This window comes from Castor canadensis, chromosome 1 (genome assembly GCF_047511655.1).
Source record: "Castor canadensis chromosome 1, mCasCan1.hap1v2, whole genome shotgun sequence".
NCBI classification, from domain to species: Eukaryota; Metazoa; Chordata; class Mammalia; order Rodentia; family Castoridae; genus Castor; species Castor canadensis.
Window position 1 is genome coordinate 143574669 of NC_133386.1, and position 72089 is coordinate 143646757.

Below are 72089 nucleotides of genomic sequence, written 5' to 3' on the forward strand. Positions count from 1 at the left end.
TCTTAACTATTTCTTTTTTTTATTGTGCTCAGGGAATACATTGTGGCATTTCAAAAGTTCTTACACTGTATCAAATATATTATACTTGAATTTACCCCCTCCACGGCTCTCCTTTATCCCCTCTCCCCCCACTCCTGGAATCATTTCAACAGGTATCATTTTTGCATTTATATACATGTGTGTACATTTTTACACCATATTCATCTTCCTACTGCATTTCCCCACCACCTCCCCAATACCACTGGTACCAACCTCCCTTGGGCAGGATCTGTCTGCCCTCCTGTTCTCCAATTTTGTAGAAGAAAAAAGAAACCAATGATATTTTTGCTTGTTTGAGATAAAGGTAGCTACACAGGGAGTTTCCTTGTGATAATTCCATGTATATATATATATATCATAACCCCAATTGGGTTTTTAATTTTAAAAATGCAAAGTTAAATTTAAAAACAATGATTTTCAGAAAGTGAAAAAAAAAAAAAAAACTTGTCTCAGAATTCAAGCAACTTTGCTTCCAATACATATGTTCATCAGAAACGAAACCAAGAGTCATTCCAGATTAAAATAAGTGGTTCACAGAAGATATGAAATCCTGATTGGCATGCTACATTGGGGTGGGGTCATTTTGAGAGTAGCTACAACAAATGCTGACAAGAGGTAAAGTTAAACACTAAAGCTTCCCCTTTTGAGACAAGGTCTTGCTACATAGCCCAGGATATCTGGAACTCAGTATGTAACCCAGACAGCCCCCAAACAATGATCCTCCCAACCTAAATTTTGAAGTGCTGTGACTACAGGCATGCACCTCCACATCAAGCCTAAATGTATTTTCTTAATGTCTGAAGGCAAATCATTGGTTTTCATTTACTTCTGATTCACCAGATTCTATGCCTTCCCTCACTCAATGGAGCATATGAGAACAACATCATCTTTGAGATATTGAGTAGAAACTGAGCCTCCTAACCCATTACTCTGTAGCTGGGAGGATCACAAGTCGGAGACCAGCTTAGGCTTCATAATGAATTCCAGGTCAACCAGTGATGGTTACATATTATGACTCTGCCTCAAAAAGAAAAAAAAAGAAAAAACTTCAAACAAAATATTTACTTATCCTTCTTTAATTGAAAGCAATAGCGTGTACACAATATGATATGTATATACCAGGGATTTTCCACCTGTGCGGTTCATTCCTTGTAGCTCTGTACCTGTAACTACTTGCTACCTATAGCATAGATGTTTCAATAGGCCCATCATTTTCCCTTTACTAGAACCTACCACATTCAAGTGGAAAGACTGTGGTAATAGTCATAAAATTAAAAGTAGAGAGACAAAAAAAGAAAGGGAAATAATTCTCATTACATGGTCTGATAGTTTGGGTTTTTTCAATCATTACATGAAGGGCTATGCTGCATGTAGATTTTCTATCTCTCTGTGATGTTACAAGAATGAAAGATTATTAGAGGACTCTTTTAATGTAAGCAATTTGGAAGGCTGAAGCTGGAGAACCAACTGAGTCCACCATTCAAGGCCAGGCAAGGCACATAAGGAGAAATATCTCAAAACAGTAGTGACTCAAATTCTCATAAAATTGACAAATGTTAGTTGTGGTGATAGTGCACACCTGTAACCCCAGCTTTTTTGGAGGCTGACATTGCAGGAATCCAAGTTCAAGGCCAGGTGGTACCTCATAGCAAGACACTATGTAAAAAAAAGTCTGTGACAATATTTGGTAAGCGTGAGTCCTCTACTATGTCTCAAAATTGTTGTTCCCATGAAGGTTGTTGATCACTGTACTGTCCATAAGTAGGACATTGCTGTATTCACTATGCATGGTGGGAATTTCCAAGTAGATCTTATGGAAAGCCATTGCTTGACAGACTTCAGAGATGTTACTGATTCTATTCCTTCATAATAATTCTATATATTAATTATATAAGAGTTTTCTGTTGGAAAACAGATGTATGTAATTAATATTAGAATGCATCAATTTTATATATGAAAACAGTGCCTCACAAATATACCTTATAGAGATTCTTACTTGTGAATAGTTGAGGGCACAAAAAAAAAACTTCCCATTGACTTCAGGTTCTATCCAAGATGGAGTAAAACAGACTGAATTCACCTTCCTAATTAAAACAAACAAGACGTATACACATGTAAGTAAGTGTAAAATGATAAAATAAGAGAAAGAAAACAAGGAACAAGAACAAGACAATCAATCTAAATAAAATGTATTAAGGAATGGGCTTGAAGAGACTAAACATCAATCAAATAAAGATAAGGATCACTGAAACAAGGAACCAAAAATCTTTACTTACTAGTGGATCAAAATTAGTCCTAGACTAAATGTTTTTCAGTCCCTCCTAACAAATCCTAAAAGCCAAATCTAAAAGGATAAAACCATTTCCAAGTAAACTAATTGTGTTCCATAATGAACCTTAAGAATTCTTATAAAAATTTTAAAATAATAAGATTTAATACCAAACAAAGCGTAATCCAAAATATCTGATATCTGATAAAAGTTACTACATATGAAAATACAAGAAGGGATTTGATTGATTGAAATAAGCAAATATATTATAAGAAAAGGACATTTAAAAAGATTCCTAGAATTATATTCCACCTATTTGAAAAAGAGACATAAAAATATTTATAAAATACAAGTTGAACAACAGAGATAAAAATTATGATGTCTGAAATGAAAAAAATTAATTTTACAGGATTAAGGAGAAATTGGCCATTGCATGAAGAAAAGAATGGGACTTCATTAAATTGAAAGGTTTCCACTGAAGAATGGGAAACATGCACAAAACTTTTCCCATCAGGTATCATTCCACATTTCTCTTACATTTAATGACTATAATACCACAATAAAAGTCATGGTAAGTTAACTTCGATTCATTCAGTTTTATGGTCTGTGCCTATTTGATGAGCAGGTGCAAGAAGCCCACAGGAACTTGTGAGTGAGCTCCTCAAATACATGGAAGGTGCTGAGTATGCAATGCAAATGAGCATAAGTGGATGTGTTTGCATGAGCCCAGTACCTGGAGACTGACTTACTGCCTACAAGACCCACAGTCAATGTAGGGCTGGATGCTAGGAGAGCTTCCTTTCAGAAAGAGAGAAGATCAGTTTCTCCTCCCATCTGCCTATCTGTCTCTCCCATGGGGACTTTTGGATCCAGAGAAGGAGGGGTTGAGAAATTCACAAAGGGTAGGTTCCCCAAGGCTCTAGTATTATAAGTGCCCCTGCATACTTCTACAAGTAACCAGAGCTCCAGTGTCTGTGGACCCAGACTGTTTGCTTTACATCCTCTGTGAGTCAGGTAGACGGTGCTGAGGGATGGCTTTCCTAAGATTAGTCAGAAGATGAGAGACTTATTTCTTAATTCTGGATCTATGTTTTCCTTTCCTGGTCAATACTGATGAAGTACTTTGAAAATGAAACAAAAAAGGCATATTCATCTCAGGTTAGGAGGTATATGAAAGAGTCTGTACTCTAGGACCTTCTCTCTTTTGTCCTCCTCTGAGAATGTGGTGGTTTGAGTTTCTCTAGGCGATTAACAGGTGTTGGGAGAGCTAGATAGTGCAATGTCTGGAGTACAGCTAAGAACATTTGTTCTCACGATTACAGGAATTTAGGGTTTTAAGGAATAGATATGCTTTTTAGAATGTTTGGATCCTGGGGGTAGGAATTACATTTAATATATATGACTTAAGAAGCTAGGGGAAAAGGTAACAGTTGGGTGTCATTGGGACGAAAGAAGTTTCATCAGTTCAGCACAATCTAATTTCTTGCTAAAAGCTACTGCTGCCAAAATAGAAAATGATACAAAGATCTACCTGTCACTTTTATGATCTCAACAGTGTTTGAAGAGACACCTGAAGAGATTTCTTACTTGCATACTAAATTTTGTGAAATTATGTAAAACTAACAACCCTGCCACTTCTTAGAATCAGGCTTCTCTGCTGCTGTCCTGTGGACCATGTAGCCTACAAAAGGCTTGCGCTGCAGGGTCTTTGTCTTGGTTGTTGGCCTTCATCTTCCCTGGCTTCCTCATTCTGTCCCTGGCTGGAAACAGAAACTGTTAGATCTAGATCCTCAGCCCTAGTGTTGCCATTGGAAAGCCCTGATTGCAAGTCAATACTAAAAGAGGAGCGGAAACGAAGAACATGTGTTCTCAAATGCTTTATGTCTAGGACTGAGTAGGTTATTTGATGCTTGTTGGATGAATTATAATTGAAGGTCATATAGGAACCCTGAAATGAAAGCAGAAGAAGAAAGGGTAAATGACTTGGGAAAACAGAAAAAATAATCTTCCAATGTCATCCTCAGAAATTTCATCCCAGTGCTAAAAATAGTGACACCCAAGCTCTTTAAGAGACAAAATCATATCTCTTCCCCTTCCCCAGGTTTTCTGTGCATACTGTTGCCTGAATCACCAGATCTTCCATTACATTGTGCCTGCCAAAGGCCAGTTCCAGATTCTCCCTGATTCTAAGTAGGAAACATGAATACTTAGTGATCTCTGGAGAGAAAAAAGTTTCTTGGTTATACTGAGATTTGGGGCTGTGGTTTGTAAGAATTAAATGCAAAATAAATTTTCCTGAGGACATGATCAGTGAATCAGAAAATAATAAGCGACAAAAGCTGACTGGATAGTATAGTAGCTAAAGGGATTTTTGGGCTTTGACAGCATGAAGTTGCACATGTTATGAATACAAGCAAAACTAACAGGAATCAGGTCAATTATGACAAATTCTGGGCTCAGCAGCTCCTATTAGTTTATGTCTCAAACTGAGAGTGAATTCATTTAAAGAAAAAGGCAAAATGAAAGGAAGAGTTAGTGAACGCACTACACAGAGTGTAGAGAAGATAGTTTAGTTACCAACACGAGAGTACTATTTATGTTCTATAAGACATCTTCCTCTTCAACTGTGTCTCACTCTTCTTGGGCCATGCCATCAAACACAATACCGAGATACTAAAGAGGAAAAACTGAGATTGAGGGTGATGAGTATGAAGGCATGAATCTAAAAAGAAATTGGAGGATTTGACTATGGAAATAATTTTGCAATCTTTATTGAACTCTTTAGGAGAGGAGTTGCCCATTGGGGTGAAACTCAGGAATATAATATGAAAACTGGTACAAAAAAGTAATTAAAGAAGAAATTGGACCCTATGAACAGTTGAATGCAGAAATCAGAATTGCAAGCAAAAGGAAAAAAGAAAGTCCAGATGCTAGAAAACTATCCTTAAGATGGAGAAAAGGAGATAGAAAAACTTAACAATATATAAAAGAAAATATCAAATAATATATGCAATTCTGGATCACTGTGGTGACACAGGCACAGTTGTATGCATATTTCCACTTGCCTTGGTCCTGAAAAATGTATTTATATTTCTATTTTTTCTGCATTGGGACCCCACTTGTTAAACTGTAGAAAAGACAAGTGGTGCCACTAAATTGTAGTTTGCATAAATTGTTAAAAACGTCAACTTACTCTACTTTCTTCAGAGTATTGTGACTCACATATGAAGCTGTGTGTTTAAGATTCATTTTGAATTTGCCAAGGTCATTACTAATGCTCTATCATTAGAAAAAACTGGGAGACATTACAGATCTCTTCTATATATCTGGTGGGGGACCCTGACTGGCAGACTTCTCAGAAGTCAGAAGGAGTGAAGAGAGGACTCCTGGGAAGGAAATCCCATCTTCCAGTCACTGAGAGCTGCCAACATTACTAACAGGGTCTTCCTGATAAGGAGAGTCTAAGAAGAGAGGTTTTTAGGTTGAGGCTGTGCCTGAAGAATAGGAAGGGCATAACTGTACACAACTGCACTATTTGAAACTTTGGGAGGGAAAGTATGTTTCTTTCAGTGTGGAAATAGGGCACAATTCTACTTTTGTTACAACTTTTTCTTGCCGCTCCTTTCCTACCACAAAAATATTTCTCCTCTAGCATATTCCATTGTAAAACCATTAAATGTATCATGAGTGAAGTCTGTTTTCTTTTTTAAAAGATTGATGGACCAAAAATATTATGATAGAATATTCTACGAGGCCTGGCAGATTCCAGGAAATTCATCTTTCCCACTCTAAAATAATAGGAATGGGATTAGAACAGTACAAGACTTAAAACATGTGTCTTGAAATTTCAGTTTCCTCATTTGTAAGTGGTGGTAATAAAACACACTTCATAGGATGTTAAATGGATGAAGCTTAATACACTGCATGATCTGTATGATTTGAGAAATCCCAGAAAGACCTGACTGTTGCCAACATTCTCTGGGCTCCCTTTCAGAATTCCAGGGGAGATGAACATTGCATCTTTACCTTTAGGGCACATGAGTGAAGTGCTGCATCACATTATTAACTATTGCTTTTCTACAGTCTCTCCCCAATGGCAGTGTGTCAGCTCACCCCTAACCCCTCATAATAATTTATGTGCAACCCTATCATTGCTCACATAATTTGTTCTTTTTATCACCCATCATCCTGCAGAGTGGTTACCATTTTACTTCCTTGACAGTATAAATAGTTTCTTATTCAGTTTTGTGACCCTAGTACCTAATAGAATGCCAGGGGAAAAGACTAAGTGAGAGGAGAATAAAGGCAACATTGAGCTGTCATCTGGAGGGTGTGGGTCTGGATCATTACATTCAAGATGGAAAAAAAGGATGGAAAGGGGATGGAAAGACTTTACTGGTGTGCACCAATACCCTACACCTTTACAATCAGAAGATGCAACTCTTCGTGCTGCTAAATGATGCTTATAATATGGTAGAATTGCTTGTTCTTCTTTTAAACTTGTTCTTCCAGAAGTTAAGAATCCTTCAAAGATAAATATCATATTACAAGTAAAAGGGAAATGTAATTATTTCATAGGGTCCATTCTTAACAAATAAAAATGGCTTTTTAGACCATTTTTTAGACTTAGTTTCCATTGTACAATAAATTAAATCTCTAATTAAAGTAAGAGAAATACAACTAAATGGTCAGAATTGGATTGGCACACAGAATAGGTACATTCATCTGAGTCCCTTCTTTGTGCCAGGTTTTGACAAGTATTTTATCATACTGTAATAGTTAAATTTCAGATTTGGTAGTCTTCGTGACATTAAAAGGAAAACAAAGGGGAAGAAACTTATAGGTTAAAAAATTTAGAATTTCATCTGGTCACAAAGTAATTTATTCTTTTTTAGTTTCTGTAAGGATATAACAATTCTATTGGAAATAAACATTGATCAAATCAAATGTGTAGAGAAATCAATTACATCAGTCTTCTGTACTGTTTCAAGTAATAGTAATATCTGAATAACATTGTACCAAGGATAAACAGATGAATTCACTTTGCCTATATTTAGGCCAGGTACAACCTGTCACATGTTACACCAAGGTAAAATAAGTTGTTCTGTGTTCATCTAGAGTCCCAGCTAATTTTTATCCTAATTTTACAGATCACTAAAAGAAAGTCGTAGGAAGATATGACAAACTATGACAGCACACCACAATGATACCATCTCCACTGGGGTTTCAGACTTCCTCCTGAATTGTTTTGTCACGTCTCCCAGCTGGCAACTCTGGCTGTCCCTGCCACTCAGCTTCCTCTTCCTCCTGGCCATGGGGGCCAATGCTCTTCTTCTGGTCACCATCCAGCTGGAAGCCTCTCTGCACCAGCCCATGTACTACCTGCTCAGCTTCCTCTCCCTGCTGGACATCGTGCTCTGCCTCACTGTTATTCCCAAGGTGCTAGCCATCTTATGGTTTGACCTCAGGCCCATCAGCTTCTCTGCTTGCTTCCTCCAAATGTATATCATGAATTGCTTCCTAGCCATGGAGTCCTGCACATTCACAGTCATGGCCTTTGATCGCTATATAGCCATCTGCCACCCACTGAGATACCAATCCATCATCACTGACCAATTTGTAGTCAAAGCTGCCTTGTTTATTTTGGCCAGGAATATTTTTATATCTCTGCCCATCCCCATTTTCTCAGCACAACTCCATTACTGTGGGAGAAATGTCATTGAGAATTGCATCTGTGCCAATATGTCTGTCTCCAGGCTTTCTTGCGATGATGTCACTATCAATCGCCTTTACCAGTTTGCTGGAGGCTGGACTCTGCTGGGATCTGACCTTGTTCTCATCTTCGTCTCCTACACCCTCATACTGCGAACTGTGTTGAGACTTAAGGCAGAGGGTGCTGTGGCTAAAGCTCTGAGCACCTGTGGCTCCCACTTCATCCTTATCCTCTTCTTTAGCACCATCCTTCTTGTCTTTGTCCTTACACATGTGGCCAAGAGGACGGTCTCTCCTGATGTGCCAGTCCTGCTCAATGTCCTTCACCATGTCATCCCTGCAGCCCTTAATCCCATTGTTTATGGGGTGAGAACTCAGGAGATCAAGCAAGGAATCAAGAGATTACTAAAGAAAGAGTGGCAATAAGGACAACAGCGTGTCTGCATTCCTAATATAGAATGACTTATTAATCAGTTAATGGGTAATTACATTGAAATCCATAACTCAGAAATAAAATATCAAGGAGAAAAGTAAGCAATAGCTTTGAAATAAGTTCTTGACTCTATCCTTCATCTTCAAATCCCAACATATCTCCCCAAAATTTGACATCTTTGTGACTTTTTAATTTTTTCCAATATTTATGATTACATTTTGTCCAAAATGAGGGCACTCAAAAGGACAAATTCTATAGTAGAAGAATAACTCCCAGTTAATACTGAATTTATCAACTCCACACATTTATGTTTAAAATACCTGTCAATATAAGTGACCTTAATAGTAACTTACTATAAATATTATTAGCCCAATTGCACAATACAGTTGTGAAAATATCACAGTATTTTAAATGTCAGCCAGAATGACAAAAAGTGACAAGAGCCCATAAGCAAGTCTCTTTTGCTTATCTATAACATCTTTCTACCACCACCCCCCTTTTCAAGCAAAGTCTCTTTGTTGTTGTCAGCCAGAACTCTCAAAAGTACAGAACTCTTGCAAGAATTGCTGGCATTTGGCTGATACATTTTGATGTTTCAGCTGTGGGATTCACAATGAGTCAGTTTGATTTGTGTACAGAGTTCTGCTTCAGTGTACTATACATCACAGTATCATAAGACATCCCAGCAATGGCACTTAAATTTATTAAGGTCTATTATTAATTTGGCAAAGATATTTTAAGCAACTTCCTTGGTACAGAAACTTTGTTGGAAATTAAAGGTACCAAGGTGTATAGAACAAATTTTAAATCATTGAGAAACTCATATGACATTTGGGGAAATTATAAACCAATCTGGATCCTAGGAATATTGAAGGAATGTTTTCTTCTACATAGAAAGACCTGGAAAAATGATAGGCAAATTAATTCAGAAGTGACTTTAAAAAGAGAGAAAGCCTGAGATGGTGAATTAAAAGTTTTGCATCCTAGGTTGTGCACAACCACAAATAAGATATGTGGCTAGGAACAAATCAATAGTTTTACTGTTTCAGGATCCTCATCTGTTGCATGAAGGCAGTAAACCAATTATTTTAAAATACATTTCTAGTTCCAAAAGTCTATGGAACTACTGACTGTCTTAAGACAGGCATCACTCACACTACTGAGTCTCCCTCATACTTCTCTTTAAGCACAGGAATGGACACTTCCCACCTTTCTTCAATGACAAGTGAAAACAAATAGGAAATGTGAACATTGTATCAGGTACAACATCAAAATACTGCAATTTGATTTAATTCACAGATCAAATTCCAACCACCTCGGAGGATGACTTATATATCCAAATTGTTTACAGGTCCTCCTGCATCCAACTGCCCAGAGCAAGTTATGGTCCTTCTTGATGGCAGGGCTTCATGGATATTTATATCTGGGTCTAATAGCTATAGCCCTCAATAAACAAAGTATTTCCCTATGAAATGCTATTTGGGTCTTTGTCTTGTTTTTAAATTGACATGTACTGGTAGGAGAAATATCAATTCCATTTATGGAAAATTCCATTAAACCCCAAATTAGGCATTTTTGCCTTCTGATTCCAAAATAAAAATGCCTATAAGTCCATAATCAGATAGTTCCTCAAGTCTAGACCATTTAGCCAATATTTGATGAATGACTGGATTATTTTAGGCATAATCTTTGGTATTTTGTCAATTTCTATTATCCTCTATCTAACAATTAAATCAATCTTGAACTTTTTCTTGTGGTTTCACTGTTACTGAACTCTAATTTAACATCTGCTTGAAAATGAAAATGTATTTATATTTCTTTAAATAATAAGCAATAATTACAGGTTAAAATAGGTCTAAATTTTGTTCACACAATATACTCATAGACCAGTATGGCTAACAGAAAACTAACTCTTGAAAATATTACTATTTCAGAAGATCTCAATTAAACATACAGCTAAGTAAATACTATATTTAAATCCAGGAAACTTTTGTTTTGATTATTTTATTAGTGAATATCAAGGCATATTAGCACTAGGGTAAGCAATGGTTGTTCATGGTAAGAACTCACCAAAACAGACGCAATTGCATCCTATGTTTTTTTAAGGTTAAATTTTGCATTAAATAGATTCTCACAATTTTGTACATTCATGTATAAAACTAGCTAGTTTCAGTGTTTTAAAAAATGTTACAGAAGTAAGATACATAAAATACTCTAGAGCCTAAAATAGAATAAGAAATATAAGTAGAAAATCTGGTCCTTTGAACCATAGAATAACAACCTAGAATGTTAAATGAAGCATTAGTTAGCAATAGTAGCATTTCAGAATTGATGGCACTTCTCCATCACTAGTAGGTGCATCCAACAGATTGCTCAGGGGATTTCCAACTGACACTGGAATATAGGAATATGTTGATTAAGGTTGCATACTGTCCACAAGACACAGAAGTATCCATGCAGTCCTACTTCTGGGACTATTCTTTCATCTAGTACACATTCAACACCTGTTATGTACAGGCATTCTAGGTGTTAAGGAAAAGTTCCATGAGCAAAATACATATATGTACCTTATGAAGGGAAATCCAACATGTTAAATAAGAAAACAAAATTAAAAATTATTTCAGAAAGTAGTAAGTATTGCAAGAAGAAAGATGGCATACTGATTTCAGATTATACTACAGAGCCATAGTAATGAAATAGCATGGTAATGGCACAAAAACAGTCACATAGGTCATTCTAGGGAACCCAGAAATAAGTTCACACAACTGTAGCCATCTGATCCTTGACAAAGTTGCAAAAAGCACATGTTGGAGGAAAGGCAGAGTCTTTAAAAAAAAAAACTAGTGCTGAGAAAACTGGACTACAAATAGAAAACTGAAATAAGTTGCCTATCTCTCACCCTGTACAAAAATCAATTCAAAATGGATTAAGGTCTTAACTTAATGTAAAACCTGAAACATCTTGCATTAATAGGGAAAACACTTCAAGATATATGATTAGACAGTGACTATCTGAACAGGACACCAATAATTCAGGAAATAAGAGCAAGAATTGACAAATGGGATTACATAAAATTTAAAAATCTTCTACATAGCAAAGAAAACAATTATACAACCCATAGAAGAAAAATCTTTGCCACCTATTCATAAGATAAAGGATTAATATCAAGAATATATAGAACTCAATAATTAAACACCAAAATAACAAATAATCCAATCAATAATGAGCAAATGAACTGAACAGACAGTTCACAAAATAAGGAGTACAAATGGTCAATAAACACATGAAAAGATATCCAACACCTTTAGATGTCATGGATACACGAATCAAAACTACACAGAGCTAGAGATGTAACTCAGTGATAGAACCCTTGCCCAGCATCCACAAGGCTCTTGTTTCAATCCCCAGCACCACAAAAAGTTTAAAATTAGTTCATTAATTAAATAAATAAATTTAAAAACACTAAATTGAGATTCCATTCATAATAGTCAAAGTGGTTATCTTCAAGTAAACAACAAGTTCTAGCAAGGATTATGGGGAATGAGAAGCAGCCCTCCTGTACTGTTGGTGAGAATGTAAACTGCATCCACTATGGAAATTAGTATAGAGTTTCCTCCAAAAAAAAAGGGACTACAATATAATCTAGTTAAACCACACATGGGTATATATCCAAGGGACTCAAACAATAGAGATATCTGCACACCAATGTTATTGCAGCACTATTTATATTAGAGAAGTTATGAAATCAACCAAGGTGCCCACCAATGAGTGAATGGATGAAGAAAATGTGGTCTATATATACAATGTACATTGTGAAATGAAATCATGACATTTACAAAAAAATGATAGAACTAGAGATCATCTTGTTAAGTGAAATATGCCAAATTTAGGAAGATAACAATTTTTTCCTCTCATATGTAGAATCTAGATTTTTTTAAGACATGAAAGTAAAAGGGGAACTATTTGAGAAGAGAAAGGGAACTAGAAGGTGGGGTTAGGAGGGAAAGTACAGAGTAATGAGGGGAGCATGTGATCAAAGTACATTATATACATGTACGAAAATGCCATAATGAAACCCATTATTTTGTACAATTAATATATACTAATAAGAAAATGAAAATAAGAATAGGCCATGTTGTTTGCAGGAAAATGGTTGGAACTGGAGATCATAACATAAGCAAAATAAGCCAGACACAAAGACAAATACTGCATGTTTTCTCTTGCGTGCAGAATCTAAATTTTTTAAAAGAGAGAGAGACATGAAAATAGAAGGTTCGTAATTTGGGGAAAGAAAGGGACCAGTGGAATAGTGGAAGGGAAGACAAGAGAAGGGTATATGTTCAAAGTACGTATACACATATATGAAAATGTCATAATGAAATCCAGTATTTCATTAGCAATTAACATATGCTAATTTTTAAAGGAAAATAAAAAAGTTGGTGTAATGTATTAGTGTGACCAGCAAGGCAGAAAAAAACCAGTTTGCATGTGAATTTTAAAGATAAACTCTCTGTGAAATGATTTTTTTCCTCTTTATTTATATATTCATATGTGCATACATTGTTTGGGTCATTTTGAACTGAGATTATTAATGTCAGATGCTGAACACTTGAACACATGGGGTAAGTCCGTTTCAATCAGATAGACCAATAAACATAGAACCTAAGCCTAGAAATGCAGAAGTCCAGGGATAGTGGACATCCCAGCAGCTGGTGCGATGCACCTACAGGGGGCAAAGGCAGAAGCCCAGGCCAGTGACACTCTAGGGAGATTTGACTATAGGATCAGGACCTCCTTTCCCAAATATACAGAGAATCTGTGGTGGCTATCAGGACCTGAACCTGGCAGAGGACTGGAAGTCAATGAAGAATATTAGAATGAGAACATGCATCAGAACCAAAGCAAGTCTTATAAACTAGAGACATAAAAGAGAGAGGCTGTGCCTGAAAGACCAGAACCCTATTGTCATAATGGCACTAGAGAAGGAATGCTGTAACTCAGGGGCTTTACATCTTTCTGAATATTAATCAGAGTGGCACTCAGCATTAAAGTATCCACCTCTAATATTGCTTGGTTACATGATTTCATCCTTATTAGTCCTGTGCTGGAGTCCACTGACAGCAGTTTTCAAGCAAAATGTAGAAGATGATTGAATTTGAGTAGGTAACTATAGACAAAGGAAACCTAAATCACCTATCCAAACAAACTTTACCAGAGATTCCTGGATTTGATTGGGGGCAGGTGATGAAGTAGGGGGTACACACTCAGCCCTGTCATTGACAGGTATCTATATTTTTTTCTATTGATTAGATATTTAATAACATCTTCCTTTAAACCTATAACCTCCATTTTGAATGTAGGAACGCCACTGATCTACTAATTTACACAATTTAAATACTGAAATACTATAAATTAGCATATTTTTAATGTTTGTTAAAACATTAAAGTGAAATTTTATCAATTAACAGTACTATGTTTTAGAATAAGACTATAATCCAAATAGCACATGGTGGGACCAAAAGTCTTGAGAGAGGCAAAAATCATTTAGGTAACTGAGAAAGCACTGTATGTAAGACACAATGATAGATGTTGCAGATGCAGAAAAATTAAGTACACTCTCAACCTTAATGATCTCATAATCTGTGAGTAGTAACAAACTATTGTAGATTCAGTGTATTCAACAGACGAAAAGGATTGAAATTAGTAGAGAATTAGTGATCACCCAGATCAAACTTCTAAATGGAATTTAAATATTATCTATACCCTGATGAGTCAAACAACTATACTGAAGTTGAGTCTGACCCCTGAGGAGTACCATATATTCAGTGATTTACTTTTCCACTTGGATAGTTATTATCATTTCAAATGCATGGGGAGTAGTCTGGTATGGAATGAAGTTTGCATCCAAAGCTGACCTTCTGATATCCCATACCAAACTAGTCCCTCAGTTAATAGCAATTTCACTATTCCCATTGCTCTTGATAAAAACCTGGGTGTCACCCTCTAATCCCTACTATGTTTTATACCTAACATATGGATTATTTGCAAATTGTATGTCCTATGACCTCAATTTTCACTCACTACTTTAGTAAAAGCCATTATTGTCACTTTTAACCTGGACTATTGAAAGTAAGTTCCCATTAATTTCCCCCATTTTATCCGTGAACACTGTCTTGTTGAATGCGTTTTCTCAATCCAAATCAAAACCACATGATGATGCCACCTCAGTCCTGTTAGGACAGCCGTCATCCAAAACACCACCAACAGCAAATGTTGGTGAGGATGTGGGGGAAAAGGAACCCTCATACACTGCTGGTGGGAATGCAAGCCAGTACAATGACTTTGGAAAACAATATGGAGGCTTCTTAAAAAAACTAAACAGAGACCTTCCATATGATCCAGCAATACCATTCCTGGGGATATACCCAAAGGAATGAGACTCAGGTTATTCCAAAGGCACCTGCACACCCATGTTTATTGCAGCACCATTCACAATAGCCAAATTATGAAAACAGCCGAGATGCCCCACTATCAATGAGTGGATTAAGAAAATGTGGCATTTATATGCAATGGAATTTTACTCAGCCACAAAGAAGAATGAAATTTTGTCATTTGCAAGTAAATGGATGGAACCGGAGAACATCATCTTAAGCAAAGTTACCCAGGCTCAGAAGCCCAAAAATCATATGTTCTCCCTCGTATGTGGACTTTAGATCTAGGGTAAACACAGTAATGTTATTGGACATGGGTCACATGCTAAGGGGAGAACACGTACAGGAGGAATAGGGAAAGGGAAGGAAACCTAAAACTTGAAAGTGTTTGATGTGCCCACTGTAGAGGAGAGAATAAAGTAATCTTAAACTGACAGAGGCCACTATTGGAAGGTGATGGGAAGTAGTGAAGAGGTCTGGTAGAGATGAACCAATTCAGGTTGTAATACACATGTACACGGAAGCAATCCTAGGAATCTCTCTGTATAGCTGTCCTTATCTCAACTAGCTAAAGCACTATGTCTTTCTTACTATTGCTATGTCTTCTCTTCAACAAAATTGGAGAAAAGGGCAGAACAGATGCTCTTGAAGCAAGGGGGGTGGGGGAGAGGGAAGGGATGAAGGGCAGGGGGGAGAGATGCCCCAACCAATGTATGCACATATGAATAAATGAATAAACAATTTAAAAAAGTGTTTCTTCATATCCCTATCCTGTAAATTAAATATGATACTCCTTCAAGATGAAAAGACTGAGAATTCCATGGAAGGTGTTACATACTTGTTTTTTTAATGATTGAGTGATTGAAGGATCATGTTTGGACAAAGTCAGAATAAAGAACACAAAAGATTTTTTTTGCATATTATGGTCACGTATCTTTTATTATTATTTTATTTGCATATAATAGCTGTTCAGGGGAGATACACTTTGACATTTACATATGTCCTTACAATATATCTTAGATTCACCCCCTCCATCATTCCATAATAGATTCTCAAAGTTGGGTTAAGCACATACTTGTAGAGTAGGAGTAAGAATAAATATTATGACATAGTTCCGAAGGTTTAAGTTCAAGATGAAGGTGGTAGCATGAATGTCATATTGTGTTTCTTGTGACATTCAGATGAAAAACCAATAAAACATGTCCAGACTTCTACACCACCTTCCACAATGTCCTTCTTTGACTCACCCCTCTCAGCCAGGGTGCTTGATTAGTTTGATAATCCCCTGCTTGATCTCCTGGGTTCGCACTCCATAAACAATGGGGTTGAGGGCTGGTGGGATGAGATGATGCAAGACATTGAGAAGGATAGGTACCTCTGAGGGTATCTTCTTTCCTGCCTTGTTTGTGAAGATGAAGACTAACAGGATTGTATAGAAGAAAAGTATCAGGATGACATGTGAACCACAAGTACTCAAAGCCTTGGTGACTGTACCCCCTGACTGCTGATGTATAACAGCCCTCAAGATGAAGCAGTAAGACAGAAGGATGAGAACCAGGTCAGAACCTAATAGGCACCAAACACTCACAAATTGATAGAGCTTATTTAGGTGAATATCCCCACAGGAGAGCTTTGCTACAGAAATATTGGCACATATACAGCTCTCTATCATGTTGCTGGCACAGTAGTTGAGCCTAGCAGCCAGGACTGGAGTGGGCAGTGTGGCTAGAAGATTGCGGAAGACAATGAAGATGGCTGCATTAATGACAAACTGTTCTGTGATGATGGATGGGTAGTGCAGTGGGTGGCAGACGGCCACATAGCGATCATAGGCCATGACCAGAAAGGTGGAGGATTCCATGGGAAGGAAGGTATTCATGATGAACATCTGCAGGAAGCAGCCCACAAAGCTGATGGGCTTCATGTTGAACCAGAAGATGACCAGCACCTGCCAGAATCATTGTCTTCAAAACCCTGTATATCTAGTATCATCCTAGAGTACCTAACATTAGGAAAACCCTCTGATGGCTAAAAGCTCCAATCCCCCATCCGCAGCCCCATAATGCTACCTGGGACAGTATCCTCATTTCATTGTCCATCTTCTATGTCCATCTCAATCTCCAGAGTCTAATTTATACTCTTTTCCTAAAGTTAGACACCAATCTTTAGTTTAGAAAATGTTTGTTTGTATTTCTGTTCTCTGGTGAGCTCCACGGTTTTTATCCAAGCTCCAGAGGGCACATCTGCCCAACAGGAACATCAAACTCATTAAGTCTAATGCTTATACTTGGACACTCTCCAACCCCTTCATACACATAAGAAACTTTTTCCAGCCCTGCTTCCTATCTCAATATTGACATAAACATACATACATTTTAGAAAGTATATTATAGAGCTCTGTGGTGGAGCAGAGGGGTAATTCAGACTCATGGAGAATTTCCCTAGAAGTAAGGAGAAATTTGGAACTTGAAATATTACTCATAAAGATATTAAGGTAGTTGGGAACAATGGAAACTTGGAAAAGACACAGGCATTAAGAAGGTCCAGATGTGGTGGTTCACTTTGATAATACCAGCACTCAGAAGACTGAGGCAGGAGGATCATGAGTTCTAGGCCAGCCTGGAGTATATAAGAGTTTAAGTCCAGCCTGGACTGCATAGTGAGATCCTGTTTCCAAAAAAACCACCTAAAAAAAATGAAGGGATCATATCTAGAGATGGTGTCAGGGATCTTTTGTGATGGTATGGGTGACTCACAGAGCACTTTCCTTCAGGAATATGAGCATTTGTAGAAGGAAAATAAAGTACTGTTTAAAGATATATGACTGAGTGCCTGGAAGAGAGTCCAGGGAGGGTCTGACCTTAGGGATGACTGTGAGGCAAAGGATGACATCCAGCACAGAAAGGATGGCAAGCAGGTAGTACATGGGTTCATGCAAAGATGTCTCCTGCCAGATGGTGAATAATAACACAAAGTTGGCCCCAAGAGCCAAAATAAGGAGAGGAGCCAGGACAATCGATAGCCAGTGTTGTGTGTCCTGCATTCCTGGAAAGCACATCATTATGAATTCAGTCACCTGGGTCTCTGTGTTGTTGGGAGCTAACACCATGATTGGCAGGTGAGTCTGCTGGAAGGAAAGAGGCAAGAATTCAGGTACTTGACTGTTTCATTAATAACCTCCTAACTGATCTGTCTGCCTCCACTGTAGGCTGCCAAGTTTATCTACCATCCTATTGAGTAACAGTCCATCTAAATTTTAAATTGGACATCATTACCTGTTAAACAATGTCCTTGGGCTGAAGTAGTGGCTCAAGTGGTAGAGCGCCTGCCTAGCAAGCATGAAGCCCTGATTTCCAACCCCAGTACCACAAAACAATCTCCTTAGCACTCATCACTTTATGGACACAGAACTCCCTCCATATGAGTATGTTCCAACCCCAGACAAATTCCATAGTTCACCAACACACACTTACATGCAGCTATATCTATAAGACAAGCTTTGCTTTGTGTAAAGCACTACTGGGTTTCACATGTGTCATATCCTCTCTTAGAATCCACTCTTTGGCCTCAAATAATTAACTTCCACTTGCCCCATTCTTATCTATACTGAGGGCTACACTTTTTGGAATTTTTTTCTTGTTATTCATCTTAAATGTCTTTTCTTTCCATTGCTCCCCTATGATCTTCAAATACCCCAAGCCTATTGCTAGTAAAGAATTAATAAGACTTACCTATGCTCATCAATGTTTCCTGTTTGTTTTTCAAGTTTGCAAATAGAATTTTTTGTTTTATTATAGCACAGAGAAACAAACTAGGTAACTGGTGATATAATAGGCCTTTGGCAAGTACACTTTAGACATGTAAGAGTGATAGATTATTGAAAGTACAATAATGCCCTTGACAGTTACTCTCTATCATTTCTTTATTTTGCTGTATTATAAACCACTGGCACTGTTGCTTAACACTTAACAGACTAGTTCTAAAAGTCTGAACAAAGCAGAAGGGCAAAAAAATCACTTCATGGTGAGAAAAAACTACAAAACAACTTAATAGTGAGAAAAATAAATACCAAAGACACCTGTGCAATAGCTTTTTTTGAGTAGTCAGGTTTCAAGCATTCTCCTTTGAAGCAGAGGAAAAGTTTTCTCTTGTAGTTGCATTTTGGAGTGCATCATTGAGGGCATCTAGGATACTGGATGCCAAAATTTCCCAATCAAGGTTTGGAGATGTTTATTTTTCTTAATATATACTGTAGAATTCTCATTGGGATTTTCTTTTCACTTAGACCAGTGGTTCTCAAATGTGAGTGTGCATCAGAATTACCCAAGAGCCTGTTAAAACACAACCCAGTTCTGTGGGTCTGGGACCTTTCTAACAAATATCCAGGTAATGCTGATGTTGCTTTCCCCAGGACAAAATTTCAAGAAGGAGGGATGCGGGGATCTAGGCATGGTAGTGCTTGCCTATAATCCAGCTATGCCAGAGGCAGAGATTGGGAGGATTGTGGTTCAAAACCAGCCTAGACAAAATGTTATTCAGACCCTCATCTCAACCAACAATCTGGGTATGGTGGCATGCCCCTAGAATCCAAGCTATATGGGAGGCATAGGTAGGAGGATCGCAGTCCAAGATCACCTCAGCAAAAATGTGAGATCCTACCTGAAAAATAAAGAAAAAAAATGGACTGGGAAGGGTAGCTCAAGTGGTAAAGCACTGGTCTAGTAAGCCTGAGCACTTACTTATCCCAGTAAGCCTGAGTACTCTAACCCCAGTACCACAAAAAGAGGACAAAAAAGAACTTCAAGACTGAGAGTGACAGAATTGATTATATCTGATCATGATAAGTGACCTATCCCTCAATTTGAAGCTGCAATCTCAGTTCAGGCAGGTCTAGACAGAGCTCTCCTCAGCCTCAGATAAATTGGCCACTTTTCCCATTATCTCCAATTATTTAAGCACAGTACTGTGCAATCTTTGACCTTCCAATTTGAAAGCTCTCTTCCTTCTGTTGACTCAGAATTACATAGATTTCATTTTCATAGTCTCATTTCTTTGCCTATATCTATGCTTCTTAGCCACCTTGCCTAGAAGGATCAAACCAAATTAAGGTCAAGGATGAGGTATCTTTCCTTTTTCTTTATGGTAGTTGGCCCAAATATAGACACATACATCATGCCTATACTAAGCAAAGAAAGAATTCTCCTTCCAGTCAATCTTCCTGGCAGAGATGGAGCAGGGCTTGCTGACACTAGCCACACCTTAGTGTACTCAAATTCTGACATAAGTGATTCTTGGGGTCTTTACATACCAACATCTAGAGCATGTAATAGCATCATTTGAAATAAATAATAACTTCAGAAAGACAAATTTGAAATGTCACTCATGCTTGGTTTTCTCGTGTACAATCCCAAAAATACTTACAGAGAACGTCTTCTCCAAACAGTAATTTTGACCCTTCAGTGAGATTCAGGCGGTATGGGGCTCCTCAGCTAATCACTGGCCTTAATGCTTGTTAATGCTTGTGGCTTTGACACCTGGTGCCTTTATGAAAATGCACTTTGTGTAACAGCCATTCTCCTGTGGCTGGATAGTCAAAGAATTAGTTTGGGAATCCTGTTCTCCTGGGCCCCTTCCTCCCTGCATAGGTGCAGACATTTCCAATGAAAAAATAAAGTTCTATGTTTACATTCAGAAGAAGTGAGAGTAGTAATCACAATATAATCTCTATGAAGGTGACTGAGAATTACATAAACTGAAGTGTATTATTTACAAGGGAAAGGAATATTACTCAGGGACATGGAGAATGTACATTTTAAGAGAAGGATGCCTTTCTGACTCAATTTTGGTAGGTATTGCATATTCTGAACTTCAGTGGATATCCACATATTGAAGATCAAAACTAGATTCCTACCTCTCACCTTGTAGAAAAACCAATTCATAATGGATCGAATATCTTAATGTAAGACCTAAAACTTTAAACTACTGCAGGCAAACATAGGGAAAAAACTTCAAGATACAGGTATAGATGATGACATTCTGAATAGGACTGCAGTAGCTCAGAAAACAATAATAAGAATTGACAAATGGCATTGCATGAAATTAATAAGCTTTTACACAACAAAGGAAATAATTACCAGAATGAAGAAACAGTCTACAAAATTGGAGAAAATCTTTGCCAACTATTCCCTGACCAGAAATTAATATTCAGAATATATAGAAAACTCAAAAAATTAAGCACCAAAAAACAAGATAATCTAATCAATAAATGGGCAAATGAACTAAACACTTTTCAATCAAGGAAATACAAATGACAAGTAAATACATAAATAATAATGTTCAGCATCTTTAGCCATCAGTGAAGTGCAAATAAAAGCTACATTGAGATTCTATCTCACCTCAGTCACAAGAAAACAATAGCAACTGATGTGGTAGTACATGTCTGTAGTCCCAGTTACTGGGGGAAGCAGAGACAGGAAGATCATGGTTTGAGAACAGCCTGGGCAAAGTTAGTGCAAGACCCTACCTGAAAATCAAAATAAAAGCAAAAGGACTGAGGTGGGGGGGATTCAAGTACTACAGCAACTGCCTGAAAAACACAAGGCCCTGAGTTCAATCTTCCGTACTACAAAAAAACAAGAAAGGGAGGGAGGGAGGGAAGGAAGTGGGGGGAGAAGGAGGAAAAGAAGGAAGAAGGGAAGGAAGGAAGGAAGGAAGGAAGGAAGGAAGGAAGGAAGGAAGGAAGGAAGGAAGGAAGGAAGGAAAGAAGGAAGGAAGGAAGGAAGGAAAAGAAATAAATGCTAGAGAGAGCACAAGAGGAAAAGAAACCCTTATACACTGTTGGTAAAAATGTAAATTAGTCTAGCCACTATGGAAAGCAATATGGAGGTTTGTCAAAGAACTAAAAATAGCACTACCTTATGATCCAGCTATAGCACTGCTGGATATATACCCAAAAGGATCAAACTCAATATACAATACAAATACCTGAATAGTCATGTTTATTGTGGCCCCATACACAATACTCAAGTCATAGAATCAACATATGCACCAATCAATGGATGAATTAATAGGGAAGTGATATATATTCACAACGAAGTCTTATTAAACCATAAAAAATGAAATTATGTCATTTGCAGGAAAACTAATGGAACTAGAGATAATTATGGGGTTTTTTTGTCTTTATTTATTTTTTTTTCTTTTATTATTCATATGTGCATACAAGGCTTGGTTCTTTCTCCCCCCTGCCCCCACCCCCTCCCTTACCACCCACTCCAGCCCCCTCCCTCTCCCCCCCACCCCCTCAATACCCAGCAGAAACTATTTTGCCCTTATCTCTAATTTTGTTGTAGAGAGAGTATAAGCAATAATAGGAAGGAACAAGGGGTTTTGTTGGTTGAGATAAGGATAGCTATACAGGGCATTGACTCACATTGATTTCCTGTGCGTGGGTGTTACCTTCTAGGTTAATTCTTTTTGATCTAACCTTTTCTCTAGTTTCTGGTCCCCTTTTCCTATTGGCCTCAGTTGCTTTAAGGTATCTGCTTTAGTTTAGAGATAATTATGTTAAAATTAAAGTGAGTTTTATAAAATATTTTATTTTTCCAGTTTCATGTTAAAAATCATTTAAAAAGTGAGCATTTTAAAATGTTTTCTTTTTCTATTTTCATACATGAGTACATAATACCCTGTTGAAACTATTCCAGGAATGGGGAAGGAATAAAGGAGAATGACGGAGGGAGTGAATTAACTATGATATATTGTAAGAACTTTTGCAAATGTCACAATGTACCCCTAATACAATAATAATATGATAATAAAATAAAATATTTTATTTTTACTATGTTTTAGAAACATCTTCACACGGAGAAAAATATGTTAATTAAAAGAAAAACAATTTTACAAACTCTTGAGCATTCATTTAAGTTGCTTAGATTAGATTGTTAAAAATCAAAGATATATGCTGTTATTTCTAAGGTTATCACCAAGAGAAGAGTAGACAAATGCAATAGAAACTGATTAATCCAAAATAAGATAAGCATAAAAAAAGGAATGCAATGAGCCAGATGGTAACTATAAAACAATCCAGTAATTACATTTTAGTAAATTTATCAAGTATTCCAAGTAAAAGGCTAAGACTGTCAGATTGAAGATATTCCTGCTGCTTACAAAAGACACAGTATCTAGAGTGATTAAAAACAAAAGAATAGGAAGAAATAAATCATGAAAACTTTAACCAGGAGAATTCAGGTAGTGATACTAACCTGATTAATGCAAACATTAAGCTAGAGATAAATATGGATATTTTATAATGATAAAGTGGTCATGATGGTGAATTAGATGACAACTTCTATTGAAATAACAACTTCCATTAAAATAAAGCAAAATTGACAGAAACGAGTGAGTCCCAAATCATGGTGAGGGACTTCAACACAATTCCATGGAATGATGATAGAACAAGCTGTTAAAAAGAAAATTCACACAGAAATAAAAGATCAGAACACATAATTAGCAAACCTAACCCAACTGACATGTACAAAACATCAATACCCAATAACAACAGAATTAACTGTTTCGAGTATATTATAAGCCATTTACCATAATAGCTTCTGAATATGACTCCAATAGCTCAGGAAATAACACCAAGAATTTACAAATGGGATTGTATCAAATTAATAAGCTTTTGCACAGTAAAGGAAAACAATTATCAGAATAAAGAGACAGCCTATAAAATGGGAGAACAATTTTTGCCAGCTTTTCTCTGACAAGAGTTGAATATGAAAAGTACATAGAGATCTCAAAAAATTAAACACCAAAACATCCAAATAATCTAATCAATAAATGGGCAAATAAGCTTAACATACAGTTTTCTTTTATTTTCTTTTGGTTTTGGTGGTGGTTCTGGGGTTTGAACGCAGGGCCTCTTGACCACTATGCAGGCACTCTATCACTTGAGCCATGCCCTTATCCCTGAACAGAGTGATTTCAAAAGAAGTACAAATGACCAACAAATACACAAAGAAATGTTCAACATCCTTAGCTGCTGTGGGAATTCAAATCAAAACTACCTTTAGGTCTGGAGTTGTGCCTCAATGGGAGAGTGCTTACCCAATACGAACAAGGCCATAGGTTTGATCCCTAAAACAATAAGTATTTAGTTAGTTAGTTAGTTAGTTAGTTAAAATTTTAAAACACTACAATGAGATTCCATCTCACCCCAATCAGACAGCTATCTTCAAGAAAGCAAACAATTGCTGATGAGGATGCAGAGAAAAAGGAACCCTTATATACTGCTGGTGGGAATGTAAATTAGCCCACCCACTTCAGAAATCAGCATGGAGGTACCTCAAAATCTAAAAATAAAACTTGCATATTACTCAGCTATATTACTCCTGGTTGTATACCAGAAAGAACCTAAGTCAGTATAAAAGAGAGATACTTGACACTCATTTTCATTGCAACACTATTCGTGGTAGTCAAGTTATGGAATCAGCCTGCACGTCTATGCATGAATAAGAAAATGTGGTATATATACACAATGGAATATTACTCAGCCATAAAGAAGAATGAAATTATGGCACTTGCAAGAAAATGGGTGACTGGAAATCATCATGCTAAACAAAATAAGGCAGACTCAGGTTTTCTTTCATATGCATAATAAAAATTTCAAAAAAAAACAATACACGAAAGCAGAAATGGGTCTATTGGGAAGAGGAAGCAGATAAGCAGGAGGGGGAGGATGGAGAAGAGAGGGAAATAGGAGGGGTGAACATGATCGAAGTGCATTACACACATGTATGAAAATGCATAATGAGACCTAGTAAAAATATACCAAAAATAAAAAGTAAAATCTTGATTTGCTTTTTAAAAAATTTACCATAGCTGACTAAATATTGAAATATAAAATCTCAACATGTTTCAAACTAATAAAATAATTTGTAATATGTTATTTGACAGCAACAGAATTATTATAAAGCAATAATATAAATGTAGCTAGAAAAGTCTATATTTCACAAAAATTAAAGAACACAAAGCTAAATAAGCTGTAGGCCAAAGGAATAAATCCAAATGTGAAACTTTGAACTTTTGATAATAATATATCACATAAGCAATTTTATAGGAAAATGGAGTACCCAGAAAGAAATATCAAAAATATATATCCATATATGTATATTATACACAATATTTAATATATTTAGTATTATGTTTAGAGAATGTTATATAGGAATGGCAAGAAAAAATAAAACTAATGATTAAATATGCCATCTGAAAAAAGAACAAATCAAAACAGCAGAAGGAAAGTAATAATTGAAATCAGAAACACCTTAAAAGAAACTCAATAAACCCCCAGCACAAGAAATCTGAAGAAAACTACAAGGTAGATTAGAACCAAATTGATCAAAGCAGCTCAGAGGGAAGGACAAATTTGCTACAAAGTAAAAAGTTAAGAATAACAGAGTTCTTATCAGAAAAATAATTTAAGTGTGGATATATGGGGCAATATCTTTAAAATACTAAAAATACTGTCAAAACAGAATTTAATGCTAAGTATCTTTTTTAAATTAAGGAGAAAAAAGTCTTCTGAAGCTATATTAAAAATCTGAACACATTCATCACCAGGAGCCTTGAATTGCAATATATATTTTTTTTCACCAAGTGGTACCAAATGGCAAGCTATAACACACAAAAGAATAACCCATTCCAGAGATGATAACTGCATAACGAACCTGCAAGTATTCTAGTGTAAGGCTGTTATACCACGTAGGACACAGTATATCACTTGAATGTTAACACTTTATCATTTAATGATGTAAGCTATAAACTCCAAAGCAATAAACAAAATTTAAAAAACCAAAAAGTCATAATAAATCAAAACAGGAAATAAAATGAGATTAATAATACTCAATTATCCAAACAAAAGAATAAAAGAAAAATGTTTTAAAGAGCACCAGGGTCCCAGGGATGCAGGGGTGCTTCAACATACGAAAATCAATAAATGTAATAAACCACATTAACAGAAGCAAAGACAAAACCCACTTGATCATCTCAATAGATGCAGAAAAAGCCTTTGATAAGATCCAACATCATTTCATGATAAAAGCTCTAAGAAAACTAGGAATAGAAGGAAAGTACCTCAACATTATAAAAGCTATATATGACAAACCTACAGCCAGCATTATACTTAACGGAGAAAAACTGAAACCATTCCCTCTAAAATCAGGAACCAGACAAGGATGCCCACTATCTCCACTCCTATTCAACATAGTACTGGAATTCCTAGCCAGAGCAATTAAGCAAGAAAAAGGAATAAAAGGAATACAAATAGGTAAAGAAACTGTCAAAATATCCCTATTTGCAGACGACATGAGCCTATACCTTAAAGACCCAAAAAACTCTTCTCAGAAGCTTCTAGACATCACCAATAGCTATAGCAAGGTAGCAGGATATAAAATCAACATAGAAAATTCATTAGCATTTCTATACACTAACAATGAGCAAACTGAAAAAGAATGTATGAAAATAATTCCATTTACAATAGCCTCAAAAAAAATCAAATACCTAGGTGTAAACCTAACAAAAGATGTGAAAGACCTCTACAAGGAAAACTATACACTTCTGAAGAAAGAGATTGAGGAAGACTATAGAAAGTGGAGAGATCTCCCATGCTCATGGATTGGTAGAATCAACATAGTAAAAATGTCCATACTCCCAAAAGTAATCTACACGTTTAATGCAATTCCCATCAAAATTCCAATGACATTCATTAAAGAGATTGAAAAATCTACCGTTAAATTTATATGGAAACACAAGAGGCCACAAATAGCCAAGGCAATACTCAGTCAAAAGAACAATGGAGGAGGGATCACAATACCTGACTTCAAACTATAGTACAAAGCAATAACGATAAAAACAGCATGGTACTGGCACAAAAACAGACATGAAGACCAGTGGAACAGAATAGAGGACCCAGATATGAAGCCACACAACTATAACCAACTTGTCTTTGACAAATGAGCTAAAAATATACGATGGAGAAATAGCAGCCTCTTCAACAAAAACTGCTGGGAAAACTGGTTAGCAGTCTGCAAAAAACTGAAACTAGACCCATGTATATCACCCTATACCAAGATTAACTCAAAATGGATCAAGGATCTTAATATCAGACCCCAAACTCTAAAGTTGATGCAGGAAAGAGTAGGAAATACTCTGGAGTTAGTAGGTATAGGTAAGAACTTTCTCAACGAAACCCCAGCAGCACAGCAACTAAGAGATAGCATAGATAAATGGGACCTCATAAAGCTAAAAAGCTTCTGTTCATCAAAAGAAATGGTCTCTAAACTGAAGAGAACACCCACAGAGTGGGAGAAAATATTTGCCAGCTATACATCAGACAAAGGACTGATAACCAGAATATATAGGGAACTTAAGAAACTAAATTCTCCCAAAACTAATGAACCACTAAAGAAATGGGCAAGTGAACTAAACAGAACTTTCTCAAAAGAAGAAATTCAAATGGCCAAAAAACACATGAAAAAATGCTCACCATCTCTAGCAATAAAGGAAATGCAAATTAAAACCACACTAAGATTCCACCTCACCCCTGTTATAATAACCATCATCAGCAACACCAACAACAGGTGTTGGCGAGGATTCGGGGAAAAAGGAACCCTCTTACACTGTTGGTGGGAATGTAAACTAGTACAACCACTCTGGAAAAAAATTTGGAGGCTACTTAAAAAGCTAGACATTGATCTACCATTTGATCCAGCAATACCACTCTTGGGGATATACCCAAATGACTGTGACACAAGTTACTCCAGAGGCACCTGCACACCCATATTTATTGTGACACTGTTCACAATAGCCAAGTTATGGAAACAGCCAGATGACCCCCCACTGACAAATGGATTAAGAAAATGTGTTATCTATACACAATGGAATTTTATGCAGCCATGAAGAAGAACGAAATGTTATCATTCGCTGGTAGATGGATAGAATTGGAGAACATCATTCTGAGTGAGGTTAGCCTGTCACAAAAGACCAAAAATTGTATGTTCTCCCTTATATGTGGACATTAGATCAAGGGCAAACACAACAATGGGATTGGACTTTGAGCACATGATAAAGCGAGAGCACACAAAGGAGGGGTGAGGATAGGTAAGACACCTAAAAAACTGGATAGCAATTGTTTTCCTCAATGCTGAGAAACTAAAGCAGATACCTTAAAAGCAACTGAGGTCAATAGAAGAAGGGGACCAGGAACTAGAGAAAAGTTTAGATCAAGAAGAATTAACTAGAAGATAACACACACGCACAGGAAATTAATGTGAGTCAACTCCCTGTATAGCTATCCTTATCTCAACCAGCAAAAACCCTTGTTCCTTCCTATTATTGCTTATACTCTCTCTACAACAAAATTAGAAATAAGGGCAAAATAGTTTCTGCTGGGTATTGAGGGAGTGGGGGGGAGAGGGAGGGGCGGAGTGGGTGGTAAGGGAAGGGGTGGGGGGCAGGGGGGAGAAATGACCCAAGCCTTGTATGCACATATGAATAATAAAAGAAAAAAAATAAAGAGCACGAGAGCTGGTGTGAGAAAAGGGGCCCTGTCTGAATGAAATAAAGCAGACACCTTCTTTGATGTGTGAATCTTTTAACATCTGATCTGCCTCTAGTCCAACCCCTCAAATACTTCCAGGGCACTTCTTACAGAATAATTTGAATGACATCAATTTTTGTCATGTTATTGCTCCTTTAAACATCCTTCTCATTCCCATGGATGGCTTGTGGTTGATAATTAACTCTACAGACAATTTTCATTGTTTCCGTACAGTATTTCAGCCCCACTCTGTATAGCTGTACTTTATCTCACTCCTGTGACTTTACACGTGTTATTTCCTCAACCCAAAAATGCCCTCCCTATTTCATTTCCCTAAATCTTTTTGTCTTATTTTGTCTGTGTGTTACATGTTGCCCAGTATCACAATCCTAGACAAAATTAGATACTTCTTGTGTCCATTAAATAACTTGAACACAACTATTCAATCCCTTGCCTCTCTTCTAATAGTCAACAGCATTTTAAGCCTCTGTTCTGCCTCTAATCTCAGGACTTTGTGCAGATTTTCTCAGAGGATAGGTATAGAGTTGCAGGGAAAAAATGAGTCACAATGAGGCAGATCATTTCATCTGTATCATATCTCTCAATTTGATCATTTTCTGGTTGCTGTCCCAAATATTCAGCCATCCCAGGATAGAATATGCAAGATAGGAAAGAGAACTTCCTGAGGTGGAAGGAGTAGAGTGTGTCAGTTAACTATAAAAGAACATGGGAGCCAGGCGTGGATGGCTTATGCCTGTCATCCTAGCTATTCAGGAGGCAGAGATCATGAGGATCATGGTTCAAAGCCACCCAGGCAAATAGTCCACAAGACCCTATCTCAAAAATACCTAACACACAAAGAGCTGGTGGAGTGGCTCAAGGTGTAGGCCCTGAGTTCTAACTGCAAAATATAAAAATAAATAAATAAAAAGGACACAGGGAATGTCCCCTGTGACCAAATAAGCCCCACTTAGAGTTTTAGTTCTCTGTGATTTCCTGTTTATAAATTAATAGTGTGTTTGGGACTCTAAGTGAGAAACCTCATAATTTAGTTATAGTACATCCAACAACCAGAAAAATACATAATAAGAAAACAATTAATCATTCTTATATGAGAAAACCGGAACTCACATTGAGGTCAGTGAGTCAAAAGTCATTCATCTTATAAGTGTCCAAATTGGTATATTCAGGGGTTTTACATAAAAGTATCATTCCAAGACAAGCAGTTTTAGGATATGTAAGATTGCATGTAACTGTGAGGTACATAAGGCTTTTTCTAAGGTGATTTGGAAAACACATTATATAAACAACCTAATTCTTTCCCTAAGTTTACAGAGGAATAAACAATTTGTGACATTTTACTCACTTTAATTCAACAAAAATAACAATATTGCAGAACACTCTGTATTAGCAGCCCTAAAATATGTAAAGCTGAAAACATGAGTACAGCTCTTCACCATTCTTGGAGGAGTTTATAGTCTAAGATCAGAGGGAGTTGTACATGCATTTACAGTTCAAAGTGATCAGATTAATTCCATTAGCATGAATAAAAGAGGACACTGTGGAGCAAGCAGTGTTTAAACTGAGACTTCTAGAATGGGCATAGTGTGTAAAGTGAAGACACTGCTGTTAGGTTTTTCTCAGAAGATACTTGAGTGTAGGCTTAAAAACATCAGCAAATAGGGACATATCTTGGAAAACTGAACTAGGAGTAGTCTGGAAGTATTGGTAATAGAAGAGTGTTTGAGAAGTCATATTTTGGCTGGGATCAGTCTTTGAAGCAATGAGACAGAAAAAAGAGATATCAAAGTTATTCTTTTGATGAAAGCAGCACTATAGAAGTGAGGAATTACTACTGTGGTCATTCCAGATCAGCTCTATTGGGAGACATTCTCAAGTGACTCTTACAAAATATGGTATAGGAAGTTCTCACTACTATCTCAAAAGAAACCTGTTTATTTAATGTAAACTAATCCCAGAAAATATCAATCAATGTCTAGTTTTTGCCATTTTTAGGACATGATCAGAATGAGAATTGCAAAGAGTAAAATACACTTATCTTTATTCCACAAACCCACTTACTCAGATGCCTAAATTCTATGGAAAGCTATGCAGACTTATGACGCGATGTGAGTATTGACACAACAGAACTGAAAATATAATGAGATAGAAAATTTAACTTTATATCAAAGACAAGCATGTACACACAAACATGAGTCATCTTACACTTTTAAACATCATTATAAATAAGGAAAAAACTACAGAAACTTATACTCTAAAGAATCGGTGTTAAGTAAAAATATTGATAACATCTGTTGGATAGAAGAAGCACTTCTCATTCACTCCATGTGAGATCAAAGTTCTGGAGTCAACTTTTGCACATCCACAAGACATCCATTCATGGTACAAAACCAGGATGGGCTGTGTCAGGGAGTATAAAGAAATCTAACACGATAGGTATTAAACAATTTAGGAAATGGAGAAGCATTTAAAATTATTGGAATCATATTTATTCTTTATTTGACAAACAATGTCTTTCAAAGTTCCTGTAGTTAAGATTCGACAGGCCAGGAAGAACTTCAAGATAATTCCAAAACACAAAAAACTAAGGTTTTACTCAGTAAAATAAAAAAAAAAAAAACAGGATCCCAGATTGAATATGCCATAAACAGCAATGAAGAAAAATTCAAAGTTACTCCTGCAGCATTTAAATTTCCTATACATCATGAAAATTATTTCCCATTTCCAATTTCTGTTCACAAGGCCATGCCTCACCAAGTTTACTTCTTATAGGCTTTTCAGCAGGTTCTGGATTCCCTGCTTGATCTCCTTGGTTCTCACACCATAAACAATGGGGTTCAGAGCAGGGGGAATAAGGTGGTGTAAGATGTTCAGCAGTATGGGGACATCTGGGGGAATTCTCTCCCTGGCCAGGTTAGTGATGACCAGAACCAATAGGACTGTGCTGAAGAAGAGGATGAGGATGAAGTGGGAACCACATGTGCTTAGGGCCTTGGCCACAACACCTTCAGCCTTGATTCTTAACACAACTCTCAAGATAAAGGAATAGGAGAGAATTATAAGGATGAAGTCAGAGCCCAGCAGGGTCCAGCCTGCCACAAACTGGTAGAGTCGATTTAATGTGATGTTGTCACAAGAGAGTTTGGACACAGATATGTTAGTACAGATACAGTTCTTGATAACTTTTGCACAGTATCTCAACTGGGAGGAAAGTATGGGGATGGGCATAGTAAGAAGGCCATTCCGGACCACAACAAAAATGGAAGCCTTAGCCACAAATTGATCAGTGATGATGGAGGGGTAACGCAGAGGGTGGCAGATGGCCACATAGCGGTCATAGGCCATGACCATGAAGGTGCAGGACTCCATGGTCAGGAAACTGTTCATGATGAACATCTGGAGGAAGCAGGCAGAGAAGCTTATGGCTTTGTTGTCAAACCAGAAGATGTCCAAAACCTTAGGGATGACGGTGAGGCAGAGCACGACGTCCAGCAGGGACAGGAGGCTGAGCAGGTAGTACATGGGCTTGTGCAGAGAGGACTCTAGGCAGATGGTGATGAGAAGGGTGGTGTTAGCCCCCATAGCCAGGAGGAAGAGGAGGCTGAGGGGCAGGGAGAGCCAGTGCTGCCAACTCTGATAGTTAGGGAAGCAGATGAGGAGGAATTCGGAGACTTGAATAGAGGAAGTGTTGCTTTGTGCGGCCATGTGCCGTGAGCTGGCCGGGACTGACATTTCACAAAACCTTGGTGAGTGGAACAGGAATAAATCTATCCACATAAAATGCACACCTATGAGAAAGTAATTCAGTTTTTCAAAGAATCATCAAAAATAGTAAGAGCTAATTTTCTATCATTGTTCTAAATGCTTCATAGTTATAAACCCATCCATTCTATTAAATCCCTCTAAGTAATTAACAGAAAGATTATATTGCCTGGTTTTCCTGGGATAATTTCCATTTATGCTGCTTTTAACTTGTTTATGAACAACTTGATTGATAAATTATAAGCTCTTGCATCTTACAAGAGAACATTATTATTATTCCAATTTTACAGATGAAGAAACAAAGACAAAGGTAAATAAAGTCATTTTACTAAAATCACAGTGGAGAAAGTATGACTTGAAACTATGAAGTCTGAAACTCTTAGCCACTGCCTTTTCTGCTTCTATAAACAAAAATATGCAGGCCCTGATATTAAAGTAGGTCAGCCACAGACCCCACTAATGTCTATCTTTGTCCTTCCAAGAAAAGAGATCACAGGCAACAGAGAAATCAAATCCAACCGCATCACCAGATGATATTGAAGACTTCATTAGAGTCATGACTATTGTTTTTATAGGAAAAAAACTCAGTGACACCTAAAAGAGACTAGATCTTGTGAAAAGAAGATATGACAAGAATTTCCTAATGTCTTAGGCAAGCAGTTGAGATAAGAAGAAGAAGAAATTTCAGGAGCCAGTAATTTTTTTTGATCCAATAATACTATTCCAAGAGATAGCATCAACTGACTCCATGTGAATTCTCCTGCAGTCATAAACCAAGACTAAACAGTTTCCCATGGTTTCCTAACCTGGTGTTTAATAACCAGTTGTGAAGGTTTTTTTAATAAATTTAATTTTTAAATGGTTTCCATGCTAACGCATATCTGAGTATTGATTGATATGCCCCAGTGGCATTAATTTTTAATGCTCTAAGAAAGCCCAAATTCAGTCATTTTAAAATCAGCATTGGCAGTGGTCCTAATGAGTGCTAGATTATTTGGAATAGAGAGGCTCCCTCCCCTCTCTTTTCTGAGACAGTGGAAGCCAGTTTCTCATAGATGATAAGTGTGAACGGTTGGAGGCATATTTGGAGGCTGAAAGAAACAAATTTTCCCTTATCCCTTATGTTTTGCCTAACATGTTATCACCCTCTATACAGTTTATAGCAACACTATAATGCCTATATCAAAATATATGTAAAACATATATAGTATTTCCAGTGGCTACCTTAAAAAGAAGTTTGTGAAATTAATTTTAGTAAGATATGTTATTTTACTCAATATATTCAAAATAATTTCTTTTTAACATATAATCAATACATTAAAATGCTGAAAGCAGGAAGGTAAAACAGGTTCTATCTAGGGGTAGTACCAGTGGGAGAAGGGAGGATATAAGGAAAGAGTATAAGAGGGTGAATATGATGGAAATATTCTGTACACATGTATGTAAATGAAAAAATGAGACCTGTTGAAACTATTCCAGGAATTGGGGGAAGGGAGATAAGGGAGAATAATGGAGAGTGTGAATCCAACTATGATATGTTGGAAGAACTTTTGTAAATGATACAATACAACCCCAGTACAACAATATGATCATTAAAAAATTCTAAAAAATATTTAAAGAAGCTAAAGAGTCAGTTTGCTCTATGTTATTCCTGCTATTCTATGTTATTCTAGCTATTTCTATGTTATTAGATGCTTATTTTACACTTACAGCACATTGCCGTTTGGACTAGCCACACTTCCAGTGGGTGTTGACTACTGTATTGAATAGCACATGTCTAAAGGAATGGGAAACTAGACATTTCTCCTTTACTTTCTTAATATATAATTCTACTCTTGTTGTTAGCCACACGGCAACAAATGAAATCTATGATAAAAAGGTTGCATATGGGAATTTCTTTCATTTGATTTCATTTCTGGGTCAGCTCAAAATTATTGTTTCCATTTTCTTCTTAATATTACTCACCAAACTTCCTTTAGGAATTTCTTAGCAATTTGATCTTGCAGACGTCAGAATTGGAATGCCTTGCTAAGGACAGAGATAATCAATACATTCAGAGTCTCAGTAGAGGTCACCACAGAGGAGTCTACCAGAGACTGGAGCTGTCCAGCAATCAGAAGCCCAACTGTCATAACTCAAACTAGGAACCACTCTTCTCTAACCCCTTTCTTAAGCCAGTGATGTTGTTTTGTTGTTGTTGTTACAATCAAAATCACTATCCTGTAAAGAATGCAAAAGTTTTCAGATATCTCCAAATGTGGTAATAGGTGCACCATTCTTTTACATAATAAATACTTGGAAACTAGAACTAGGTCTTTTTTAATAAAGGGAAGCAAGACTTAAGGTACAAAAGGTAGAAAACAACTATTAGATTAGAAAACAACTATTATTTTATATATTAACTCAAATTTTAAAAAATGTACGTATCCTATAAATTAGATCACACAAACTCACCTGTGCCCAGATTCTGGTAATCCTTAAAAAGTAAGTCTATTTCTGCAAAGTAATCTGCATTGTTTCCACATGGCTATATTGTTTCCTTGTGCTAGGTCAATAAATCAAAGATTTATTCAGTCTGTAGTCTTTTGTGTATGTGATGGCTTGAGCAATGGAAAAGATACTCAGTCCCAGCCCAAGAAGCAGAGGAGCATGAGAGAGAAGAATAGGAAGCGGGAACCTGGAGACTAATCAAGGTAACTGCTGTTTTTGACCTTAGGTGATCTGGTGCCTCCAGAGCAGACTTCTCTAGTGAAACTGAATTGCAATTGACAGCATGAATACGTTGAAGGTCACCTGGTCTTCAGCTGCCATAGACTATGGTGGAAATACAGATATAACTTTTAAACATTCACCCTGAAAATCTCAGTTTTTCTAGATGAGAAGGGTATAGCTCATTTTGCCCTCATCAGAAAGCAGGAATGCACCGGATTTGCTGTAGTCCTACCAGAAGAATTTCTTCTCCCTGCTTACATTAGAAGCCTGGGTCCCTACATGCTTCATCACTCCTCTCCTCATATTTTGTGGTTCTGAACCAGACCTAACAGCTCAATGAGGCTGTATAGTAATTGCCATTTACGACTGTTTGTTGCACCACATGACCCAGGGAATTTTCTTGGCCTAAGCTCCACTCTATCCCTTCCCTCTCCACTGTCCACAGGGGCTAACGCCATTTTTAGGTATCTGAACCTGGAGCAAAAGATCCGTTCCTCAGAGAGTGGGGGTGGGGAGAGAAAACACAAAAGACAAAACTCAATATGGGGTAACAGTGAGGAAGAAAAAGGAGACTTAGGACATTCTAAATAAAGAACATTTGCATTTGAAAGCAAATATCACAAGACTTAGGAGAAAGAAATGTATTTCAGATATTTAGTATATTCTTAAAAATGTTTATCCATTCATCCATTGGTGGACATCTAAGCTGATTCTATACTTTGACTATTGTGAATAACATCGTGATAAACAAAGATATACAGGTATCTCTATAAGGGGTGACTTTGAGTCTCTTGGGTATTTACCCTGAAGTGGTATGACTGAATCATAAGGAAATTCCATTTTTAATATTTTGAGGCATCTCCATACTGGTTTTTATAGTGGTGGGGGGAGTACAAAGACAAGGTCATGAAAATATAGGAGGACCTACTAGGTAGGTAGAAAGGAAAGGGAAAAGGGGGAAAGGGATAAGAAAGAGTAATGGAGAGGTGAACATGAAAAGGTAATTGCATGCATGTATGGAAATGTCATAACAAAGCCCTTCACTGCACACAGTTAATACCCGCACACATATACACATAAGTTTATTTATTTATTTTTTAATATTGTTTGGGTCATTTCTCCCCCTTGCCCCCACCCCCTCCCTCTCATCCACCCCCCCCCCCCACTTTCAGGCAGAATTTGTTCTGCCCTTTTCTCTACTTTTATTGAAAGAGGAGACATAAGCAATAATAAGATAAGTTTAAATACAGACTTAATACAAGTACTGCTTGACTTATGATAAGATTGCATGGTGACAAATCTATCTTCAATTGAAAATATTATAAAATTGCAAATGCATTTAATACCCCTAATCTACCTAAAAACCATAGCTTAAGAACACAGTACCCATATCTAGATTATAGGTTATCTTGTGATCAGGTGGCTGACTGGAGCTGTGGCTCACCTCACAAGAGACTATCATACTACATATCACTTTTCCAGAAAAGATGAAAATTCAAAATATGAAATATGATTTCTACCTCATGGACACTGCTGCCATGCCATCACAATATCAAAAACTCATAAGTTGAACTATCAAGTCAGAAGCCATCTGGATTATTCTTTTCCTTTTTTTCAATGCCTGCACTTTTTAAAAAATTAATTTTATCTTTTAATTGACACACAATATTTGTACATATTCATGAGGTACAATGTGATATTTTAATTCATATATATTAGGTAATGATGAACTCAGAGGAATTAGCACATCTATTACATTAAATTTTTATCATTTCTTTATGGTGAGTTCAATTATTTTGAGCTGTATAATAAATTCTTCTTAATTATATTCATCCTACTGTAACATAGAACACCAGAGCTTATTCTGCCTATCTAACTAAAACAGTATACCTGTTAACCAGCCTCTCCCTGACTCTTTACCCATCTATTCTCCCCAGTCTCTAGTAACCATTATCCTATGTTCAGTGCACAGAAATGAGCCATAAACTATAACATATTATAAGCATCTAACTTCCCTAATTACCCACAGTACAGTGGCTTAATGGCAAATTGGAATGGACAAGTGAAATATTTTTTTATTAATTATAGGGTATGATACAAGTATGAAAATCTGGCTCACTCACTGGGTGAGTACAGGCTTCATCTGCATAGGAACAATAATAATATGGAAATCTGCATCAACAAATTGGTTTGTCTGAGAATCAAGTTCCAGTTATTCAGAGTACTCCAATCTGAGGCTTCAGTGAATAAAATTTCATTTAGTGTTGACTGAAAGTAAGACTTTATGTTACATACTATGATAACACAAAATAGCAAAAGACTTGATCATTCTTTACAAATAGTTTTCAATGGAAGAGATGTACTTAGCAAATGTTCCATCTTATCCAACACACCTTATCTTAAATTTCCCTACATAAGGAACAATAAAAGTAATGATGCAAAATTTAAAAGTTGAATAAAATACTCTCTCATCCTAAGAGGTTATGATAACATAGAGAAAGATGCCTGCTCAAGATGTAAGAATAACACTTGAAAGGACCAGGGAAAGACCTCCTGTAAGAATTGTTGCATGATAAAGGAAATGCAAATTAAAACCACACTGAGATTCCACCTCACCCCTGTTAGAATAGCCATCATTAGCAATACCACTAACAACAGGTGTTGGCGAGGATGTGGGGGGGGGGAGGGTGGAAAGGAAAGGAACCTTCTTACACTGCTGGTGGGAATGTAAATAGTACAACAACTCTGGAAAAAAATTTGGAGGCTACTTAAAAAGCTAAACATTGATGTACTATATGATCCAGCAATACCATTCTTGGGGATACACCCAAAGAACGTGACTCAGGTTACTCCAGAGGCACCTGCACACTCATGTTTATTGCAGCACTATTCACAATAGCCAAGTTATGGAAACAGCCAAGATGCCCCACTACTGAACGAATGGATCAAGAAAATGTGGTATTTATACACAATAGAATTTTATGCAGCCATGAAAAAGAATGAAATGTTATCATTCGCTGGTAAATGGATGGAATTGAAGAACATCATTCTGAGTGAGGTTAGCCTGGCCCAAAAGACCAAAAATCTCATATGCGGACATTAGATCAAGGGGAAACACAACAAGGGGATTGGACTTTGATCACAAGATAAAAGCAAGAGCACACAAGGGAGATATGAGGATAGGTAAGACACCTAAAAAACTAGATAGCATTTGTTTTCCTCAATGCTGAGAAACTAAAGCAGATACCTTAAAAGCAACTGAGGCCAATAGAAGAAGGGGACCAGGAACTAGAGAAAAGTTTAGATCAAGAAGAATTAATCTAGAAGGTAACACACATGCACAGTAAATCAATGTGAGTCAACTCCCTGTATAGCTATCCTTATCTCAATTAGCAAAAACCCTTGTTCCTTCCTATATACTCTCTCTACAACAAAATTAGAGATAAGAGCAAAATAGTGGGGGGGAAAGGGAGGGGTGGGGGGAGGTGGGAGAAATGACCCAAACATTGTATGCACATATGAATAAAAAAAATAAAAATAAAACAAAAAAAAAGAAGTGTTGTACGAATTAAACCTAGTAGGATTGATGGAGTTTTGGTAAATGATTATATTAGTATAAGAAGACTGACATGTGAAGTGTCAAATGGTTAAAGAGTGAAAGCAAATTGGATATAGAGAGTATTCAGAAAATAACAAACTTCTACCTTTGGCCATAGTGGCAAATAAAACAAAGTTTAGAATAAATCTAAAAGTATGTTAGAGTTGAACATAAAGGTTTGTAATCGAAAATTCTATCACATACAATTTTTTAAATACTGTACAAATATTAAATTAATACAAATCTTCCAGTAAAAATAAACATCAATACAAAAAATAGGATAGCCCAATTAGAAAAGTTGTCAAAAGATGCTTGGGAAAATGATGGACTTAAAATCTTTTCATCCTCCAAAGAGACAAATTACTGTTATAAAATATTCCTTGGAGATATTGCATTACTATGTGGCATGATTAAATGGAAGACAGAAAAATAGTAGAGCATGTTTTTCTATTAAACAAACTCCACAGCTTTCATGCCTGAAAAACTGGATAGTTTTGCTATGCACAGCTCAGGATTAAGGCTGAGGTCCACAGGGCAATACAGGGGTCAGACAGGACAGCTCATTTGTTCTAGGATGTTCATGTCAGGTTCAGAAATGGCTGGTGCCTGAAATCCCAGCACTTGGGAAGTTGAGGCAAGAGGATAATGATTCTAGACCAGCCTAGACTACATAGCGAGACCCTGTCTCAAAAAAAAAAAAAAAAAGGTCTAAGTTCCTATTGTCAAATAAAATGGAATAAAGTATGGATTGTAGAGACAGGAAGATGAAGATAATTAGCAAAATAGCACTCTGAACAATACAGCTCCCCGCCCCCAACTGACTAAGAACAAAAATATTGTCAGCTTCCTTTACAAACAAAAATCTGAAGAATGAATATCTTAATAGAAAGACAAAGAATACTAGTTACTATTCAGTATTTTTTAAAAGGATGAATGACCACATGTGCTTAGGGCTTTGGCCACAGCACCTTCAGCCTTGATCCTTAACACAACTCTCAAGATAAAGGAATAGGAGAGAATAAGGATGAAGTCAGAGCCCAGCAGGGTCCAGCCTACCACAAACTGGTAGAGTCAATTGAATGTGATGTTGTCACAAGAGAGTCTGGACACAGACAGGTTAGTATAGATGCACTTCTTGATTAAAAGTGATTCCCACTTCATCCTCATCCTTTTCTTTAGCACAGTCCTACTAGTTCTGGTCATCACTAACCTGGCCAGGGAGAGAATTCCCCCAGATGTCCCCATACTGCTGAACATCTTACACCACCTTATTCCCCCAGCTCTGAACCCCATTGTTTGTGGTGTAAGAACCAAGGGGATTAAGCAGGGAATCCAGAACCTGCTGAAAAGCCTATAAGAAGTAAACTTGGTGAGGCATGGCCTTGTGAACAGAAATTGGAAATGGGAAATAATTTTCATGAAGCATAGGAAATTTAAATGCTGCAGGAATAACTTTGGATTTTTCTTCATTGTTGTTTATGGCATATTCAATCTGGGATCCTGTTTTTTTTTTTTTTTTACTGAGTAAAACCTTAGTTTTTTGTGTTTTAGAATCATCTGGAAGTTCTCCCTGGCCTGTTGAGTCTTAATTACAGGAACTTTGAAAGACATTGTTTGTCAAATAAAGAATAAATATGATTCCAATAATTTTAAATGCTTCTCCATTTCCTAAATTGTGTAATACCTATGGACGTGTTAGATTACTTTATACTCCCTGACACAGCTCATCCTGGTTTTGTGCCATGAATGGATGTCTTGTGGATGTGCAAAAGTTGACTCCAGAACTTTGATCTCACATGGAGTGAATGAGAAGTGCTTCTTCTATCCAACAGATGTTATCAATATTTTTACTTAACACCAATTCTTTAGAGTATAAGTTTCTGTAGTTTTCCTTATTTATAATGATGTCTCATTATACTTTCAGTTCTGTTGTGTCAATACTCACATCCCGTCATGAGTCTGCATAGCTTTCCATAGAATTTAGGCATCTGAGTAAATGGGTTTGTGGAATAAGGATAAGTGTATTTTATTCTTTGCAATTCTCATCCTGATCATGCCCTAAAATGGTAAAAACTAGACATTGATTGATATTTTCTGGGATTAGTTTACATTAAATAAACAGGCTTCTTTTGAGATAGTAGTGAGAACTTCCTATACCATATTTTGTAAGAGTCACTTGAGAATGTCTCCCAATAGAGCTGATCTGGAATGATTCATCATGAACAGTTTCCTGACCATGGAGTCCTGCACCTTCATGGTCATGGCCTATGACCGCTATGTGGCCATCTGCCACCCTCTGCGTTACCCCTCCATCATCACTGATCAATTTGTGACTAGGGCTGCCATCTTTGTTATAGCCAGAAATGCCCTCTTTTCTCTTCCTGTTCCCATCCTTTCTGCCAGACTAAGATACTGTGCAGGGAATATAATCAAGTAACTAGTATTGTTATACTAATTTTACAGATCTTTAAAATGAGATAAGGGGAAGAAGAGTAGTTTAATCATAATTAGAGATCCAGTGTAGTACAGTCAGTACTATGAGTCACAAACTCTAGAGTGTCTGTCTTCACTCACTACAGTATATAGCCTCAACAGCCACAAGTATTTAATTAAGTCCTTCCTTTTTTTCCTTTTCCTTCCATCTTCCTTCCTTCCTTTCTTCAGGATTTAGAAGGGACAGCTTTACAGAGAGCTCTGCTTAGCTGACTCCATCTAGGCCCAAGGAAAGCCCAGCCCTCTACTCTGCAGAACAAGACAGACCCTGACTGCAGGATTCATTGTTTTCATTCTCAGGAAGTATTGGATTAGAGTCAAAGAAGCTCTTGACCCTCCTCCAAAGGCAATAATTTCTTCCTTCCTCAGAGGGGATTTCACTTTAAAGGAATAGTACTCATCATTCACTAATAAGGTTATTTCCTATTGTTCTTGTTTGTTAAGGTTTGACAGTGTTTTCTTTGGTTTAGTTCCTTAGGAGAGGACTGTGACTATGCTGTTCTGGTGACAGAGAGTGAGGAGTACATGAGGAGGTGCACTAAAATAACTCTGGGTTCTGTTACATTTCTTCAAATAAAAAGGACCTTTGATGGGCACCCAAAAAGAGGAACACAGTTTGAAATTTAGGCAGGAGAAATATTGTGTTAGTCTAGGCAGAAAGTTAAGAGAACTCTAGAGGCTTCAGGAATGCCAAGAGTTTGGCCCTAAGAGTACCTTTCCACTTCTGGGAGATGGAATAGCATGGCTATCTTCTGCTCACCCTTGTGGGTTTCCTGACACATACTGCTCTAGTCAAGCTAACAACCTAATCTGTCACAGGAACACTATCCAAAGATGAGCCACCTCTTATAAGGTCTTGAGCGATGTGTTGTGAATCCTTTCTTTTCTCACTCTGAGGAAACTCAGCCACAGACAGTTCACCGTGAGAAAGATGATACAACAAGAGTGCTCTGGGCCTGTCTGGAGTCTGATCCCTGATCTGTTTTCTGGGTGAATACTCAGTAGGGTTCTCTGAATTGTCCCATCTCTAAAGCTGCACCCAGATGCTCCCTGCTCCTTAGGCAGTGATCCTTTTCTCTATACCAAGAGTCATTTCTTTACTTCAGAATGGATATGAAGAAATGGGTTGAAGAGACATTTCAAAATCAAAATCAGCTCAAATTACATGGAGTGGTTGAGTAAAGGAAGGCATTTGAAGATTCATTATGTAAACATTGCCTAAACATGTACATGCTCCTTGCTGTTGATCAAGGAAATGTTGAAGAAGAGGGCAGAAAAGGTTCTGCCTGGATGTGAGGGGGTGGGGGAAGATGGAAGGAGCAGGGAGGAGAAATGGCCCAAACCATGTATGCACATATGAATAAATGAATAAACAATAAAAAAGAAAATGAATGAATCTATGTTTTAAATCTCATGTCACAGTGTTAGAGATGACTTTCTATTTTTTTTTTGAGAGCTTGTGAAAAAAAGTTAAAACTTTACTGAGAAATTAGAGGGGGTGGGAAATGAACAAGTTTTAAAAATTAAAAAAAAGAATTTAAATTTGGAGTTTTGTGCCTGAGATATTTATAAAATGTCAATCATTGAAAATATATGCACAAAAATGAGAAGAAAATTCAAGACTACATGAAAATGTGTTTCCTGCTCTTTATAGAAATAAAAATTAAAGAAGTATTAGCATATAAAATAATGGGAAAGATCTAAGGATGTTCAAAGTCTAAAGTTTAAGAATTTTCCATTGATGTTGATAGTTAGTGACTAGAAGGGAAAGGAAATGTTTGATGGGACAAAGTTCTAGTTAAGATAGAAGAGGATTAATCCAATAGTATCAGTGAGAATTCTTGGCTAAAATAATGCTATGAACAGAGTAACTTCCCCTTACTCCTCTTTTCATTCTGGAAACCAAGAGTGAGTACTATCACATGGCCTTGTGTTACGTACTTTGGTAATGGAACAAAATGGAATAAAAAATATGAAGTTGGATCTCCCACAGATAAAACTAAATAGTCACCTTGGACCCCCAGCTATCATACCATTATCAAATTCTGGGATGAAAGCAGTGTCCAGTTACCTGGACTGAAAATGCCTTTTGCTTTGAAGCAAGAGAAAATTACCTGTGTTCATGGACATTTTTGGAGGTGAAGGGAAAGTGTCTTTTCACTCTGTTTTAGATAAAATATAGTTGCTTTCCAGACAGCTTATTCTTTAGAATGCTGGACGCTTTTTGTTTGTTTGTTTTTTCTCATAAAAAAAAAAGGTCAGTCTTGCTACTGGTAACATAGCAGCCAGTGTTCATGAGTAGCATCTAGGCTCAGTTCTCTTTTACAGACAACACAAAATTTTAATAGTTTTTTTTACTTCTACTTCATGCCATCCTGCCACATATGTTTTATCTTAGGAATCTTTCAAACATTTATCACTCCTTACTTAGGGTACAAGTACGTATCTATATTTGATACAACTACAGTCTCCAGCTTAAATATCTGATAGAAGATAGAAGCTTCTGATAGAAGTTTAGATTATTATCAGGCTATCCTCTATTTCCAGGCCAACCTGTCTCCTTTCTTCTTCATTATCTACCTTAAACCAGTGAAACTGTTTGTTTAGAATCTGAACAATTAATTCCTTATAGAATATCACAAAGATTGCAAAAAAACATAACTCTTTCTTCAGAGACTCCTTTGAGGATTAGAACTAGGTACCTTAAGAGAAGTAATCAAAATAGTTCAGGTTCACCAAAGGTAGATTAGAAGCTAGTTAATGAATGAGTTTTAGGTAAATAAGCCTATAAAGAGTCCCATTGACCAGGTAATTAAAATTGTCAATGCTTCCTTATGGTTAGGATCTAATAATCCTATCATATGGATTCATGTTCTAAAATCTCATCTGCTATGATTACAGTTGTTTCTTTGTGGGTTACCATCTGTTTTCCCTCATGACTAAGCAAAGAGAAAAAAATGAAGTAATATGACTGATAATGGTAATGGCTGTCATAACTAAAGAAGTGGTAACAAGCCACCAAGAAGTTTTGGCAAGATGAGAAAGCATGACCCAGAAGCATATAATCAACATGACTGAAATTACTGATCATGCACAGCTGTCTACCAGCCATGTCTCCTCTAGAAGGGTTGAGGTGTATATGAGAAGGCCTCAGGCTCAAGCTGCTGGAGAAGATAATGAAGGCATTTATTTGGTCCAAGGACTTTCAAATATTACAAGTTTTCCAAATACAGATTATATATAATACACATTAGAAAAAAAAAACTTTCTATCCTTTGTAGGCCTTTATGACAAAACAAGGATTCATATTTAAAACTAGAGTTAAGACAATTCTGTATCAGTTTTTCATATGGCATCAGGAAAATGACCCTTAGTGTGAATCTAAGAGACCTAAGACAGATAGGAAACATACCCTCCTTCTCTAAAAATGTTTCTTCCTTCCAATATCCTCAAGTCTGGCTCCTCAGAGTGACTTCATCAAGTTCAACAAGTGAGAAAATAGCCAGTACTTTCTCAGTACCTGGTCTTAATGCTAAGTATCCTATTATACAGCATGGTTTAAGGTAATCCTGCTACCTTTTGAGAGCTTAATTAATAGAGAAAATTGACTTGCAAACCTTTTTACTGCTGTAGCGTTGTGGCTATCATAATGCTGATTATTAAACAGTGGAAAAGAGAAAAAGTACAAATGAATGATGCAATGTGATACAGTTTAAAAATTGGTCTCAGACAGAAATGAATTCCAATTCTGAATCATTCTGTGATTCCCTAACTACTTAAACTCTATTGTCCATTTTTCTCATTGATGAAATAGAACAAATAATACTTAACTTTAGGGTGTTTCTGTGGGGAGGGAAAAGGGCTATCACTTCCTGAAGTCTTTTTAGGTCAAGTTAAGAACACTAAAGAAGGATAAAAAAAAAAAAAAAGAGGCCTTAAGACTATCCTTAAAAAGGCAATAGTGAGAGTAGAAAGACTCAATTAGGTAGATGTTAAATAATGATCACTGATGAGCTATTAGAAGATAGTAGAGGCAAAATTCTTTAGAATAAGGAAGTAGAGAGAGAAAATGAGTGAGCAGTGGCAGCCTTGTGAGCATCCTTAGAAATCTGTCTGTGAGTTGATACCTTCATGTACACTGTGAGGAATCACAGAATATTGTAAAGAGAAAGTGGTGGGCTATAGATGGTGCCTTAGTCCATTTGGGCTGCTATATCAAAATACTGTACACTGGGTGGCTTATTAATCACAAACATTTTTTTCACAGTTCTGAAGACTGGCAAGTCTAAGATCAAGGAGCCAGCAGATTTGGTGTCTGCAGAAAGAACAGATTTGATTCACAGATGACAGCTTCTCCCTGTGTCCTCACATGGTAAGAGGTGCTTACTAGGTCTCTCTGGTCTCCATTATAAGAACACTAATCCCAATTTTGAACCTTTATGACCTATTCAACTTCTAAAGTTCTTACCTCCAAATACCATCAATTTCGAAGTTAGGATTTTAACATAAGAACTTTGTAGGGACACAAACATTCAGATCATAGCAGGTGGGTCAAAGAGAATTACAGAAAGTAGAAAGGATTTTTGGAAAGTCTTGAAAAGTCCAAATGAAATGTGATTAAGAACTGAACATAGAGACTTGCCATGCATAAGGAGAAGAAAGGATATGTTTGGAGATGGGAAGAAGTTAAGAAAATGTAGTGGAAGGAGTCTGAGGAAGCAGGAAAAGATAGGCTGTCTCCTATCTTTTAATGATTAGAAGGAGAAAAAATGTCCTTCCCATACCTCCTGTAATACTGATAGCTTCTTCCAGGTAATAATGTACTTACAACTTTTTGTTTTGTTTTGTTTTATAATTCCTCTCTCTCTCTCTCTCTCTCTCTCTCTCTCTCTCTCTCTCTCTCTCTCTCTCTCTCTCTCTCTCTCTCCTTCATAGTGAAACTGAGGCCTACTGAGGCCTCCTGATCTGAAATATAGAAAATTGTTGGTGATCTGGGGCATTGCTGTGATCTTTAGTACTCTAACTCATCAGTTCACACTCTCTGATATTACAAAGAGTGGTGATATGGATTCCTTGCTCCAGGCATTGAAGACTAAAAAGTATAGCCTCAAAACATGAGTTATTAACAGTCTGGAAAGATCAGACAGGCATTGAACAAATCAAAATGACAGTGGAAAATCCAGGTCCAGCTATAATTGCCTATAAGCAGAAGCAGCCACCTTACCTCACAGATGAACTTAGACTACAGCAGAAAAGAAATCTTGACCCAACCAGACAGATTACCATTTTTTTCTAGCCATGTTATAGATAAAAATCTAAATGTATGGAAGTTTTGAGTCTAAAAGCCACAGAAGATTCAGCTTGAGCTCTGTAAGAAATAAGAGTCTTGGGTCAATGTCCTCTGTACCAGGATCTAAGTACCCTGGCATTTACTATACCAGGCCCTATTGAAGGAGCTCTACCTCCTTTCCATACCCAGCTTCTGGAATCTCCCTCATCCTTCAGTATTTCCTTCATCATGGTTTTTCTGGTCTCACCTTAAGACTCATCTATTCAGGAAGCTATACAGCTGCTGTTTCTGGATGCTGGAAGCAATACAACGATGTATATTCCACTATGACCCTCCTTCCCCACTGCTCACAGGAGTCAGTGCTCTTGTTCAGCAACTGGAACCAGAGCCCTATAGTCTATTTCCCTGGAGGGTAGATTATAAAAGGCCTAATTCAGCATTGGGAATAGAATGAAGGTGGGAGAGACCAAAAGTACTCAGGGAGTCTAAATAAAGAAAAAGGCATTATGCAAAGTGAAATATGCTAGACACAGGAAAAAAAATAGTGCACAAACCCACTTTATGTGTGTAATTTTAAAAAGTCAAATTCATAGAATCATTGTTAACAAGGGACAGAATCAAGGAAATGGAGAGATGCTGGCCAAAGTGTACATGGTTTCAGTTAGAAAAGATGAGTGAACAAAAAAAAGGAATGAATGAGTTCTAGAGATGGTTGTGCAGCACAGGGACATAATCTACTTAAAATTTGCTAAGACAATAAGATTTTAACTGTTCTCACCACAAAAAAAATGTTAACTGTGTGAAGAAATGGATATATTAATTAGCTGGACTATAGTAGTCAGTTCAGTGTGTATATTGGTATTGGCCTTCTATTCTGTTGATGGGAATGTAAATTAGTACAACCATTATGGAAAGCAGTATGGAGATTCCTTTAAAAACTAAAAACAGAACTGCCATATGATCCAGTGATGCCACTTCTAGACACCTACATTAAAGAATGTAAGTCAGGATAACATAGGGACATTTGCACACCAGTGTTTATTGCAGCACTGTTCCCAATAGCTAGTTGTGGATACAATCCAGATGCCCTACAACTAATGAATGGATTAAAAAAATGTGGAGACACACACACACACACACACAATGGAGTCTTATTCAGCCATAAGGAAGAATGAAATTACATGGTTTGAAGGTAAATAGATAGAATTGGAGAACATCATGTTAAGTGGAATAAGAAAGACAAAGGCTGTAGGTTTTCTCTCATATGTGGAAGACAGATCCAAAAGATAAACATATACACAAAAACAAACATGATAATATACACATTTGTATGTAGAACATATCTGTAGTAGTGAAATTACTATAAGGCACTCAGGGGTGGAGGGAAAGGAAAAGAGAATGAAAGGACTCAAAAATATCTAAATACATTACATCTGTGCAGGTAGAGGACATAAGGAAAGCTGTTGAATAATGGGGGTGAGAGGGAAGGGGTAAGGAAGAGTAACAGAGGGTTGAACTGACTTTATTTTTGGTTCAAGACACCAAAAATAAAGAACATGAGAAGATATAGAAACAAATAAATGAACTCAGAGAAGACTTCAACAAACACCAAAGTGAAACAAAGGACACTACTAAAAAAGAGATATATGAGTTAAAGATGACAAACAAAATATAAAACAGAAGTTGAACAAAGATGTGGAAAACGTCAGAAAAAAGAATCCAACAGAACTCCTGGAAATAAAAAGTCCCTTTAGTCAAATATACAGTGGAAGGCCACTCCAGCAGACTAGAACAAGTGGAAGACAGAATCCCAGAAATCAAAGATAAAACAGAAATATTAAAAAAAAAAAAACCAGAAGAAACCTTAAGTCAAACACTCAAAAGCTGTGAAAGGAATATGCAAGAACTCAATGACTCCATCAAAAGACCAAACCTGAGAATCATGGGTATTGAAGAAGGAGAAGAGGTGCAAACCAAAGGGATAATATGTTCAATAAAATTATAACAGAAAATTTCCAAAATCTCAAGAAAATTTTGCTCATTCATATACAAGAAGCCTCCAGGACACCAAACAGACTTGACCAAAACAGAATCTCCCTACAGCATATAATCATTAAAACAACAAGCACAGAGAACAGAGAAAGAATATTAAAGGCTGTAAGAGAAAAAAATATAGAGAGAGGTAAATCCATCAAAAGAACAGCAGATTTCTCAATGGAATGAGAAATTTGAGCAGTAAATGGAAATAACTTTAGCCCTAGGGTACTCTACCCAGCAAAACTATCATTTAAAATTGTCAGAACTCTAAAAACCTTTCATCATAAACAGAAAGTAAAACAATATATGAGCACCAAACCACCACACAGAAGATTCTACAAGGAAGACCACAGGCAGTACCAAACCACAGGAGAAGAAAAGACAAGGAATCAGAGAGTACCATTAATTCAGCTGCACAGAATCAAATTGTTAAACAATAAAAACAACTAAATGGCAGGAATCAACACACACCTATCAATATTAACACTGAATGTCTATGAACTCAACTCCCCCATCAAAAGACATCATTTGTCAAAGTGGATTAAAAAGGAATATCCAATAATCTGTTGTTTACAAGAGACCCATCTCATTGACAGAAATAAACACTGGCTTAGGGTGAAAGGCTGGAAGAAGATTTACCAAGCCAATGGCCCCCGAAAACAGGCAGGAGTAGCAATACTTAGACAAAGTAGACTTCAAACTTACATTGGTCAAATGAGATAAAGAAGGACACTTCATACTAATAAAAGGAGCAATACATCAAAAGGAAATAACAATTATCAACCTATATGTGCCCAATGTCAGTGCACCCAATTTCATCAAACATACACTAAAGGACTTAAAAGCACATATAGACCCCAACACAGTGGTAGTGGGAGACTTTAATATACTTCTATCACCAATAGATAGGTCATCCAAACAAAAAATCAACAAGAAATTCTAGAACTACATGACACCATAAATCAAATGGGCTATAGAAATGTCTATAGAATATTTCATCCAACAGTGGCACAATATGCATTCTTCTCAGCAACCCAGGGAACTTTCTCAAAATAGATCATATCTTAAGGCACAAAGCAAGCCTAAGCAAATATTAAAAAATAGAAAAAAAAAACCTGTATTCTATCTGATCACAGTGCATTAAACTAGAAGTCAATAACAGGAAATATGCAAATTTTGCAGAAAAGTCACTAGTACTTGGTGGGTAAATAACATATTGTTCATCTATCAGTGGGTCATAAAATAAATAAGAGAGGAAATTAAAATGTTCCTAGAAGCTAATGAAAATCAAAATACAATCTACCATAACATATGGGACACAGCAATAGCAGTCCTAAGAGGAAAGTTTATGGCCATGAGTGCATATATTAAAAGGACAGAAAGATCTCAAATAAATGACCTAATGCTACATCTCAAACTATCTGATGGATCTCAGTTGAATTCAACCAGACCTTCAAAGAAGTACTAATACCAACACTCCTAAAACTTTTTCATGAAGTAGAAAGAAAAGGAACACTGCTAAACTCATTTTATGAAGCCAGCATTACATTCATCCCAAAACTGGACAAGGACATATCCAACAAGGAGAACTCCAGGCCAATCTCCTTAATGAACATCAATGCATTAAGGAGACTTAATTACACTGTTGGTGGGAATGTAGACTAATACAACCACTCTGGAAAAAAATTTGGAGGCTACTTAAAAAGCTGGACATCGATCTACCATTTGATCCATCAATACCACCCTTGGGGATATACCCAAAAGACTGTTACTCCAGAGGCACCTGCACATCCATGTTTATTGCGGCACTATTCACAATAGCCAAGTTATGGAAACAGCCAAGATGCCCCAGCACTGACGAATGGATTAAGAAAATGTGGTATCTATACACAATGGAATTTTATGCAGCCATGAAGAAGAACGAAACGTTATCATTCGCTGGTAAATGGATGGAATTGGAGAACATCATTCTGAGTGAGGTTAGCCTGGCTCAAAAAACCAAAAATTGTATGTTCTCCCTCATATGTGGACATTAGATCAAGGGCAAACACAACAAGGGGATTGGACTATGAGCACATGATAAAAGCTTTAGCACACAAGGGAGGGGTGAGGATAGGTAAGACACCTAAAAAACTAGCTAGCATTTGTTGCCCTTAACGCAGAGAAACTAAAGCAGATACCTCAAAGCAACTGAGGCCAATAGGAAAAGGGGAACAGGTACTAGAGAAAAGGTTAGATCAAAAAGAATTAACCTAGAACGTAACACCCACGCACAGGAAATCAATGCGAGTCAATGCCCTGTATAGCTATCCTCATCTCAACCAGCAAAAACTCTTGTTCCTTCCTATTATTGCTTATACTCTCTCTACAACAAGATTAGAAATAAGGGCAAAATAGTTTCTGCTGGGTATTGTGGGGGGGAGAGGGAGGGGGCGGAGTGGGTGGTAAGGGAGGGGGTGGGGGCAGTGGGGAGAAATGAACCAATCTTTGTATGCACATATGAATAATAAAAGAAAAATGAAAAAAAAAAAGAATCCTCAATAAAATAATGGAAAACTAAATCCAACAACATATCAGATTATTTACCATGACAAGTCAGCTTCATCCCAGGGATGCAGGGATGGTTCAACATAAGCAAATCAATATATATAATACAACACATTAATAGAAGCAAAGACAAAACCACTTGATTATCTCAAAAGATGCAGAAAAAGCCTTTGATAAGATTAAATGCCATTTCATGATAAAAGCTCTAAGAAAACTAGAACTAGAAGGAATGTTCCTCAACATTATAAAGGCTATATATATGCCAAACTTATAGCCAACATCGTATTTAATGGGGAAAAACTGAAACCGTTTTTCCTAAAGTCAGGAATGAGACAAGGATGCCTATTCTCCCCACTCCTATTAAACATAGTCCTGGCATTCCTAGTCAGAGAAATAAGGCAAGAAGAAGAAATAAAAGGAATACAAATAGATAAAGAAATAGTCAATGTATCCCTATTTGCACATGACATGATTCTATACCTCAAAGACCCAAGAAATTCCTCCCAAAAACTCCTAGACATCATAAACAGCTTCATCAATGTAGCAGGATACAAAATCAACTTACAAAAATCAAAGCTTTTCTGTATACCAACAATGAACAAATTGAGAAAGAATATATGAAAACAATTCAATTTACAATAGTCTCAAAGAAAATCTAATAAACTTAACAAAGGATATAAATGACCTCTACAAGGAGAACTACAAACCACTGAAGAAAGATACCAAGTAAGACTACAGAAGGTGGAAAGATCTCCCATGCACATGGATTCACAGAATCAACATAATAAAAATGGCTATACTACCAAAAGCAATCTACACATCCAACATAATTCCCATGAACATCCCAGTGACATTCATCACAGAGATTGAAAAACCTAACCCAAAGTTCATTTGGAAACACAAAAGACCACAAAACTAGCCAAGGTAATACTGAGCAAAAAGAGCAATGCTGGAGGTATCACAATACCTAACTTCAAACTATACTATACAACCATAGCAATGAAAACAGCATGGTACTGGCACAGAAACAGATATGAAGACCAGTGGAACAGAATAAAGAACTCATATATGAATACGCACAGCTTCGCCTACCTTATTTTTTATGCAGGTGTTGAAAACATACAATGGAAAAAAGACTAATGTTGCTTCTTCAACAAATGTTGATGGGAAAATTAGTCATCTGCGTACAGAAAACTGAAACTAGATCCCTACTAATATCAACTCAAAGTGGATTAAGGACCTTAATATCAGACCTGAAACTCCGAAGTGAGTACAGGAAAGAGCAGGGAATACTCTGGAAGCAATACGTATAGGCAAAGAATTCCTCAGTAGAACTCCAGTAGCCCAGCAACTAAGAGAAAGGATGGACAAATGGGATTACATGAAATTAAAAAGCTTCTGCACAACAAAAGAAATGGTCTCTAAACTGAAGAGACCACCCACAGAGTGGGAGAAAATATTTGCTGGCTATATATCAGACAAAGGACTGATAACCAAAATATACAGGGAGCTCAAAAACCCAAACTCCCCAAAAATCAATGAATTAATAAAAAGTGGGCAACTGAACTAAACAGAACTTTTCAAAGGAAGAAGTCCAAATGGCAAAAAAAAAAAAAACACACATGAAAAAATGCTCACCATCCCTGGCCATAAAGGAAATGCAAATCAAAACTACACTAAGATTCCACTTCACTCCTGTTAGAATCGCTAGCATCAAGAACACCAACAACAACAAATGTTGGCAAGGATGTGGGGAAAAAAGAACCCTCATACACTGCTGGTGGGAATGTAAGCTAGTACAACCACTCTGAAAACAATATGGAGGCTTCTCAAAAAACTAAACATAGATCTGCCATATGATCCAGCAATACCACTCCTAGGGATATACCTGAAGGAATGCGACTCAGGTTACTACAAAGGCACCTCCACACCTATGTTTGTTGCAGAACTATTTATAATATCCAAGCTATGGAAACAGTCAAGGTGCCCCACTACCAATGAATGGATTAAGACAATGTGATATTTATACATGATGGAATTTTACTCAGCTACAAAATGAAATTTTGTCATTCACAAGTAAATGGATGGAACTGGAGAACATCACTTTAAACCAAAAATCACATATTCTCTCTCATATGTGGATTATAGACCTAAAACAAATGCAGTAATATTTTTGGACATGGGTGACACACTAAGGGCAAAACACACATGGAAGGAATAGGGAAAAGGCAGGAAACTTAAAACTGAATGTGATTAATGTGCTCACTGTAGAAGAGTGAATATAGTAATCTTAAACTGGCAGAGGCCATTATGGGAAGGGAACCAGAAAAGTAGCAAAGATGTCTGGCAGAGATGAACCAATGTGGGTTGCAATACACAAGTGCATGAAAGCAATGCTAGGAATCTCTCTGTATAGCTGTTTTTACCTCAAACTAGCAAAACTGCTATGTCTTTCTTATTATCTCTCGTGTTTTCTCCTCAACAAAATCAGATAACAAGAGGGCATGGCAGGAGATGGGAGGAGGGGGGTGGTGACCCAAACAATGTATACACATGTAAGTAAATGTAAAAATGATAAAATAAAAGAAAGAAAAAAGAAAGTTAAAGTCTCACTGTGAATCTGATTTCTAAAGTTAAAATCCAAATCTCGCTATGACAAAAGTGAATGCCAGACAGCTTTTTCTCAAGAGCATTTAGACATACTGCTCAATCCATCACTCTGTGAAGAGGACAACATGAGACCTGGTTTTCATTGTAATATATTTATTACCCTAATATGCTATGTAATCCATTTGGCTAAAGTTGATGGTACTAGGTAAGATAGTGTTTATTCCATAACATAAAAAAGAAGTAAAAAGTAATCTCATATTATCAAATATGTATTTTAGCTAATATCAGTTGAATGTGTAACTATAGTGCACAGGCATCTAGAGTTCCTCAGGCATCTCTAAAGCCAGTAGTATACCAGCAAGTCAAGGATACTGTTCTTTCTGCAATTCTGGGAAGTCAAGTGGACCCATAAATATTTCTCTCTTGGCTTGATCTATGGACACATCAGCACTTATATTTACAGGAATAAGGGTAGGTCTAGGGAAACTCCCAGCCTCTTTCTCAAACAAGACATCATTCTTATTCTATTTTAAACATCTAAGTACAGTCACCCTCTATTACCCATGGGATTGGTTCCAGTTCCCCAAACATACCAAAATCTGCAGATGCTCAGGCACTTTATATAAAATAGTGTAGTTCTGGCATATAACCCATGCACAGCATCCCATATACTTTGTCTCTAGATTATTCATAATGTATAACACAATGTAAATATTATGTAAATAATCATTATACTGTATTGTTTGGGGAGTAATGACATAAAAAAGTCTCTATATGTTCAGTATAAACTCAATAATCATTAGCTTAACTAACTACACAGTACAGCAGTCATTGTTGGTTGAATCCTTGGATGCAGGACCCACAGGTATGGAGAGCCAACTGTAAATGCAAAGGCCTTGTTGAAGAAATCTATCTAGTATTTTTCTTACCTGGATTATTGACCAATCTAGTTTCTCTTCACAGCTATATCTTAACAACAATATACCATCATATGTGGAATATAGACCTAATACAAATATAAGCAATATTATGAAAAACAGGCCACACTAAGGGGAGGTCACATACAAGAGAGGGAGGGTAAAAGAAGGAAGTTAAGAAGGTGACTATGGTTGAGGTACTTCCTATACAAGAATAAATATAGAACTTTTAAACTGCTGAAATCACCATAAGAATAGGATTAAGATGGAACGGAGAAAAATAGAGGGGATGAACCAATTTGATTCATGGAAATGTCACAATGAAACACCCTGTACAGCTATCTTATACAAACAAAAATGTCTTTTTTTCCAGAAACAGAGGACAGGAAGGTAAAGCAGATCCTGTCTGGGGAGGGAGGAGACTATAAGAAAGGGTGTAGAAGGGTGAACATGGTGGAAATAATATGTGCACGTGTTGTAAATGGAAAAAATGAGACCTGTTAAAATTATTCCAGAAGTGGAGGGAGACATGAAGGAGAATGATGAAGGGGGTGAATTCAACTATTGTACATTGTAAGAACTTTTGTAAATGTCACAATATACCCCCAGTACAACAACAATAAAAAATAGGAAAAAAATCCCATGACCAGCCACAAAACTGCGTAAACTCAAAGGGTGAGCAAAAAATGCAAGATGTGTTTGAATAAAATGACAGGCTCCAGACAACACCATAGCAAGCATCAAGGCAGATTTCAGGAGCTTGTTTGGACAGGCCTGTCCTGGGACGGAGTATGGGGACAGGCTCAAATGCCTACATTTCCCACCCCTTATACTTCTGTTTTTGAGATGCAGTTTACAAAGTGGTCTTCTTTTCCTTCTCACCATGGATGGTAGGGACAATTGGGAGAAATGGAAAGAAGTTAACAGAGTCTCTCTTTCTCTCTCTCTCTCTCTCTCTCTCTCATCTAAAATGAAATCTTATGCTGTACTTAATAAGGCATCTGGAAGAAGCAAACAAGAAGCAGACCAGGTTCTCAGCTGATAGATGTCAGGAAGACCAGGAAAGCTACAGAAATCACCAGACTTTCGCCTAACACTTTTTCCCTTACCCACCTCAGAATTTGGATTTCAGCTGAGCAATAAATGTATATGAATGACAGGGATAAGCTTAGGTTTACTTCCTAGACAAACAGAAAAATTACATTTTGGGATCAGTCATACTTAGTGGGCTAAAAGGGTAAGTCTAAGCATGGCTTCTTCTAGGCATGGCCATTACAACCTCTGTGTTGTACCCTACACTCTTTCTATTCCCCCACCTCTGACCAGATGCAGATAATCCAATCAAAAAATGTTGAAGCTCTTGAAAATGGTGGAACTATATAATGGAAGAAGGCTGAATTCCTGAATGACTGCATGAAAGACAGCTTCCCTCCTCCACATGCATTAGAACTATCTTGTATTAAAGCACTGAGAAATTGGAATCGTGTTCGAACAGCTGTCAAATTACCCTGACTAAACCTGCAGACAGTGAGAAAACTGACATCTAGCACTAGAAAGATCTCATAACAAGGAAAGATGGTATGCCTACTAAAAGATAAATCTAGAGGAAATGGTTGGAGTAATTCAAACAAATTTTGCACTATTAATTACAGTTGGTATTATGAGAAATATATTGTTTTAGCAGAAACGTGACTAGTTCTTAAACAGAAATTGATGACAATGGATACAGTACATGAATATGAGGTCTTGAAGAATCATCCTACTACTTTTATAGATCAAAGGCTACTATGGGAAAGGAACTAGGGAGTAGTGAAGAGGACAAGTAGAGATGAATCAGTTTGTGTTGTAATACATATATACATGGAAACAACACAAGAAATCTCTGTATACCAGTCTTTATCTCAAACTAACCAAGACACCATGTTTTTCTTACTATCTTATTTTCTTATTATCTTTTCTTAAGGTAATAAGAAAAACATGGCATTTTTCTAGTTTTCTTATTATCTTTTATTATTAGCAATGGTTTTCTTATCTTATTATCTTGTTTTTTCTTCTACAAAATTGGAGAACAGGAGGGTGGAGCAGATTCTGCCTTGAGGCAGAGGTGGGTGGCACTGGGGTGGGGGGCTGAGGTGGTGCAAATAATGTATACACATGTAAGTAAATGCAAAAATGATACCTGTTGAAATTGTCCCAGGAATGGAGGGGGATGAAAAAGAACAATGCAAGGGGTGAATTCAAGTATAAAATATTTAATATATTGTAAGAACCTTTGTAAATACTCTAATGTACCCCCATCCAGCACAATAATAAAAAAAAGAAAAGAAAAGAAATTTATTTTTTTTTAATTTCTTTGTCCTTCATGCAGGTTTAACTTCAATAATTCCCAACTTGTCCTGTCCTTGGCTTTTGCTGTTGGGGAGATCAATGAAAAGCTTACATTTTACACAACATGACACTGGGATTTGATATCTATGAAATGTATTTATCTGTTAATTAATATTTTAATCATACAAATATATTTGTTGCAGTATGATAAAAAATGTAACTGTATAGTACATAATGATCAAATCAGTATATTTAATATTTCCACCTAATTTTTATAAAAGATACGATCCAAACATAGGAGATATACATATTCATGAGGTACTGTGTGATATTTTGAACATGTATACAATTATGTCCTGATAAAGTAAGGCAGTTAATTCCCATCTCCTCATCATTATTTTGGGTTTGGTGCCATTGAGCATCTCTCTTCCTGTTATTCATGAATATTTAATAGTTTATTTTGAATGATAGCCATCCTACTGTGTTGAACGACATGACAACTTAATTCAACCACCATCTACTACCCATTGTACAACTACCATGTATTCCTCTACACCTTACCACTCCTAGCCTCTAGAAATAACTATGGTGCATTAAAATCTACATTTCAAAATATTATGTGTGAGCGAGAAGGTGAATTATTGGTATTTCTGAAACTTAATTCACCAAGAGTAGTTTCTTCCAGTCACACCTATGGTACTGAAAAAGACAAGATATGTTTATCACTGAGTATCCACTTTGTATACACACACATATTTCTATTTTCAGTTCACTGATGGGTGTCTAGATTATTTTCCTATCTGAGGATGCAGATGTCTATTTAGTATACAGCCATCATTTCTGTTGCATATACTCCTAGGAGGCATTGATTTACAATTCCAAGACAGATAATGAAATTAATCATTTGTCTTTTATAAATTGGTTTGCCATTTAAATAATATGTCTATTCCCGGCATTTCCCTTTGTACTTGAATTACATGTAGGATCTTTGTTATTGAATTAAAGTTCATAATGTGTTCAGAAAAAAATGTTAATAGAAAGTTTAAGAATATCTTTGAGTAACAAAGACTGAGAATCATCCCTGAGAAGAGATTAGATTAGGTGTATAGCTGTCTTCTCAAGTCTGATAGCCTTAAGATAAACATTAGCAGTGGCATATGGAAAGGGAGAAAACAATAAATAAAAGAAGTAAAAATTTGACATTATGTCTATGAAAATTCTTTGAGATTTCTAGCACAAGGAGCTGACCTGATATTAAGATAAGAAACTACAGAGAGCTTTCTCGAGCTCCCTGTTCCTCCTGACCTAACTGGGGGCGACGGAGATACAGAAAGGACAAAGGAGAGACAAACACACATAAATCTGGGGTCATGTGTGTTGGGAGCTCAGAGGGAGACACACAGCAGCCTCATTGCTTCTTTTCTCTAATAACACTTCTTTTACTTTGCTTCTTTTCTCGTATTCTTTAAAACCTTACTTCTGAAGTCTTTCTTTAAAACCTTGCTTCCTTTCTATTCTTTAAAGCCTCTTTCCTTAGACTTGCTCTGTCCCATGTTTTCTTTAGCTTTCTTAAAGTCCCGGTGCTCAGACTTGCACTGTCCCATGTTCTTGCTAATCTCTAGCATAACTCAGCCACAGCAGCAGCAATGTCATTCTCACAACAGCCTCATAAGCAGGCGGCAGCCAGTCAGTCAAAAATCTCACCAAAAAACCTCCCATCAATCCTCCATCGAAAAACCTCATGTCCTCCTTCAGTGGGTCTTTCATATCCAGTGGTAAACAAGGAGGTGGAGCAACAGTTCTTGGGAGGGGAGTGACATTGTAACAAGAGAAACCTGCATTCCTACTTCTCTGAATGTAAACAACTTAGGAAAAGCTGCTGTGCTGCATTTTGCTCTCTTCTGTAGCTGAGGCCATGCCAAACTCAGCCTGCCGATTATTAGGCACAGCAGTGCTTATGTTGAGTTCTCATGGGCTTCTCATAATCCACTCCCCACAAGAATCCCATTAGGTTTTGGGGGGTTTGTGGGGGATGGTGAAGGGGGTATTGCAAAAGAAACATGAGCCTGACTTTCAAAGGAAATGTTTGATTTTTATTTCAAATTTTTAAAAATTACTGATCCTGTGGCAGGAAGGCAGGAAGGGGAAAGAGAGATTAATGAGTGCTATTGTAAAACAAAGAAAAACCAGAGTTGGGGAATGCTATCTGGAGACCAGAAGAGGGTCACCTGACACCAGAGGTTAAAACAGCCAATGAAATAATGTGATTATATATGGGACAACATGTAACCCCTTCCCCCCATTTCTGTAACCTGCTCTAAATGGCACATAAGGAAAGCCCCTTTTGTTCTCGGGACTCAGCTTTTGGACTGGAGTCTGCTGAGTCACTGCTGACTTGCTTAATGAACTTGCTTCCCAAAAGCTTTGGTGCCCTGAGCCTTCCTGCAACAATCCTAATATTTTACAAGGAGGAAGTAGGCTGTAATGCAGTGCCACTCCAAAGTCACACTCTTCAATGCCTGCTGCACATAAGGTCAGGGGGAACATAGTAAAAGACATGATCCTTCAAAGGCAGAATCAAGAACAATGATCAAGATACAAATACTGTGGTTGCAAAAGCTGTTCCCAGAAAATACAATCAGTGCACAGTCAGACAACATCCCATATCTGCATTCTCTTGACCAAAGCATTCGAGTATCACCATCAACAAGGTACTCCTTAAGAAATTTCATGCTCCAGTTGCAGTTGGAAATTTTGTGGCCTCTACCCAGTTTCTGCTCCACCATTAAATACGTGGAGGGAAGAGGAATGTCACCAGTCTAAAAGGAGTTATGCCTGGACATGATGGAAAGGGTCACACACACAACTGGAGATTGTGAACTTTATGCTGCCTGCAGTAACCAGATTAGCACTGGAGTTCATAAGTATACTTTATATGTGGCAGTAAGAGAAATGAGTATCTGTGGACCACCCTCTCCTGCAGACAGTTGGATCTATGTGAGGAATTTAGATAATGGGATCACAGAGAAAACTATGCAAGTCTCCTAGTTTAGGTTCCTAAAACCACCCACATATTCTCTCTTCACTTTCCTGATGACCAGATTGAGAAGCAGCAGTAGAGGACCTTCAGGGTCTAGAACATGGAGAAGCCCCATAATAGATGAAATATGGGTCTTACATGTTGACATGGAACAAAGTCTCCAACCATTGAAATGGGATGTAGATTAGACTATACTTTCTTGTGTTAAGCTACTGAGGTATTGTTGTTAGGACTACCTTTTCTTGCACTGATTAATTCAGTGTTGCTCTGCCATTGCCGTCTATACCCTGGAGCATGAAAACTACAAATCTATCCAGTCCAAAGTCTAAAAATATAGCTCAATTACTAGACGGTGTAGTAGAAAAAAATTGAATTAGGCAGCAAGTATGCCTAATTTTTCACTTCTTTCTCTGGCTCCAATTAATTGAATGACCATTCATAAATTTTTTTTGCTCAGTTGCCTCATCTGAAGAAAATAAGAATAGGAATAGTAATTCATAGGCTATTTTGATCATAATATCTCTGAAAGTAGATAATTCTGAAAGTGTAAGGGAGAATAAATGGCAGAAATAGCTCTGGGAATAAATGGCAGAAATGGCTCTGAGAATGTAAAGGAAACAAATGGTAAAAGTAATCTTGTCTTAGATAAAGGAACATTCTTAAAGACAAACATCCAAAGTGACAAAATATAAGCCCCTTAAGGTAGATTTCAGGGACAAGATGGACAAACAAAGCCTTCCTGGAATGCCCAGTCTGATAAGGCAAGGCCCACCTGGAATGCCCAGTACAATAAGCATGAGGTAATTAGACAGCCGAATTACAGATCCAGCTTCAAAGTAAAGTAGGGGTGCCTAAGTTAGGCAGAGCACTCTATTACCTCATGGACTTCAGCTATTCTTTGGCTTAGCTCTTTCACTAAATCCCAACCACCAGGATGCTTTGCTGTAATTTCAAAAACCTTTGTGCTTGCTTCAACTCTTAGCTTCTGTCTGGTGTTTTTGCCATTGACTATGCCAGGACACAAAATCAGAGAATCCCACTCCAGTATCAAAAGCACACATAGGTAACTACAAGAGTACTAACCACATATTTTGAAAACTCAATAACTAATTTTTTATTGAATAGGTGAAGACATGAGTAAATGTTATTATGGCTGGGAATGCAAAGTACTAATAGACTAATAGGTTGTGAAATGACAGTGATGTAGACTGTCTTGATGAACACTTGGTTTATGTCATTGATTTGATGTTGACTTTTACATGTCACTGGAGAAAAGACTCAGAGCATACATTTTTGTGGCCTCTTTATTAAATAATCCCTTAAATACCCATGTGCTCTAAGAGTATTTTCATGAAACTACCTATTAATCCACCCCTAAGTGTTAGAAATCCTCCAAGAATTTTCTAAATACCATTGTAAGCCCTCTTTCAAACATCAAATAAGGTTGGGGACTAGAATTCGCTCCAGTATTGCTATTCTTCCTGACAGCCACAAGGAGGCACTATCGACTGGCCAATAATGAAGAATCAGCTTACTTCTGGCAATGTCATTGTGTTCTATGGATGCATAAACTTGATGTCCCAAACTAGGTCTCTGAGATCACAGCTCTCATTGGTAATGGTCATATGCTTAGACTATACTCTGAAGCACAGTGAAGTACCAGGAGCACTATATACAAAAAGCTTTCTATGATACAAAAAGTTTTGTACAACATGGGAAGTGTATGTTCCCTCAAAAATATTTATTTTCTTTTGAACCAACATAGATTCCCTTTTCCCTCTAAACACTTTAATTCCAGAAGACTTGTTACTCTTTCCTACCCTGGGTTCTGATTTGATTCTTCTCTGGTGCTGAATAGCAGTGTTCAGTGATTACAGATCTTTCTCAAAAGGCTTAGTTCCTCATGCAAATTCCTCAACCTGCAAATCTGAGAGCAGAGGGGAGGCTATTAGAAAGCCATCCCCAGTGTGTTCATGTTCTGAACACATTATCTTCCAACCCAACTGGAACATGGTCCACAAGTATTAGGAAAGTGACCCTTCACAGATTTTCTCAGTTAAACTGACAAAATATCTGTACCCCATCAATTTGAGATGCCTTTAATGTATACTTCTTAATTCTACCTACCTACACAGTTCAGAGATGTCTGCTGAAAGGATATTTTTATGTTGTGGGAACATCAGAGCAAAGGTGTGTCTGCCCTTCAAGGCCTGGTTCCTTGAGCTATCCTGTTTCCCTATTTTCTCTACCTATATGTGTGGTTCACCTCCCAACCTATCTATAATCCTATGTACAGTTTCTTCAAACACCTTTCTATGAGAAATCTGTCTTATCACTTAGGCTCAAACTCTGCAGAAGCCCATTTCTTCAGTACTTATCATTGGAGAATAGGGGTGAGGGTGAGAAAATCTGATATAGGAGAGAGGGGAAAAAAGCAGATGCCTAAATGCTCTGGAATGGCAAAATACATGCATGAACATAAGTTAATTATGGGGTTCATAGAGTGAAAATCAGTTTAAGGATTCTGAAACTATGTTAAGTCACATAGTATCTAGTATGCATCAGGCATTCTTCTAAGTGCTTTATATGTATTAGTTTGTTTCACATAACTAAAACTAAGAGACAAGTAGTTGAAGATCTTTATCAGCTCTGTTCCAGTTAGCCCACCTGAAGTGTACTAGTCAATAAAGGGCACAATGTATTTTTTTAAAATCCCTTGTCAACTCAGGTGTGGTTGTAATCCTCGCACCCATGGGGCTGAGGCAGGAGGATCATGAGTTCCAGTCCAGCATGGGATACATAGCAAAATCCTGTCTCAAAAAGAAAAGGAGGAAAGGAAGGAAAGAAGGACGGAATGAGGGAGGGAGGGAGGAAGGGAAAAAGAAAGACCTTGTCAAACTGATACATAACCATACAGAGTTACAGAATGATAAGAAGCATTGACCTTCATTTTTACAAATTGAAGGGGTGTGTTCTGCTGAATGCAAGAAAGTCATTGGTAATTTCAAAATATACAAATGGCTATCTTGGGGAAAAGAGCAAAACTTGGACTGCCAGAGAGAAATCACAGAGAAACCGATCTTGATTAAACATGAGAAAACTTTCCAGCAGTGTAAGGAAAGTTATGTGTTTCTACCTGAAACCGCTCTTCTAAAATTGGCAGGGGGAGGGGAAAACATACTGATCTGCTTCTTTATCAGAGACTTTTCTTAGCCCGTGTGCCAGGTATCCAGTGCCAAAGTAAAATCAGCATGCCTGGCTCTGTCTCGTTCCTACACCCCTTATCCCACTATAGGATTTATAGACCTCTTCTGTTCCTGATCAGGCAAGAAGAAACCCAGTCCTCTACTTTCACTGTCTCCCAACTGAGAAAGGAAATGGAACTCTCTTATAGAAAGGCAGAGGGGAGAGAGAGAACCTAAGAGCTCAGGATTTCCAGAGGTGCTCAGGATTTCTGGATGCTGATGCAACTAGAGTCACCACACTTCCTACCACTTCCTTTTACTCCCTGTTTAGTGGAGGCTGTGTCTAAGAAAAGGATCCCTACCTACTTTATTGCCAGTGACCTCCATGGGTATGCTGCATGAACCTGACTAAGGGTGGCAGGGAATGAGAAATAAGACACACACAGACATAAAGACAGAAAACAGAAAACAGAAAAGTGGGATCAGGAGGGCTGCACATTCCTTGTGGGAAACATGAGCACCTACCTGAGCCAGAGTGTTTATTTTATGGGTCAGTACAAGGAAAAGACTCAGGTAAAAATCAAGCTTTAACAATTCTTGATGCAAGGTGAAAGGAATGACATTTGGTGGGCTAATTTTCCTAAGACTAATGAAGCTTAATTATAACACATCAGTTCTGGAATCATCAAGGCACACAGGACACCTTACCTAAGGTATTGATTAATCTGGCATCAGGGAGTCTCCTAACAGTTCTGGTACTTTATCTAGTTTTGCATGGCGGGGGTGGGTGTCGGGGGGGGGAGGGTCCTGGTATGGGGACACAGCAGGTTGCATTCTTTATTTTTTTTTAATTTTTATTTTATTCATATGTGCATGTTTGGGTCATTTCTCTCCCCTTACCCCCACCCCCTCTCTTACCCCCCCCCCCCGCTCCCTCCCTTCTTCAAGTAGATGTGAGAACAAAGGTCAAGACACCAGGTACTGGGAAAAATATGGTAGAAGAGGCTGTGCAAACTCCATTATATCCCAGTCCAGGGTTCATGCCTGGTCTCCAACATCTCCCCCTACTTTATTTCTTAAAAGCTCCCAGTGCATTTCTATGTTTAATCCGAGGAGTCACCTTTTGATCTTTCAAGTTCCAACTGAAAGTAAGCAAAAACAACAAATCATTAATAATACAATGCCAAGAAAATACCAAAAGGCATATTTCAGAGTATTAAAAGGGTTAAATCCTTGCAGTTCATCTAATACAGTTTTTGCTGTATCTGCAGGAGCAGCCCCCTGATCATGTGCTCGCTGCATGGCTAAAATTTGCTGTCTTAAGGCTTGTAGGTTAAGGGAATCATTGTTATTTTCCAGGCTCCCATGACGTGTGCTTTAACGAGTTTCCTGGGAAATCTGTGGCATTGTAGGTGCTGCAGTAACACAATATGTTGGAAGCCTGCACAGCACAGTAAATCTTGATGGAATTTTAGCATTTGAACTTCATCTCCTATAACCAGCAAAGCAGCTTCTCGGGAATTTAAGTGGATATCAATTTTTTCATCTATGGCAACTTGTTGTTGAAAGGCAAAACTGACATTTTGTGTTAAGATATTAACATAATGAGCATTTTGAATGCTTTGGGAGAGAGCTACTGCAGCAGCAGTCATGGTAGCAATAGCAGGGGTGGCTGCCACAATGCCTGCTATCAAGAGCCCTACAAATCTTTTTTCTCTTACTAATAATGATTTTATTTCTTTGATAACCTGTAGTCTTCTATCTTGATACCATGGTCCCGTGAAATTTGTAGGTACCAAGATGTAGGGGCTTTGTTTTACTATAAGTAGGCTGCTATTTATGGAATTGTCCACACATGAGTTAAATTACAATTAGAACAAGAGATATCAAAAATAGTTCTATTTTTAGAGATGTTAATTGATCCAGCCAATAAAGCAAAAGATGTTCAACACAAGCTTGTCAGCCTTTAATAACAGAGCTGCCTGAATGGCTAGTTAGATTGATATGAGCAGTAGCAGCTCCAAGTTTCCATATATCTGATTGAATGGTTCCTCCGTCTGGTCCCACCAGAGGGGAAGTCCAGTACCCCATAATATTAATTTCAGAAGTGCCATTATAAGACCCATACAAAAGCTTGCAGCCTGCAACATTAATAGCCATTGGAGAAGCAAATATGCATTGCTCCCATGAGGCTCCCTTAGTGGGCACCAGGGATTGCATTTGTCATGACAGCAGGGAGTGTGAGGCCAATGTGTAGCACATATGGCTCAGTGGCATTAGAGCTGAAAAATTCTAGATTTTATCAAGAAACTGAGTACTTCCATAACAGAGCACTTTTCCAAATAGGCATGAGAGGGAGACAATAAGCAAATTCCCCAGACATATGGGTAAAGCAACAGCTTGTCCTGTAAAATTGTAATTAGTGAAAGTAGCAACCAGGTGTCCACTGGAGTGACCTCCTACCATTTTAGAGTCATTAGGAAAAACTGATATAGAAGGATCTTTCCAGGTAACTGCATGAAGCAGAGGTGGATGCGGCACAAAAGCCCAATGTACTAAGGTCTGGGCTTCCACAGCATTTACCTGCTGACTAATTATGGTACTCACAGCTAGCAGTAGAACAGCAGGAGTTTCTTCCTGTCCCCACCCCCTAATGGCATTCTTGGCCAAATCCACCAAGCATTTTATTTGACCACAAGTTGGGGAGTAGATCCCTGGGTTGTTTCACTGTATTTGTCAAGGTGATGATGTTGCCCCTTGTAGAACTGGTTGCTTTCAGTGTCAGGATATCCATTGGTTTGGTTTTCGGCGGGCTTGGACTCCTCTTCTCCTCCATCAGGTGGAGCTTCTGCATCTGATAGCTAATGGGTTCCATGCATCTTCACAAACCCTGAGAGTACCCAAATTAGGCTTTCTGCACCTTCAGGAAAAACACAAACATGGTCTCGGCCCCATAACGAGACCGGGCTAGGACCTTGCCAGGCCCCAGTCATTACATCTTTCCACAATACCTGTGGCAAATGTTGTTTATTATGATGTTCCCAATGTTTTTCAGCTGGAGTAAAGCCAGATTCAGAGCAATTTAAACAATTTAAAGTAAAAAGAGCTTTGTTAATCTCAGTGGCCAGGGAGATGTCTCCCCCTTCTTGTCTTTGTAATTGAACTGTAAAAGTTTGGTAAGCTCATTCCAATATAGATTGGCCTTGTGGATTGTAGGATATGCCTGTGGTATGAAGAATTTTGTAGGAGGAACAGAAAGTCTTGAAGGCAGCAGATGTATAGCCTAGGCCATTATCAGTTTTAATATGGAGCAGCCTTCCCATCACAGCAAAAGTGGCTAAACAGTGATCTATGACATGGCTTGTTGCTTCTCCTGATCTTGGAGAGGCAAAAACAAAGCCAGAGTAAGTATACATAACAACATGGACATAACACTGTTGTCCAAAAGGTGGAATGTGAGTAACATCCATCTGCCATAATGATAGAGGATAAAGACCATGAGGGTTACCTCTCTCACTGGGCACAGGCACCTGAGGAGCACATTTTGAACATGACTTAACAATCTGACGAGCTTGTTCTCAGGTGATATGAAAATGTTTACAAGGAGCTCTGGAGTTTTGGTGGAATTGAGAGTGACTTGGTATGGCCTGTTTACTGGTGATGAGGTATCCACCTATAAAATTAATGAAGAAAACAAGGAATCTGCCTGGCAATTACCCTCTGCCAACGGTCCAGGAAACCAGAATGGGACCAGAAATGGCCCACAAAATAGGAATGTCGGCATTGTTGTAATAAAGCCCTTTACTCATGAAAGAGATGAAAAAGCTGTTCATCATTAGCAGGTCCTATATAAGCAGTTTCAACAGTCTTAATTACATGATAAACATATGCACTATCTATATACAAATTAAAATATACAGCAAAGTCCTGACAAGCCAATGTAACTGCCTGAAGCTCAACACGCTGAGCAGTGGAAAAACCTGTTTGTACAACCTTTTGTCCTTGAGAAGAAAAGTAAGCAGCATTTCCAGAACCCGAAGCATCAGTAAAAATCACAAGACCCTGAGGCATGGGATCCTCTCGGATATTGTGAGGAAATATAAAAGTGTATTGAGAAGCAGAATTAAGAAGTTTAAAGGAAGGCAAATGTTCCCCAAGCTGTCCTGTAAAGTTTGCCAATGCATTTTGCCACATGGTATCAGTATGTCATAACCAAGCCTGTTGTTCCTTGGTAAATGAGACAATAATAATGGATGGGTCTAGTCCTAGCAGTTGTACAGTGGGAAAACGTCCCATGGCTATTAATTTTGCTACCATATTATGGTAAGGAGTGATGACTAGCAGCAGGGGAGTGAAGTAAATGTAATCACTCTAGTACTCCCTGAGACCGCCAAAGAACTCCTGTGGGTAGTAGGTAAAATAAGGAGCTGTATTGGTTGAGAATAACTAACATGAGTTTTCTGAGAGTTCAACCTGGCTTGTACAACCTTAGCCAGGGCCATGTGACCCTCTGGTGTAAGGTATCTAGGAGGAGATGGTTGAGTGTCTCCCTGTAAAATTTTAAAGAGAGGAGACAGTTCACAGGTGATAAGTTTTAAGGCAGGATGTAGCCAATTTATATCACCTAATAATTCTTAAAAATCATTTGAAGTTTTTAAATTATCTTTACAAATTTCTATTTTGGGGGGGCAGATAGTCAGTCCCTCAATAAACTGTCCCAAATATGAAAAGGGAGATTGTTTTTGTACCTTATCTGGAGCTACAATAAGGCCCCATTTGGCCAAATTATAAACAACAAAAGAAGTTTAGAAGAAGTGGGCTTACCTGGTATCCATTTTTAGTTCTGTCTGGACTATGAATGATAACCTGACAACTTAAAAATGCTGCAGAATGTCAACAGACAACAGTTAAAGGTTTTGAAAAAAGCCAACAAAAGTAAATATTTAGAAAGCTGACTCAATTGAAATTAGATATTGGGTAATGGTAAATGCTCTGAAGAAGGACCCAGACTGAGAATGAAAAGACTTAGAATAGCCATGGTTAAAATACTGAAAAGTAGTTTGGGAATTGTCAGACATTTAGTTATTTCCATTATAGACTGTATTTTTAGGAGAATAATCATGACTGATAGTATTAAAACAGCAGCACTAATGCTCCTTGTTACAATTAGGAACACGTGGACACAAGCTTGTACAAGTCTAGCATCAGTAAGTTTAGATCTCTTTAAGTAAGGGGGCCAAGGTCTGTGATCCCAAATAATCTTATTTTTTGATGTACAGTTACATTTTATACATATACAGTAACACTTGTTTGACTAAAACTAGTATAGGCTAGGTTTTAAGTAGCAGGTTTGCTCAAATAGCAAGGTTTTTCTGAATGTTACTGATTATAAACAGCACACCTGCCAAAAGTTTCATTAAGCATTTTATATGTCAAAGGTTTAGATGTAACACTTTTGGATAAACAACGTTAGCTGGTCTGTTAAATGTAACACTTTTGAATAAAATAGAGCTTTAGCTCATCATTTTACATAAACTGACACATTTAACTTTGCAAATGTTTGTACCATATTTAGATAAAGTATAGACACAGAACACAATTATAAAGTGGTCATTTAAGAGACCTGTGCATGAGCAAATACGTAAATGAACTCTGATTTAGCAGTACTTAAAGCTTGACAAGATCAACAGAAAATACAAGTAATTACTTTTATAAAATCTTTCCAAATAACAGTTCTTTGCAGATGTTACTCAGAGCAGAATAATATTAAGATAGCTTTGTTATTTTATGGACATAGAGAATTAGATTTTAGTCTGACATGACCTTAAAAACGTTTTTAGGCAACTCTTATAGTCAACTTTAACTATACACACCAAAGCTTTTTATTATACACTTTCAAGACTTAACTCAAACCTTCATACAACATTCTGAATCCTCTGATGGTTTGCCCTTATCCCTCCTCTTCATATTTGAAACAATCTTTAGGACAAACCCTTCTTTACAAAATCCTTTCTCATCTAAAAACATTCCTTTTTCCCTTTAACTTTTTCCCAAAATATACACTCAATACCTTTCTATATATATCCTTTCTGCTTGTTCACTTCGTAACTTGTATTTTAAAATAACTTTTATAAGAATTTTAAATTTAAATAAAATTGTTTTTTCAGTTAACCTTATTTTTTAATTTTTTTTGTTTTGCAGAAGTTTTTTAATTTCATGTAGTCCCATTTGCCAATCATTTTTTTTTAGTTGTTGAGCCACTTGAGCTCTACTGAGGAAGTCATTGCCTATGCCTATTGCTTTCAGTGTATTCCCTGCTATTTCCTATAATAGTGTCAATGCAATTAACCTTATTTTTAAAGACACCTTTTGTTAATAGATATAATTATAAAAGAATTGAATGTAAATTACACCTATAACAAAATGAAACAGATTAAGGTTAATGTCCATAAAATAATGCCTGTAATTTAGTTACACCTGATTGTGACATAATCTTTGAAAAGCTGGTTTTTCTTAAAAGAAACAGCAGAAGAGGTAGGGGAGAGAAGAGAACAGAATTTATCGTATTTCTTTACAATAATTTTATTAAAAAATCCTGCTAAAGATGTTTAAATATACACATATGTAAAAAAAGTTTTAAGTTAGGTGTGCCATAAATGTCAATTTAAGCATACATAGATTCAGGAGCTCAAGAACATGTAAAAATTAACTAAGTGGCCACAGTAAATTCATAAGTTGTTTTTTTTGAGAAGTGTCCCATTCTGTTCTTTTAGAACTTATTTTTACAGCTGAGGCAAGAGTCAATTTTAGGAATAGTGTTTTGAGTCAGTCTCAGTTTTTAATAAGATTGTTGCCACAGCTATTAGATTTTTGTCTCTAATAAGTTAACCATGCAATAGACATACACAAAACTCACACAATGAGACACAAAACAAATACATCAATATACACAAAGTTTACACAATAAAACATAAAACAATTACATTAATTTCAAGTGCACTCTTAGACATTGAAGACTTTAGATTTACCTTTAGTTTTACACATACATACATAGTGATCTCTTTCTTTAGATCTAGTTTGTCCCATATTTATTACTCCCGACTCTATTCAGAATTTCTCTCTCTCCTTACTTTATTCTCCTTGTGGACACATCCTTCAGAGAATGTTCCCTCACCTTGTCCAAAGAGTTCTCTTGTAATCAGGCCCCAAGAATGGGTGCCACTTGCCTGCGACCTGTGTGAACCTGACTAAGAGTGGTGGGGAATGAGAAGTAAGACACACACAGACATAAAGACATAAAACATAAAACAGAAAGCTGGGATCAAGAGGACTGCACATTCCTGATGGGAAATGTGAGAACCTACCTGAGCAAGAGTGTTTATTTTTATAGGTCAGTACAAGGAAAAGACTCAGATAAAAATCAAGCTATAACAATTCTTGATGCAAGGTGAAAGGAATGACATTTGGTGGGCTAATTTTCCTAAGGCTAATGAAGCTGAATTATAACACATCAGTTCTGGAATCATCAAGGCACACAGGACACCTTATCTAAGGTATTGATTAATCTGGCATCGGAGTTTCCTAACAGTTCTGGTACTTTATCTAGTTTTGCATCAGGGGTCTGGCATGTGGACACAGCAGGTTGCATTCTTCAAGGAGATATGAGAACAAAGGTCAAGACACCAGGTACTGGGAAAAATATGGTAGAAGAGGCTGTGCAAATTCCATTATATCCCAGTCCAGGGTTCATGCCTGGTCTCCAACACTTTATTCTCCTGGTCACCCTTCCTACCTAGCCTAATATGCCTTTGCTCTCTTCCCTTGGTCCTGGAACTCATAGATGTGTGTGCTGTCATGATAACCATGCTGGAACTTAAATGAATAAATCTTGAGGCTGCATGAGTTCTTCATCCTTACATCCACCTTAGTCTCAAATAAGAAAAGCCTCTGCTTGGGAAACAGAGGCTTGAGAGATGAGGAACTTAGCTCTTTGGGAAGCCTGTCTTATGGTACTGCTACAGATAGTGAGTTGGCTTAAAACTGAGATAGGAAATTGCTAAGAATCCAGAAGCCAGGGACCTGTTGTCTGTCTGACACAAAACAATGGATGAAAAGGCCTGGTTCAGTGACTCACACTTATAATTTGAGCTACTCAGAAGGCAGAGATTGGGAGGATTGCAGGTCAAGGTCAGCCCAGGCAAAAAAGTTAGCAAGATTCCATGTCAGTAAATAAGCCAGGCATGGTGGCACACATCTGCAATCTCAGGTACATGAGAGACATAGGTAGGAGGCAAGCTATCATGGTACAAGGCAAGCCCTGACAAAAGTGTGAGACTCTATCTGAAAAAAAAATAACTAAAAATACAGAAAGGGCTGAGGATGTGATTCATGTGGTAGAGTTCAAACCCCAGTACCACCACCAAAAGAAAGAAAAATGGATATAAGTGCAGGAAAAGATATTATAGAGAAGTCTCCTTTATTTTTTGAATAACTTGGTGCAGATGAGCCCAATTTCTGTTACGATATCCCATAGTAAGATTTCTGGGGGTGCTGAAGTTTATGTTGACAAATTTTAAGTGAATCCCAAAAGTTTATCATGGTTTCGTTTTCAAGTACATTTCAAATTCTTATAGAGGAGATAAGCATTTGTTAGGATATAAACAGAGTTTGGGCTTTTCAAGTAACTATAAAAGGAGAGAAAAACAGGCTGTTTCCAAGGGAGTCATTAAATGATAGGCCATACAATCTAAGCTAGACAAGAAAAACATCAAGACAAGAGAGCATGTGATGGGGATTCTGTCCATGACTTGATGTCTAACAACTGTGAAAGACATCAGGAAGAAATATAAATAGTATAATTGCTTAATTTAGACAAGGTTCAGAGGAGTTTGAGAGAGATTTAAACTTTAGGTAAAAACTGACCTGAATCTAGCAGATGATAGTGAGTAGGGTGTTTAAAAATCTAAAATTTAGAGGTGGATCAATCACAAAAATAACAGAAGTTGTAGGTAACTCCAAAAACTGGGAGTTTAAATAAGAAAGGTTAAAGGTGAGGTACAGGCTGAAGTAAG

At 37.2% G+C, this 72089-nt stretch overlaps 3 protein-coding genes across 3 annotated transcripts; 1 reads left to right on the forward strand and 2 right to left on the reverse strand.

The window, feature by feature from the left end:
- The first annotated feature begins 7495 nt into the window (after window positions 1–7495).
- LOC141421353 (olfactory receptor 56A3-like) lies at window positions 7496–39928 on the forward strand. The gene is made up of 3 exons (XM_074066943.1): window positions 7496–8275; window position 10491; window positions 39765–39928. The coding sequence occupies exons 1-3, from the start codon at window positions 7496–7498 to the stop codon at window positions 39926–39928; spliced, it is 945 nt and encodes a 314-aa protein (XP_073923044.1).
- Window positions 16137–17993, reverse strand: LOC109679636 (olfactory receptor 56A4-like). Its single transcript, XM_020154782.2, has 2 exons — window positions 17745–17993; window positions 16137–16832 (listed from the first exon to the last, which is right to left on the reverse strand). The coding sequence occupies exons 1-2, from the start codon at window positions 17991–17993 to the stop codon at window positions 16137–16139; spliced, it is 945 nt and encodes a 314-aa protein (XP_020010371.2).
- On the reverse strand, window positions 31266–32204 carry LOC141421347 (olfactory receptor 56A4-like). Its single transcript, XM_074066941.1, has one exon. It carries the CDS (start codon window positions 32202–32204, stop codon window positions 31266–31268), a length of 939 nt encoding a protein of 312 aa, XP_073923042.1.
- Window positions 39929–72089: the final 32161 nt, after the last annotated feature.

Excerpts from the sequence above, each read along its gene's own strand:
- LOC141421353 (XM_074066943.1), top strand. The coding sequence starts at position 7,496 with ATGACAGCACACCACAATGATACCATCTCCACTGGGGTTTCAGACTTC.
- LOC109679636 (XM_020154782.2), bottom strand. The coding sequence starts at position 17,993 with ATGGTGTTAGCTCCCAACAACACAGAGACCCAGGTGACTGAATTCATA. Across the intron at positions 16,833-17,744 it reads GCCTCACAGTCATCCCTAAG|GTGCTGGTCATCTTCTGGTT; the intron begins GTCAGACCCTCC and ends TGATTCTGGCAG.
- LOC141421347 (XM_074066941.1), bottom strand. The coding sequence starts at position 32,204 with ATGGCCGCACAAAGCAACACTTCCTCTATTCAAGTCTCCGAATTCCTC.